We start from the raw sequence: 72089 nt of genomic DNA, 5'->3' as shown, positions 1-72089 counted from the left end.
TACTTTTTAAAGTATATTTGTAGGACTCGGAGGTGCGATGGTACTCCGAACCGCGATGGTCACGCTGAAGTGCGATGGTCCACGCTAAAGTGCGATGGTTAACACGCCGAAGTGCGATGGTCACATTGTGACGTTAACTTGTTGATAGCTACGCTGAAGTGCGATGGTGGTTACGCTGAAGTGCGTTGGTCCACGCTGAAGTGCGTTGGTTATCACGCTGAAGTGCGATGGTCACATTGTGACGATAAATTGTTAACAAATACGCTGAAGTGCGATGTTATGCCTGTAACATTTATTAAAAAGCAAAATATTCTTTTTAATTACACCTTATGTAAGAATCCTGGGTTTTGATTGGTTGATAGCCAGTGTATTTTTCACCAATTTACTGTTATCAAATGAATATCGTTCATTTTTTAACGCCGCCGGGGTATATGCAAAAAGGATATGCCTTTTTTACCCTCTCTGCCGTGGTATTTGCCAAAAAAATACTCTATCCGACTGGACGCTTGTAACGTCACGATCATCAATGCGTTTTTGAACGTTAACATTCGGTGTAATTAAACAGATATAGCATGTTCTTGCGGGGTATTTGCGAAAAATACCAGTCTTGAGAATGAATTTCCCTCGCCTTACGGCTCGCGAAATTTAACATTCTCTCGACTGGTATTTTTCGCAAATACCCCTCCTTAACATGATATATCTGTTCAATATAGATTAGACCGTTGGTTTTCCTGTTTGAATGGTTTTACACTAGTAATTTATGGGGCCCTTTATAGCTTGCTGTTCGGTGTGAGCCAAGGATCCGTGTTGAAGACCGTACTTTGACCTATAATGGTTTACTTTTACAAGTTGTGACTTGGATGGAGAGTTGTCTCACACTACATCTTCTAATATCTATGAACTGCTTCAATAAAATAACATAATTAAGATTTGAGCAATGTGGCTATAAGTAGATAAGCAAAAAATAAGACAATTTCCATTTAAGTGCATTGTTTCATGCAATATGTTATGAATGAATATTTAATACAGCAAATTTGGACGAATTAAGTATTTTGATAAACAGTGGATTTTATTGTTCTCAAGGTCTTTCACTGTGTACACTCTCCTTTTGGAATCAACCATCTGAATGTCCATTACTATCCCTTTCCTCCAATACCCTGACAGAAATACATTTGTTCCTGCGCTTAGTGCTGAATTCGGTCTAAAATCTATTGTGTCATTTACATTTGGAATAAAGGTTTGTATTTCCATGACTTGGGACTTCCTAGGAAACAACTCAACAGGATACAATTCCCTATCCCATGTTTCTCTGTTCTGTTAAAAAAAAATTAACGCTACATGTATTAGTTTCAGTTTATTTTTAAAATAACTTGCAATTAAGTACTTAAAACAAATGATATATTACTTGACATTTTAACAACATATTTATTTTTGCAAAATTTGTTTCTTCTTTTTATATCGTTCAAGCCTTTTTTACCTATTAATTTCTCTTAAAAATGTGCTATGTTTTGTTGTATTTATTTTATGATGCTATATTCTAAATAGAATTTTAAAAATTCAAATCAAAGTTACAACAACCCAACCAAAAAGCATAAACATAAAACAGCTCAAGGCTATCCATACATGTAGGTCTTTTACTTAGAAAGATTATCATGCATTCTGATCTGTTTGTTTATAATTTATGTAATTTTTGCATTTTGTGTGTAAACATTTTATGTATGCTTTTACCGAATAACTACACTGTTTGTATTGTACACTATGTGAAACTCATTTTATTTTGTTACCTTATTTAACGGACCCGTATTTTATAAATTTACCTCAGTGTAAATATTGGAATCAGAATATCTCCGTTTGTTTGAAGCCCCAGTAGAATTTGTCTGCATTGCATTGGCTAAAAATCTTTTAGCATATATTTCCCGGTAATACGGGCTTACTTCAGTCTGAAAATGATAAAATTTTAGTTACCAATATATTATTTATTGTACCTAAAATCTCATTGTTTCGTATTCTACTAGACAAATTTAATGATAATGTTGAATTTAAAAAAAAATGTTAAAACTTTAATACATTCTCTTTAAATAAAAATAGATAAGCCAAAATTTTTTTTATTACAAATTTTAAACAAATTTTCCCATTACTGTAACAAAGATACGCAATTTAAAATAAGTAATCAAGTACCTGCATCATATCAGTGTTGCGAACCATCTGTGTGTTTGTAATGTCAGCCAAAGGTGTTGCATTGTAAACATTATTACTTCTTTCTACAGGGAGCTACATAAAAAATATGTATATAAATACTCAGTAGAAAAACATGCATAGTTCTATAATTTTAATAAGTTTTTATTGGTATTTATTTGATTTAAAAATAAGAAAACAAAATGTTATAAAAGAAGTTGTAAAATATGTTATATTAAGCAATACTAATTGACGTTTTAAACCTAAATTAGAATTGGTAATTGATAATGCACTTTTAGATAAATAAAATGAAACCAAAAAGATATATAAAAATTGAAAAAATCTTACAATCTTTTCTAGTTTCTGTCTCCACATATTTTCCATATACTCCTGATTTGACAATTGTCTCTCTGGTACTGGCTTAAAAGATAACTCATCATTATGTGCATACTCCTGTACTGGCGCAAGATATAACTCATCAATATGTGCACACTCTGGTACTTGTACAATAGATACCTCATCTGTATGTGCAGATTGTGGTGTAGTGCTGCTGTCCTTAACTTGTTCCTGTAGTAAAGAATTAATTCAAACAGTAAAACATTGCAACAACTAAAACAGAAAATCTTATTAAAATTAAGTTATTGCAATGTTAAAATTCATGGTAGGTTTATGTCTATAAACTATTACAAACCTTTTATTATTGGATAAAAAATTTAAACTTATTCAATAGTTTAGTAATTGTTAAACTTTATTTAAATGTTAAGGCAGTAATACTTCTAAAATGAAAGAACCTTAGTGAGCGCGCTCACATACCCCACGTCCCCACATTGTCATTGGAAATATAAAATAAGTGTAAGAAAAAAAAAATTGTATCAGAAAAAAAAATTGAATCATAATTTCCGGTCAATATGCACATCTACATAGTATGTCCTTATTATCTACACAGTTTCATGAAATTCTGTTGTGTGGTTTAAGAGGAGTTGCGATGACAAAAGGTTGCAGTAGTATATTGGGCAAATAAGTTCAAAGGGGCGTAACTCCTGGAAAAAAAATTTAATCGTAATTTCCTGTCGATATGCACATCTACGTAGTATGTCCTTATTATCCGAAAAGGTTTCGTGAAATTCTGTTGTGTGGTTTGAGAAGAGTTGCGATGACAAAAGGTTGCAGTATTATATTGGGCAAATAAGTTCAAAGGGGCGTAACTCCTGGAAAAAAAATTGAATCGTAATTTCCTGTCGATATGCACATCTACGTAGTATGTCCTTATTATCTGAAAAGGTTTCATGAAATTCTGTTGTGTGGTTTGAGAGGAGTTGCGATGACAAAAGGTTGCAGTAGTATATTAGGCAAATAAGTTCAAAGGGGCATAACTCCTAGAAAAAGAATTGAATCGTAATTTCCTGTCGATATGCACAACTACATAGTATGTCCTTATTATCTAAAAAGGTTTCGTGAAATTCTGTTGTGTGGTTTGAGAGGAGTTGCGATGACAAGAAACAGGACTGACGGACTGACGGACTGACGGCCGGGTCAAAAACATTATACCCTCCGCAACTCGTTGCGTGGGGTATAAAAATGCTGTATACATATATAATGGCGACTAGACCAAAATAGCCTTATTTGCATAAATATTCTTCCACAAGAAATATTGTTTTTTTTTTTTAAATTTCTAAACACAAACTTTATAACTAAAACTAATGGACAAACGGTTTAAAAGCTAAAATAATCAGCTAGTTTGTATCGTTTTGTAAAAAAACCCAATCTTCAGTACAAGAGTTATATATGTTCCCGTAAAAAAAAACCTGAGAGCAAAATATTAAATGCACAGTTGTTAAACAACATACCGTTTGTTTTGAACTTTCAAAACTAAAACTATGTTTCTCATTTATTGTATCTTCTGTATTTTTCTTGTTAACTATACATTGGCATGAAACGTTGTTGTAAGAGAGAAAAACTAATTTGCACATTTAAAGAGCTGCGAGTGCAGTTGTTTAACAAATAAAACAAGAATATAATACCTGACTATTTTCATTGACTACTGTATTTTCTACTGTTAATTCTTCCGTCTCAACATTGTCTTCTACATCCAGGTGTGCATTATCCAAAAATGATTTTTCTTCTGATGTTAAATTGCACATTGGTACCTAATGTTAAAAGTTAAAAGATTTATAGGTCAAATATTTAAAAACACAGTTGTTAATTTAAATAGGTGGCTATCATAAATATTTGTTTTATTAAAATGAGAGTTACTTTGGGTTCGCTGAAGTAGTATGATGTAAAATAAGTAATACGGTTCCAAACATGTATGAAATATTTGCCACTGGACTTTTTTTTTTATATCATACAATTTCAGCGAACCCAAAGTGTAAATTGTTAAAATTTAAAAAGATAAAAATGTTAAGGCCTTTTGGATGAATTATATTTTTCCTCAATAATACATTTCTAAATATGTATAAAATACTTGCTACTGGACGATTTTTATACCAATATATATGTAACGGCTTGAAAGTTTAAATTGTTTAAATTTGAAAACATAAAAATGTTAAGGCATTTTGAATAAAAAATATTTTTCATAAGTAATACGGTTATAAACTTGTATGAAATATTTGCCACTGTATGTTTAAAAACCACCCTTTTTCTTCATGACGTTATCATAAACCTAATGATGTTTAAAATGTGCAAAACATATATATCAAATGTGGTATATAATTCATATCAAAATGCTTAAAAACTAAAGTGATAATGATAATTTACCTGATCTTCTAAAGCAACACAGAAATTTGGTCTTTTGTAAAATCTCTGATATGGCGTTAAAGGTTTGGTAGACTTATTCACTCTGCTGTTGTATTTGTAATAAAACTCATCTAACATATTGGGCCAGTCCCGACTATCAACAAAAGCTGTTCTAAAGTAGGCGACAACTGTTCTGTTGAACCTTTCAACTCGACCTTTAAATAAAAGCATACTTATATCATAAGGTGACATTAATGATTAAAAACGACAACACAAACATCATTTATTTAATATCTACTTTAATTTGTGAATTCGTTTGTCATTATTTTTGTCCTATGTTCATTTACCACAAATACGTTTTTGATATAAAAAGACAATTATGTTATTTGTAATGTGAATGTATTTCAAATCAAGTCAAATAAAAATTATTTCAAGTTTATATTTAACTCGTTTGTTTATTTAAAATGACGTAAATAAATCTTTTTATTTTTAAGTAAGCTGTCATAATCTATTCAGTAAACATAATGCCTTTCTGGAAATTAATGAATAATAAATGCAGTCAATTACCTTGTAATTGGGGGTGGTAGGGCCTTCCATTTATTTTTCTAGTTTTAAATTCTGTCATAACTTCTGTTAAGTCTTCATTATTGAACTCCTTTCCGTTGTCAGTTTGTAAAATTCTGGGTGGTCCAAAAATGTATATAAATCTTAAAAGCACTGTAGCCACTTCTTTTGCTGTTTTATGCTTAATGCATCCACCAAATGCAAACCTGCTATAACAATCCACAATATTACAGATGTAATTATATCCGTGTGACGGAGGCATCTTCTTGAGGTCCATTTGCTATCTGCTGTTGGGGTATGTTGCTGGTATGGGTTTTCTTGTTCTGTGAGTTTTTGGCAAATCATCTGCTGAAAGACACTGCTGACAATTAACGTTTAGCTTAAAAAGCAAACGAACATTTTCCCGAACTACTGGGAAAAAAGACTTTCTCAGGGTTTCGTACACTGTGTCACTTTTCCTATGATCAGTTTTGTGATTTTTTTGTATTTCTTCTACAAGTTCGTCTTTTGACAGGACCTTTCTATGAAACTCTGTTACAGTTGTACTTCTATAAAATATACTATTGAACTCCTTGTCATACAAAAAATTTGCAGCATATTTTCTAATACTTGTTTCTCCCATCTGAAGTCCAAGTGCATCTTTTATTCTTTTTGCTCCCCACGATTTGTTGTTAAATTTTACCTTGCATATTGCCAAAACTTCATCCTGAACTGCCCAAAACTGTTCCGGACTTGGATCATTTGTAACTTTCTTTTTTCGTTCGTTTGTTATAACAAATCCTTCGTCAACAAAATCTTCCTTTCCTTCCTGCAATTCCATACTGTTTTTTTAAAAGAAACGTTGTATTCCGAAACGTCATAATATTCAAACGTCATGGTAACTTGTTATAACGCGCGAATATGTAAGTTACGTTAACGCAAACTTTTGTAAATTTTAGGAATAGCTATATTTTAGCATTTAAAATTGTTAACCCAAATTTTAATTATAGTTTGAATTAATGCATTTATGCATTATTATTTTCAAAAATTTTATTCATCCTGCTTCTTATTATTTTAACATATATGTTTCCAACACGACCATCGCACTTCAGCGAATGAACCATCGCACTTCGGCGTGGACCATCGCACTTCAGTTTCCCCATCGCACCTCCGAGTTCTATTTCTATAAGAACCATCGCACTTCGGCGTGAACCATCGCACTTCAGCGTGACCATCGCACTTCCGCGTCCCCATCGCACCTCCGAGTCCTACATATTTATTGAAAAAATATAACTTACATTGGAAATGAATCTTCTAGATTTCGAACAATTTTGTACATGTACATTAACATGCAACAAATGCATGTGAAAATGTTTCCGAATTTCAAAGTCCCTACATATAGACCTATAACACGGTGGGTAGGTTTGTCCTGCGAAAGAATTTTCTGTGCTGGTGTTGATGAAAGTTGTAAACAAAGACGAAACTGATGGTTCAGGACATCTTTTTAAACAACAAAATTTAATGCAAAGAAATAGTTGAGATGTTTTAATTTTGTTTTTATTGATCCAAAGTAGAGCAGTAAAAAGTTACCTTTGATGCTGCATCAGTATGCATAACTTTAGAATTGTCCTTACTTATAACATCTTGAACGGAAAGAAGTAAAGAAAAATTCCTCTGGAGTCCGCATCATACTTTACCTAAATCCGCAGGACATAATAATGCTTTGAAAGGCATTATAAGTTTTTCACATTTTTGCATTTTACATATCCTGATTCTATGCTGGTAAGCCCAGTCCTCAAGGTAATGGTTCCTGATACGCTGCGTGTGGTGTTGAGACGACGCAAATATCATATTGAATCTAACGTTGCAGAATCGATATAATTTTATACATATATATATCATGCTTACAAGGGGTTATTTCAAAAAATATCGGTTGAGAGGTAAAAACGTTTCCAGAGCCGATAGGCGAGGGACATTTGTTTACTTCGAAACCGGTATTTTTGGCAAATACCCCTTGTAAGCATGATAATTATTTAATTCCACCGAATGTTCTTTGTTCTGATGCATTTAAAAATTAATGTAAAAATGTATATTCTATAAGCTTTATTGCTTCTGAATAAAGTATTATTATTATTATTGTATCTTGACCTCAGAATTTTTATTGTAATCAGGTATCCTATGAAGAGTCTAGAGGTTTTTGGAAATCGCGTTATTTTAAAACAAGGTATTTCCCATCTGCCTCCCCCGCACATGGAATTCCCTAATGACAAATACACTCGCAGAGAAAAGAAAATAATAATATATAGAAAATAAGTAAAAAATACGATATCACTAATCCAATCATAATACAGCATTATTACATAAGGTGGTATATAATTCTAGATCTATTCAATCTGATTGGTGACACCCACTTTAAATATGGACATCTATTTGACTGTATTGTTAGAGTTTACAAATAATCAAAATAACATATTACTTTCAAGTGTAACATCCTAAACTCAATATCAGATGAGAACATATCTAATTAGAATACAACTGTAGTTTTATCAAAGGGAGGCGAACAATACCAAATGGATGATTAAGATCAGAAGTCGAAAACGAACTGACAATGCCATGACAAAACAACCAAAAGACAAACAACCGTATAAAAAACACAGCATAGAAACCGAAAGACTGAGCAATACGAACCCCACGAAAAAACCGGGGGTTATCTCAGGTGCTCCAGAAGGTTTAGCAGATCATGTACCACATGTGAAACCCGTCATAAAAGTACAAACCCGGTGATAAGTCTAATTTGATATGTCACATTCGAGGAAAAGAGGACGGGTTATGGTTCCGACAATTGGAACATGTCGTTCGTCATCTGTGAAACAGAATTCAGTACCAATCAATCAAATCGTGATGATGTCCTTAAAATTTCGAAGGGATGATTTTAACTTTTTTTGTGATTCACATTATCCTGTTTGTTTAATTTAAGAAATAATTCCTTCATGTCATGCTCTATACTCATTTCAAAATGGGTAGGCATTATAATTGTCGATATTTTACACTGTGCGTTAAAATGAGCATAGAGCATGACATGAAGGAATTATTTTGATTCTAGTTGGACAAATACGGTATTTTTATAGTTCGAAGCGTACGAAAAATCCTTATGAATGTTTGGCTGTTCCCATTTTCTTCCCATGAATTATGCACATAACATTTTTATATTTAATAAGTTTAAAAACTAAAAGCAGGGTAAATATTTGAAGTTTTAACAACATATGTGTTATGTGATCAACTAACACATATATATCTTATTAGGATTACAAGTGTGGACACAGATCAGTGTAGATAGTATGTTTGGATGTTTGACAGTGTTTCCTGACAAAAAGAGTTTTTTTTTTCCCCCGTAGGGTTCTATATTAAACTGTGTTGCACAATGACAGCCAACCTGAACCAAACACTTAACATTAACAGTGTGGTTTATTTAAAATTTAGTTTTACTGTAAAAGACTTTCATGGAGGAGACACTCATTGCATTGATTACCAAATGATTATGATAAAATATGTTCCACATCTTTGGATAGCTAGGAGAGGAACAAAATAGGTGCATTTCTGCATGATGTGATTTTAATATGGGAGATGGTATCCGAGAACATGCATGCATGTACTATTTGTATGGTTCTATTTTTGTTCTTTTGTGGTGGTCATTTCTTACTTGGGTTTCTAAATCAGTTAAGGATCTCCCCAGTATCGTTAGTAAAAAATTTGTTTAAATGTAGAAATTGTTTCTCAGAAGATATTTAATGGTTTTAAGTGATGACAATGCCTGCCATGATGCTTGGGGCTAGATGAGCTAGAAAGTAAACTTCTGTGTTATTTTTTATTAGTTCATCCTTCGAAAAATGTCTTCTTCAAAGCCTGGTCAAAGTAAAAAAAAATTTGACCAGTATGAAAATGATATCAATAAAAGAACCATTGTGAGCATGCTTCAAAGAATCATAATTCCTACAAAAGTCAACTGATCAAATTTCTTGTGGATATGATATTTATATTTTCTAATTATCTAAAAAGTTTAAGTTTTAAAAATGAAAAAAGTATTGCAAAATTATTCTTGTTTCAAAATGTTTTTGTTATACGGATACAAATATAAGTGATACCAATACATTAAGCTAGTTTTGTTGTGGTACGAAAGTGAACAGTGCTGTAATGAACATTACTGTTAATTCACACAAATTAAGAAATTAACGAATGAAGGATAAATGTTGAACAATGAAATATAAATTTAGAAATCAACTAGGCCAGATAGGCCTTATGAATTTTGTCCTTTTCTTCTACATAGTGAATGACCATTTACACTCATGACTGAGTCATCAGTAGGCAGTACAGATGTTTATAAAAAGTGTAACAAAACCACCTAGCATCATAATGCTAGTAGCACGAGTATCATTGATTGGTAAATTTGTGCTTTTTTTTATTTGGCTTCTGGACAAAAAAAGTTTGGTTCAAATGTAAATAAAATCCTTCTATCTCCCCATTACATAGAATAGATACTACTTCAACAATTCCTTGTGCAGATATGAGTTGTCTGTCAAATCTTTATTTCACAAAGAATGAATTGCATAACAATGAACTGAGCTCAAAGCAAAGCATTTTAATAATACACTTAGACAAAGAGCTCAACCCAGTGATATACTTTGTACTACAGGCCCTTCATGAACATCCATCCTCCATCACCACATCTCACAAACATGCCATACTACGTGGATCAGAAGTCCTGAAAAAAGACATAATTTTTTTTTTACATTATCAGTATATACATCGGTAAAAACTTTTATAAAGTTGTGGTAAAATCATTCGGTACCTATAAAGCAGCAATCGCTTCATGCACAAATTGATATATGCTGAGTGCCCCTCTTTTTGAAATAAGAATCAGATTGACGTCCAGTCTCTAATCCACCTCCATTCCTCAAATCGATGTCCAAATCTGACTTCATAATAAAATAAGATTCTAAATCTACAACCAATTATTTACCCCTCTTATAGACGAATATTAGTTGTTTTCAAATTAATTTCCCCAAAGTATTGGCCTCTCTAATAGACATATTTTTATAGACTAGGCGCAATGAAATCAGAGTTTTCTAAAAAAAAAAAGTAGGTTGAACCTAAATCTCAAAAAATTGTGATAGATATAATATTTTAAATCTTGCAAATACATGTAATAATAATTCTTTTCAATAATTGGCTGAGTTTTTTTTTATGTGGTCTATTGTTTGAGACTGTATATTGACCTCTAGATGTCTTTCAATTATCTTTCTGTTTGGCGTTGGGTTGTTGTCTGGTTGTTGCAATATCAACATAGGATTTATCTATATAAATATGAAGGGAATATGACAACGTACCGTAGATCAAGTGGATTAACTTCTTTCACCATATTGATTATATGCTTTGTACAATGTACATGTAAGATTATAAGTGGAGAAAGCCAGAGTGGCTGGAGAGAACTACCAACCGTTGGTAGGAAGACTGACAATCCTAGTCAATTAAGATTATATTGGGAGTCAAAAAAATTGTAATTACATGTATAATCTTTAACAAATTGAAAATATCATTGGCTATGCCAAAAACAGCAGACGTTTTGTTTGTACCTTTGTTAAGCTTTTGTGAATTTAGCAAGACAAAACAAAATGGGAAAGGGTTTCCTCACCTGCAAAGCAGCTGTCAGTGTTAATGTGTAATGGTGACTGCCAAAATATAAGCCCATTTATCAGTAAAAAGGGATATTTTGTTTACAAATCCTTTTTTATTAACTTATTCATCCTTATAATTATGTGCAGTTTCATTTAAGGCCATTAAAAAATATGTGTGTTTCCTGTTGCATGCTTCCAAAAAATTGGAAGGTCAGCAACCAATTTTACAAAACACCTTAAGAGAAAATAAATGGGGAATGTGTCTATGGGACACAGATGATGCCCCCGCTTGCATACAACATTTATATTATAAAGGGACATAACTCAAGAACGGTTTCATAACATTTAGTTGAGGCAAACTAAAGTTAGATAAAGGAAACCAATTTCGGGACGTACGGACGGGCGTACAGACGAACAAGGGTAAAACTTAATGCTCCCGCTACGGTGGGGGCATCAAAATACTTGTAAGTCATGACCATTTCAGTATAACTTACGATCAATTTTTGTCGTAAGATTTTTGGGGAAAGACCAACCACCCACCCACCCTGGATTTTATTTCCATCAACCTTAACTCTAATTATGAAGTTTGGCAAATGTTACCAACTGCTAGGTCGTGTGAAAATTTATTTGGATTCTTTTCTTTTACCACCCAAGGCCATCAGATCAGTGGATTACATGTACCTGTAATTAAATAATGACACAAATTTTGTAACCATTGATCATTTTTTTCATATATTTAACACTCTTAGACGTGTTCATTTCGCTCAAAGGTGTCCTTTACATTACAAATCGGCCAAACATGGCCAATTTCACATTCCCTTACAAAACTAGAAAAAAAACTTTATTACAGTTCTCTACTTACCTCTTATTGAAAATTCATTTGTAATTTGCATTTTCAGGAATAGCTCAGGTTACAGTATTCCTGTTTATATTTGTATTACTTTCACCCTTAATACCAAAATTAAAATGCTGGTAAGACCCACAGGAATTTCTAAATAGGTATCGATAGTATATTTCAAAAAAAAAATATTTTGACCCATCTTATGTATTGTTCAGATTTGATACATCATGGCTAAATTTAAATGACTTGGTGAAATGTTGTATTAGAAAAAAATCTATTATTTAAATGAATTGAAATGTATCGGAAAGAAAAATATAGATATACTGTCTTGACCAAATATTTGTGCTGGGTAAAACTATCCTTATTATTTCATAAAGAATAAAACTCACCACATGACAAAATAAAAATACACCACTAGTTTGAAACATCCATAGGCATATAAAATCGGTTTCAATTTCAGAATTACACCAAAATACACGCATTAATACTGTAAATTTTAGCTGAAGATTTAAACTCTATTTTTGGATTTTAGTTATTCATTCAGCAGTAATTTTACCTATGGTAACGTTTAATGATGAGCTGATGCAGCAGCCTTGTATCTGCAGTTGTTTTCTGCAAAATGAGATTTAAAATAACAAGGGTCTCAGTGTCTCCAAGAGGTGTACAATTAAAAAGAAACCCTTTACATATTTGCTAATATTGAATCATCACAGCCAAATGCATATTTTGTTTGAACAATATTATGGCGTAATTCAATAAAAAAATCTCGATACAAAACATCCTTACAGATAGTTCGAAACAGCAGCTGTGTATTGTCTTTCAAAAACAAATCAATTCATTTTGGTAACAGTTGTATTTCGAACGAAACAATGCAATTTTTGTAACCTTGTTTCAATTTGTTCTCCCCAACAGCAATGTGTAGCGCTCTATCACATTTCGTAAATTCTGAAACTTAAACTTCTTTCTACCATAAAAGATGCACAATTGTAGAGGTTATTGGTCATTGGCCCAAAATAAGCCATAAAATTGGACGAAGAGATGATTGGCATTGCAATTATTTTGAACAAAAACATCTTTAATTTATTTTACTATTTCTAGGACAAGTAGTAAACACAAAACGCAAAATAAGAAGATTTTTGATTCTTATTTTCATTAATTTTAAAAACTTTAAAATGTACGGCCATTTTCCTTTTTTCTTTGCTTTTTCGTCCTTTGATAACACATTGTTCTTAAATGCATAATATCTCAAACTCAGGTAAATTAATAACCATCACGTTCCTTTCTTTTCTTTCCCCCCTCAGTATTAGGTCAGTTGTCAGTGATGTTGAACTGACGTGAATTATAACATATTTCTTTCTACAAATCCTTTTGATATATTAGAAAATTAACTATGATTCCAACTTCGTCAGGCAAAGTTGATCTTATATGAATATGACCTTTCTTGTAAGTTCCTTTTGGTCAAATCGCTCCTCATGTTTCTTCGTACTTATATATCCCTGGCTTTGAAATATTTAGGTTTTGAGCGTTTCTGATAAAGACACATCCATAAACACACTTTGAATGAACGAAATCTAGAAAGTGTTATTTTCATTTACCAGCAATTGGACGATACCACTGCTGGTGAACTGTTTGTTCCCGAGGGTATCACCAGCTCAGTAGTTAGTGCTTCTCTACTGGAATAAAATCCCCTTTGATTGATTAAGAGATTAATTATATGATTTTATGTTTGTGATATATGTAAACACCGTTTCGCCTGCTTGGTCTCAATTATTGTCACTTATGTCTGTTTGGGTTGCGTTGTCACCCAATTGTTGTCAAGATTACTGAACAATAAACAACTGTTATTCAAGTGGGAGGTTAAGCTAGATATAAAACCAGGTTTAACCCACCATTTTCCTCATAAAATGTCTGTACCAAGTCAGGATAATTAATTATGTTTTCCATTCGTTCTGTGGTTGATAAAGTCGAGTGTTTGATCTTGCCAGGCTTTATAGGTTCCCCTATTTTAATATGCCTTTGAGTTCGATATTTTAAAAATATTTTATATATATATCAATATGGTAGCAAAGTTGACTTTAGCTATAACAATATTAAAATGTGGTATGATTTCACATGAGACAACTCTCCACAAATAAAGTTAACAACTATGGGTCACAGTACGGCCTTCTGCAATGTGCAATACCAATACCGCATATCAAGCTATTAAAGGTCCCGAAATGATAAATGTAAAGAGATTCAAACAAAAAAACTAACGGCTTGATTTATGTACAAAACAATAAACGGAAAACAAATATGATATGCAGCAACAAATGACAACAACTGGATTACAGGCTCCTGACTTGGGACAGGCACATACAGAATGTAGCGGGGTTAAATATATTTGCGAGCGCCCAAACCCTCCCTCTGTCATGGCACAGGGGTGTAACAGCACAACATAAGACCACCCTATATAAAAACGGATGTTCTCATCAGATCGATACAAATCCTTAAAAAAACCAATATAAAACATCAAAGATACAAAGTACAGATTTGAGAGTACTTGCAGTTCTGAAAGCTCGTTTAATGCCAGAAACAACTAATGAAACAATCATGTATTTAAGAATAGTTTCAAGTCGTCCATCATTGACAATATCGAGAAAAAAAGGATAAAGGTATGATGTAGACTTTCTAGTTTTGGTAGTATCCTTAATCTGAAGTTCACTGAGATATATGAGATGCAATCACTCACTGAAATGTGGGTTATTGAGTGACAGGTCATCATCAGTATATTCGAAAGTGAAATTAAAGAACTTTGCCATATATTTGTATTGTTTTTTACTATGAGAATGTTTTGTATACATTCTGCTTCATATGAGTTAAAAAAAAACTCGGTCGGCCAGTAGGGGTGCACAATTATTATCCATTTGAATACCAAGTGTCTGATGAAATATCAATCTACCAAACTCAACAAATTTGTTGTTGATCACGAAGTCCGGTATTTTGAGGATATCATCCTCGGTAAATTTGTTATTATGGAATCACTGTGGTTCTAAAAAATATAAATTTTTCTGACCTAAAACAAGAAATTTGAATCTACGAAATAGAAATAGAAATAAACAAACTAATCATAGATACCAGATTTGTACGCAAGACGCGCATTTTGTCTACAAAAGACTCATCGGTGACGCTCGAATCCCAAGTTGAAGAGCATTGCAGACCAAAAATGCATAAGAAGTGTGCCTAATAAGTATGGAAACCTTTGTTTATCTGTTGACGTGGTTGATAGTGAAGTCAAATAATTTACTTAAGATATATCTCGAGTACCAACTAAAAATTACAATAGAACGGATGGCAATTGATTACGGTTGATGTATAGTTAAACATTAGCTCAATGTCTTAACAATATTTGGTTTAAGGCGGGATAGGAGTATGAGCGAAAAATTATAGAATCGTTCTCACTTTGCCAAAATGTAGTATATATTGTTATATGTTCAGAAATATAATAATTTTTTTCAAGCTACAGGTTGTAAGACAATGACCCATTTTGTAGGGATTGTACTGGAGAAAGTTCATAATGTAAAAAGAAGGCAAACTAATTGATAGAATTGTGAAATAAAATACCGTTAGATAGGTTTTAGAATTTGCTTTAAAATAAATGGATAAAATATGTAAATATTCTATTTATTATTCTTCTTGTGTTTATCTTCAGTAACTGACAAATAAAATTATATTCTTGTCTCTAGCTTAATACAGTCCGTACACTGTCAACAAATGATGCGTGCTTACCTTTCATAAAAACAAATATCATAATGATAGTTTTCAAAAAACACACTCACGGGAACGTTTAAGGAACTGTATCGTCGATTATGCCGATACATGTAATTTTGTAACAAGTTGTATAAAACGCATTCAGATAATTGTAAACTTTAATTGTAGTCTTTAGTTTTCTATGTTGTGTTTTATGTACTATTATTTGTCTGTTGGTCTTTTTCTTTTTTAGCCATGGCGTTGTCAGTTTATTTTCGAATTATGAGTTTGAATGTCCCTCTGGTATCTTTCGCCTCTCTTTAATGTGCACAAATTATATGCACACTCATACACGTAAATAAGTTAAAAGTATTAGTTTCTTACTTTTACATATACGCAGAAATTCTATATCAAGATATAAAAGTTTAACAAAATTACCAAATTGCAAGGTAAATTAGAAATACATCATTAAATGCGCCTTACTATGGTGTTGTCAGTTATTTTCGACTTATGAGTTTGAAAATTGTAAAACAGATAAAAAGACACACAACTTCAGCACTCAGAATCTATAACTCAAGACCATCTTGTATTTTTTGTTAGGTAAATACTGAATATTTATCTATTAGGTCTTGGTATTTTCCGATGAACTTTTAAAGAAAAGGGCCGAGACGTTCTTTGACGAAACCCTGGATCCTTAATTTTTTGCTCAGACACCGGTGACATTCTACAAAGTCTGAGTAGCAGCTGCAAGCTCTTGAATTTCGTATGAGTTGAAAAATGTATACTCCATACGCGGTAGAGGTAGGTATATTGCTACTAAGGTGACGAAAAGTTGTAATTTCAAAATAGAAATCATCTCGTTTGTCATAGATTCTGGTACCAAGATGACAACTGCTGTCAAATTTGAGGCAAACGTCTAGAAATGAGCCGGAGGGAGCTGTATCTGTAGTTTCTTTAATTTATAGTCCAGGAGGATATATTAATAGTATCCAATCAGAAAAGTTTACATTGTTAGTGGAAAGAAAATCATCAATATACCTGTATATGAAATTAAAAGAATTAGCTTCTTTGATTTCTTGTTTTGTACAAGTGTCTGAAGGAACTCCGACTAATATGAAAATATGAAAAGGTCGGCCAGGAGAGGTACACAGTTGGTTCCTAAAGGAATGCCAACAACGTATAGACAATTTTTCCTCCAAATTCAGCACATATGTTATCAATGAAAAACTCTAGCATACTGAGCACTTGTTCTCTGGTGTATCATGCTTTATTTTCGGGCTCATTTTAAACAAAATATATAGAATTATACCCTAAAACAATTAATTTGTAGCATACGGTACCATTTTTATGGAGGAAAGCATTTTGGATTATTTCTTTAAGAGGAGTTTTTACTTTTTCATGTGGTATGGCGATGTAAAGGATGGAAAAATCGAGGGTTTTGATAGAATTTATTTCAGGGATTTTAAATCTACCTAAAGTTCTTTTTCAGTTTTTTAGAATCCACATATGGTTTATGCGACTACACGAGTGAACAGTGTCACATTATTTTTGTAATCACTCTTTCACTGTGGACAATATTTTGATTAATCTAACGGACCATTCCTTTGTATGACATGCAGGTTACTTTTTGTGCGTGGGATTACCCGATTTTTGAATATTCCTAATTCTATGATAGGACAATCGTAGTAATATTATTAACATGCAAAACAAATTGTTTTAGCTTTTTCCGAATGAACAACAACATAATTGTCGTGAAGAGACCTCAGACATTTCACAGCCTCTTCGTCGCTGTATACGGACTAAGGTCGAACATTCACACAGTTTTCAACTTGTCGATTTGCGTTGTATTGATAAAGTCAATATGGATTATTAGAGAAATCACATAATGACTAGACGTTTAATATATAAATGTTTTCATGTTCAATTATCATATAAGAAGGTTTGTTAAGAGTATATGCAATGTAATATAAAAATAAGATGTTGTATGATTGCTGATGAGACACCTCTCCACGAGAGACCAAATGACGTAGAAGTTAGCAACTATAGGTCAGCGTACGGCCTTTAAACGAGCAAAAGTCATAACGGATAGCTATCTAAAATGGCCCGGAAATGACAAATGTGTTTACATTTAGTATCTTTACGTCTTTGAACTGTACCCTTAACGTTTTTATTTAACGAATGAAACTATATTCAAAGATTCTGCATATGGATATAATATCTCCCTGTACATATGGAACCCTATCGCGTGTCTTCTTTCATGATTTTTTCATAGTAGATTGATTCATACAACACTATAGAACTAATTAGAAATTGATAATTAAAAAACTCTTATTTAGAATGTTTTACAAATGTTATCATCATTTGGCGATCAAATTGAGTTAAATATGTTGCGAATATTTGGTTGTTTAAACATGCTACAGTATATGTGAGATTAAGTTTTTTTTCCATTTGTCAAAGTTCAATTCATTACTCCTTCTGTTTTTGATATTATTAAAAAAAGTATTAAAAATAATGCCGAACTCAAAGGTAAATACAAAATGCATCATTAAATGTGCTTACTATGGTGTTGTCAGTTATTTTCGACTTATGAGTTTGAATGTCTCCTTGGTATCTTTCTCCTCTCTTATACTTGACTTTTGAATGGCATGATCACCTCGACATGTGTTACTAGTAAAACACGAACTGCTTAACTAAGAGGGTCGCCATAATTGAAAACCTGTTTTTGTGAGGTTCTAGTTGCTCAATATTTAGTTTTTTTGTGTGTACTGTTTTGGTCGTTTTCGCTTTTAACTGTGTCTATCTATATTTTACTAAGAATTTCTGTTTGCCCGTGTTATCGTTTTATATTTTATATTCTTATATTAAGGGATTTGATTTGGAATCAAACATATTCATATTATTTAAAACTCATACACATATAATTACCATTGAAGTTAATGTTTTCAATAAACTCATAATTTATGATTTCTATGGATGTATTAGAGTGTATTTGGTTAATAAACAATGATTAAATTATTTAGATAAGCAAAAGACCCAAAGTATTATATATTCATGAATTTACTTAGCTTCCTTTTACTGACTCTCCCTTTACTTTTTTCTTTTCTTTTTAATCTGTTGGTCCTAACTTATATACTAAGTTTAATTGTTTTAATTGATTATTCTTCACGTGATCCTTAGGGTTTCATAGAATTGCTTTGATTTACGATCATGTTTGAAACTTATGACTGAGATTAACAAAAGCAAGAACAGGCGGAACATACCAGGGGATATTCACAACTTTTAAGTAAAAAATAACTCTATTGCAAAAAACGATAATCGACGACAAGACAAAACACTACATAGAAATCAAAAGACTGAGCACCACGAACCACTATAGACCGGGTGTGATCTGAGGTAAGCAGATCTTGCACCACATGTGGCTATTATCATGTCGCTCGTGGTACATTGTAAGTATACATTAGATGATAAGTATATTTCGGTGATGGTACAATTGATTACAACAATTGGAACATATCCATCGTTATCAGTGACACAGATATTCCATAACGGACAACCAACGCGATATCACTTCCGTAAAACTTACGGAGGGATGACGTCAACTTTACCACTTGGAGCCCTTAGTTCAATAGCATCCTTGTAATCAGTAACCCTCTATCAAAGAAAAGCTCTTACATATACATATATAGGTACTACTTGAATGTTGCAACATATAAATGCAGAGTTCACAATTAGGAACTTTTGTCGTAAAGTTTAATGATCAATCGACGTTCATTGTCAAATTCTGTATCTGTGTCTGTATCTTTGATTTCCATTTATTAAAGTTCGATGGAATTTATGCGTTCAACTTAGTCACCAAACTTTGCATTATTTAGTGACAGGACATCGATAATGCTAACTGTTTTCATTCTTTCTGAGAAGCCCCTGTATGAAGTCTTTTTAATATGAATATGAACAACTCGTCAAGAAAATGAGCAGAATTGCTTCCTTTTGTTAACAGAAATATTTAATAAGCTCTGTTGTGGGATACAGTGTAAGTTATCATGTTTACTTATTGAATAAATGATTGATTGCATTATATGTCTGAAAGTTTTTCGCTTGTATTATACTGTTGAAAAAGGTAAACACATCGCTGTAATAGTTATCAAAGGTACCAGGGTTATAATTTAATACGCCAGACGCGCGTTTCGTCTTCCTAAGACTCATCAGTGACGCTCAGATCTAAATAGTTATAAAGCCAAACCAGTACAAAGTTGAAGAGCATTGAGGACTCAAAATTCCAAAATGTAGTGCACCATACGGCTAAGGTTATCTATTCCTAGGATAAGAAAATCCTTAGATTTACGAAAAATTTAAAGTTTTGTCAACAGGAAATTTACTAAAATGACCATATAATTGATATTCATGTCAACACCGAAGTGCTGAATATTGGGCTGGTGATACCCTCGGGGACGAAACGTCCACCAGCAGTGACATCGCCCCAGTGGTATAAATAGTTATCAAAGGTACCAGGATTATAATTTAATACGCCAGACGCGCGTTTCGTCTTCCTAAGACTCATCAGTGACGCTCAGATCTAAATAGTTATAAAGCCAAACCAGTACAAAGTTGAAGAGCATGGAGGACCCAAAATTCCAAAATGTAGTGCCAAATACGGCTAAGGTAATCTATTCCTGGGATAAGAAAATCTTTAGATTTGTTATTGATAAAACAATATAATAGTTAACATTTAAAATTAAACATTACATCACTTATATGATAATGCATTGCGATATTCAATATAGTAGACTTGTATTAACTTATACCTGGTTGAAAATATAAGTAAACTGTAGGTGTGAAACAATCAACGCAAATTGTGCTGTATCAGCCATCCTTGATAGTAGAGATATTAGTCATGGTTGCAAATGCTTTTTCAATCTCCCATCTTCGTTACGTCATGTCACTTGAAAAAAACATCTCCTTGAGGTATACATTCAAGTGAAAACTATATGGCTTTTTTTATATCACACACTGTATCAACCTCCAACCAATATAATCCTTCAAGTAGACCTCTTGTGATTATATTGGTGTCTCTGGTTGAGGCTGGTGTGATATCAAAAAACCCATTTGATATTCTCTATTTATTTATCTATGAAAATACATGAATTCCCTGTAGTTCAATGATGTCAATATAAATTCCATAAGACCAAATAAAAACAGATTGCAATAAAAATGAACCTGATCTATCCTGTTTCGTGACCAAAGTACAAAGGATCTGAAAAATTTCATTTAAAGAACTGTGACACAAAAAAGTAATAGACTAACAAGAGCTCTTTGAGACGAAGAAAGACAGACAACACGATGTCCAGAGTAAAAACGACGAACAAACATACAACAGGTCACAAGACACTACACAAGAACCTAGAGAGTATATCTCAGAAAATAACTCCTGTATCTACTTCGTTAAAAGGAACAAAACGTGTCATAAGTATAGTTTATCTGAATATATTTTTCATAGAATAATCGTTTATGTCTCGCGATTTGACACAAGGAGGAATAATACAATTATAAAGTTTAAGTAGTTGTTCAAGTTGATTTTTCCCAATAATTGAAATTCTTATGTTGCTGTTAAAAACTTATTTTTTTTATTTTCATAAATATAGAAATATCGTATATCCCATACAAATTAGCAAAATTAGAAAAGTTGCCATGTTAACAATACAAAATCAAACTGACAGAAAAGGATAGAATTTTAGATTGAAGAATAATTGCACGTTCATCTGTAAATTGTATTGAGAAAACACTTGTTATAGTCAGGGCCATAGGTATCCAAATCATAAAGTTTGTCATCTATGAAATGCAGAATAGATGAATTTCCCGGTGAGGTTAGTGTCTTCAGTGTGCTTCATTTGTAAGCCATTATGCTATATAGTATACTTTCAGGCTATGCATATCAATTTATGAGTAGAAACGTTCACTGATTTTTGTACTAGATCTTCCACACTTTTATCAATCGTTTTGTTTGACTTCTTTAGTGCCTAATAACACATTTCAGTGTTACCATTCAAAAAGGCAACTGGAACTAAACTCTCATAATCCTCAATACTTGATCTCTTTACGAATTCCTAAAAGATAATGAGAACTTATCGGCATATTACCTTAATAACAAAAAATGCTAAACAAATAAAAGACATTTAAAAGAAAATATATTCAACACAAAGAATAATTCAGTCTATTTAAAGTTCGTGTTATTGTCTTGTCCTTGTTTCTGGTCTTCCTAAAGTATTAGAATTATAAAAAATACAAACAAACGAAATTGGATAACATTACATACATTACTACGTATTTTTGTCTTGCCCACGTTAGTGTTTACATGTAGTCTTTTCCTTCGTGGTGCATTTATCCAAATTAGCTATATTCTTGAATAACTTTTACTAGATTTCATTTTATTTGGTTCCGATTTGAAGTTCCGTTCATCTTTTTTCCAGCATTGTATTATAAAAACCTGATAAAATCATCATTATTGGAATGCAAGTTATCTTGTAAAGAAAATTGCAATATATGTGTCATTTTCAACTGGTTAAAAAATGTGTGTCACGTTAAGAGATGGTACTTGTATTAAAACTAAATAATGCAGAACCTAAACGATACAGCGATATATGGAAGGGTATTAAAGCAACCATCGAAGGGGTTCGTGACTCAGGACAAGCACTGACACATGTGGCAGGGTTAAAATGTTAAGCACTAATTATTATATATACCTTCAAAAACCTTTAAACCGATAACATGCATTTGCAGAGATTGCGTTCAAAAACTGCTAGCATTCTTTGTTCATTTTCTGTTTCTTTTCTTTTTTCTTGTCTTTTAAACAACTTTCATAGATTGTTTTAAAAAATGACCATAAACCCACTTATTCATGGTATGGCATCAATATTTCTGACCTGACACTACGTACTTTTAATAATAATTGCTTTAGAATTTAATATGCAATGTTTCGGGTTCTTTCGGGAATATTCCCAGGTAAACCCTCATCAGAGGCCAACCTTTCGTATCTAACATTGTAGATGGATGTGTGTCCGTTTCATAACAGTTTTTTTCTCTAATTTACTACACGTGCATATAGGTCTACGTTGTAGCTAGTATTTTTACAGACTAAAGAAACAGACCAAGTAGATCAGCATCTTTGTTTAATTATTCATAATTATATATAATAAAAAGTCTTATTGTCTTTATTTCCCTAATCTAGTCTATCACAAATCTACACGGGATCTAATAGAGATAGTAGTTATCAGTGCTAATTTGTTGAATTCCGAGTAGACTGTCGTGTATGTTTTTTTCACCTATTTGAAAATATACAAAAATCTCCATGTTTAACAATTGAAGAGGTTTGTGTAGGTGCCGGGTCTTTGTATGAATATATAAGAAACCCTTCTGTTATCCCTAATACATGATCTTTTGAAATAAATCGGCATCACGTCTTTTTACATCTGTTTCACAGTATAATGATTATATACTAAAGCCTCCCGTGGTGGGGTATTGTGGATCGATGTCTTTGACTTAATGATTAAATATCATGTCGCTAATATTCTTATTATTTTTGAAACCAATATCTGCTTCAGATTTGAATATTTTTTGGCACTCAGATCTATCCGAATCATATACCAAAATTTTGTCATTACCTTTTAAAGATATTCAAAATATTTCTGCCAATTGTTTTCTAATTTAGTTCTATTTGAAGTTTTAGCTGACTGCATTCGTGACGATATTATGCAATATTTGACTTAATTTTCTTTAGTAATTAGCCGTCTAGATATTTTATCTATAAACAGTTTACATACAGTTTCTTTGAAGTGTATATAGGTCAGAAATATTGATACCATACCATGAATAAGTGGGTTTATGGTCATTTTATAAACTAGGAAGTTAAACTATTATACTAGCAAACAACCTTATGTCATCACTATATCATCATCCTAAACATACATGAAATATTTGCCACTGGACGTTAAGCAACCAACAATCAATAATTGATCGCTATATCATGTGAAACCTTAGAAGGTTACATGTAAACAAGTTACAAATTAATGTGATTGTCAATGCACTATGGAAGTTATACTATTATACTAGCAAACAACCTTATGTCATCACTATATCATCATCATCCTAAACATACATGAAATATCTGCCACTGGACGTTAAGCAACCACAATCAATTAGTCATCGCTATATCATGTCAAACCTTAGAAGGTAACATGGAAACTAACTACACATTAATATGATTGTCAATGAACTATGGAAGTTATACTATTATACTAGCAACAGATCGGTGGCGTTTCAATGGGCGTAGTTGCCTCCTTGAAAATATCTGATATTTCTATATTTGACCATATAAACAATAGTATAGAGCAATATCATACAAGAATAATTTTAAATGCCACAAAAGAATGAGAAATCATGGATATAATATATTTATTAGAAACAGTAAACAAATTAAACATCTATTTGAAATAGCACATTGCTTTAATTCCTTTAAAAGGTACGATAATTCTTAGAAACTATAGCAACATAAACACTTCAAAGAAACTGTATGTATACTGTCTATAGATAAAATATCTAGACGTCTAAGAAAATTCAGTCAAATGTTGCATAACATCGTCACGAATGTTACAAATTAGTATGGTTGTCAATGAACCATGGAAGATACTAGGGAGAGGACGTCACTAATGTTATTATAACTTGTGTCCAATCTTTTTTGCTACTTTTGCAAATAAAATATGTTTAAACTAAACTACTATTATATTAGCAAACAACCTTATGTCATCACTAAATCATCGTCCTAAACATACATGAAATATTTTCCACTGGACGTTGAGTAACCAACAATCAATAATTCATCACTTTATCATAATTTTGTATGCAATATGTTATTTATCCTATTTACAATTAGGTAATATTTAGGTACCAAAAATGAAATGTCATTTCGCCGGATTGTATTTTTTAAATTTGGAGAAGATTGAATGGATCTAATATCTAACGGCAATAAATTCCATGCACGAATTGAGGAAGGGAAAAATGATTTAAAAAATATGTCCAATCTATATCTCGGTACTCTATAGTGAGAACGGTTTCTAGTATTATAATAATTATTATCTGCATAATCTGAGATACAATCCATAAGATATTCTGGAACATTATTATTATGTATTTTATGAATTAAACATAATTTACGTCTATTTCTTCTAGAACTCAAAGTTTCCCATCCAAATTTTAGATAACAACATAACAATTTTCATATTGAGGAAAACACAAAACTGAGGTTGCTAAGTGACAAAATGAAGTCGGTGACCCTAAATTTTTTTTCATCATATTTTTTTCCCAAAATCATGAAATATATTCACATTAAGAAAAAATCAGTTATAGAATTGAATAGTCTGTTTGGTCTTTAATAAGCCTATCTCAAGCCAGAAACTTGTAATCCAGTGGTTGCTGTTGTCTGCCATATTGGTTTGTCGTCATTTTTTGTTGGTCACCTCTTTGAATTGCTTCACATTTTGTCATACCGGAGCACTATAGATTTCTATATATGGTTATTACCTCTTGTCCAAGGCCGTACGGTGAACTCAAATTGTTCATATCATTGTCCCGTAGACAGTTGTTTCATTGAAAGTTATACCACGTATCCTGATTTTTATATTATATTATTTAAAGGCAAAACCTTTCTACTCTAAAAGGCTCCTTACCTTCTGTCCATGAGATCACAAAATAGAAGCTAAATAAGATTGTTGCTTTGTTTAGCATTGTTTAAACTATATCTTTTGTTAAACCTATTCACCAATACTATATATAACGATGTAAAACTTGCAAAAGCTGTTACTCTTAAAACATTAAGCAAATAAATTTTAAGTTGAATTCTTAATTAAAAATAGAGTACCAAGACCACCGTGACATAGTTTTAAAAAACTCTAGTTAAACATTGGAATATGTTTGCATCGTTTGACAAAATAAGGAAACATTAACTTATCTATGTTATTAGTTAAAGATTACAACACCAAACGTAAATAAAACTTATACAGTCCAGTCAACATCGTTTGTGTTTAACAATTATCCAATAATCACGAAACATAAACCTTTTTCCACCATATCAAAGTTTTTTAGTGACATATTTCAAAATTTCATGGATTAGTTATTGAGTTGTTTCATTAATTGCGCATGACCTACAATGTAGAATTCGGTGTCATTTGGTATTTCGAAAAAAAATTAATAAGAAAAATTGGTCTAGTATTGCGATCGGATCGTGAAAGATCTGGTATGTTATCGTAAAAGCAATTAAATACAAATTTAACTTAAAAATCTGTGAAAAAAGTAGCTAATATTATTAAAATCGGAAAAAACAAATAGAAATTTATTTGTCAAAATAAATTATATTCCACAAGAATACTGTGCATATAGATAAAGAAAAAAACAACAGATTGTTTAAGAAAACACGAAACGCGAAACACAACTCTATGCGAATCATTGAAGAAAACACACATTTTGAATAGATATCAAAGGTACCAGGATTATAATTTAGAAGCTATAATGGTCACATTCAAATATATATCATAATATAGTTGAAACTAAATGTTTAGTGTGTCAGATAGTACAGTAATTCTTTGAAAAAGGTTCATAGTTTGTGTTTTTTAAAGCAACCATTGAAGCCTTGCGGTGACCTGTAATTGTTTACATCTTTGACCTTCTGTATATGAAAATTTGTTTCATAAGCAATCATACCCATCATTGTTTTCCAACATGTCATTTCACTGTGCATGTTTTTTGTTGACCTCAAAATAACGAAATCAAGGGAAGGCAAGACAATTCATCATGATTGAATTTTAAAAACAAATAATCAACTGATTTGGGAGAGGTATAGATCGTCTAAGAATTAGGAAAAGACGACATCAAAAGCATGATCAAAGATTGTATGACAAGGGTTGTGTTAATTCGCTCGTTCAAAAAAACTGTGATGTACATAATAGGAACCATTCGAACTTATCAACACCAAATTTACGGCAGTGACAAACTCAGACGATTTTACTTAATACCCCAAAATTCTAAAAACAATTAAACAAAGATTCCTCGACCAAAGCTGATGCGGTCATTGCAAACTAGGTTGTCATAAATTAAAAATCATTTAACATAGGCAACAGTAGTTAACCGCGATGTTTAAATCTCATAAATCAATTCAGAAGACGAATCAAGATAACACACAAAAACTAAAGGAATTGCATGAGCTTTAAAAGGAGCGAATCCGGTGCATCAACAGGGGAAGCGTCTACTGCTATGTTTATTTAAGTTTGTACAGGGAAATACTGCATCTACATCGCAGACGTCCTTATTGTTCTTGCTTTGAAATTGATCGCGTACAGGGTATTTGTCGGTCTCTTAGAGAGAGCTTAAACAATGATATGACTACACGTCATTTTATGGTTATTGTTGTACAATTAAAAAGTGAATACATTTATTACTAGCTTATTACTATCCATTCCATTATTGTTTCTCTCTGCCTCTTTCTATGGTGTCATACGATGTTTGACACACTGCTGCTTTGGGAGTAAAGGATTTTGATCTTTCTATCTTATATCATTAGGATTCTATCATATTTACGAATAGTCGGTAGCTGATTTTATTTTTATGAATCTCTGTTTTACAAATTCATTAGTTTAATAAACATCGCGCATTAATTGAAAATAAAATTATAATTTGTTTTCACATTTTAAACAGATAAACACAATTTGTCTATTTGTAATAAGGACTTATCAATGTAAGACTAGTAAGTAAATATGTATCCCTGTTTTACATCTTTTCTTCGGATCTCTCAGATAACGTACTTTCCTCCCTTGCTTTAATTGTCTCGAGACATTTCTCTGTTTCTTTCATAACAACTGCGAACTTCGAATCATTTTTAGAATACACGCGAATAATTTCCTCCTAAAAGTTTTCAGATGGCAGGAAAAGAGACGTCTGGAAAAAAAAATTGATCATAGGAGAAAAGAATGCTGACATATAATGCCCTTCAAACTGATTTAATTCGAGCCTCACTGACGAGTCTTATGTAGACGAAATACGCGGCTTGAGTTTTTACAGCCACTTTGTTGATGCTCCTGCTGGTGGAAGTTTCGTCACAGAGGTTATCACCAGCCCAGTAGTTAGCACTTTTGTATTGATATGAAATATCATTGACATGTTCAATTGTTTTGTAAATTTACTGTTTGTAAAATGTTAAATTGTTTGAAACACTAAAGTGGTTTTTTTTCTAAGAGGCACAAAGATGGCCTTAGCTGTATTTGGCACATCTTTCGAAATTTTCGTTTTTTTAGGCTCTTGAACTTCGTTTTTGGTTTGGCCATCCAACTGTTTTAATATGCGTGTCACTGATCAGTCTGATTTTCACGAAACGTTCGTATGCCGTACCAAATTATAAACCTGGTATAGTTGGTGAGTTTTAACCATGACATTTACAACTTAATTATACAGACAACCGAATAACAAAACCGCTATGGAATATCTGTTTCACAGATGACAACATATATATTTCCAATTGTCGTAACCATAATTCCGTCGTCTAGTCCACGAATGTAACCTTCCGAGTTAGACCGGGTTTGATCTTACATGAGCTACACGACAGTCTTCAGTTTTTTATGTTGTGTTTTGTATACTGTTATTTGTCTTTTAATCGTCTTTCCTTTTTTGCTATGATATTGTAAGTTTGTTTTCGACTTATGAGTTTGAATATCTCTTTGGTATCTTTCGCCTCTCTTCTGTGGATATTTATTAATCACAAATAATTCAAAATTCAAAACAACTGAATGATAATGAAAAAAATAGATGATTTTAATTCTGCTTGCTTTGCGACAAAAACAAATATTACCAACTTATTCACATAGACGTCAATGAAGGATAGATGATTGAGAATTAAATTTTGAATGTCATATTCAGTGCAGGGAATTATACATAATTACTTTAAAGCAATGAACAAGGACATAAACAAAAAAAAAATCAAGCATAGACAATCTGTAAATGAGTAGTTTATCAAAAAACAAAAATTATGTAATAAACAATACCTTTTTCGACGGTTTTCCTGTAAAACATTCTATATCTTTGTCTTTTTTATAAAAGTATACTGAGGTGATTGGATTGTTATCTTCTCTCCCGTATGAAAAAGTGATTTTCTGTTCAAAACAAATAGATAAATAAATAAAAAAAAACAATTATTTTAATAATAATACTGTGAATTCCCAATTACTTTTAGTTTACCAATTTCGTGGATTTCGTGGGTACGGGGGAACAATAAATTCAAATATTCAACGAATTACACATTTTCTTTATGAATATATGCAGAATTTATCAAAATCACGAAATCAAATATCCACAAAAGGGCCAGCTTTTCTCAATCCACGAAAATTGGTACCAACGAAAATAAATGAATCCACAGTAACAATAATAATATTGATAATAAAAGTACTCTTTTCGTATTGTAATAGATTGTGGACTAGATCTTGTTTTTGTTAATGTAAGCTATATCAAAATAATGATGTGCTAGAATATGTGCTGCTTGAATTTGACTGCGTGAATGATTTGGCTACTTCGTTCAATTCAACGGTGCTCCCCATACCATTGGAATATATTCTTAGTAAACATGTCAAGAAAGGGATTACCAACCTAACCATCAATATACCAACTTCACCTGTATATGGCATATACATTTTCCAACTCGTTCGGTACTCAAGAGCTTTCAGCTGCTACTTAGACTTTATAAAACGTCACCAGTGTCTGAGCAGAAAGTTGATGAACCAGGGTTATGTCAAAGAACATCTCGTCCTTTTTCTAAAAAAAAAAATCATCGGAAGATACCAAAATCCTGTTGATAAATATTCCGTATCAACCTCACAAATAATACATGATGGTCTTGAATTATAGATTTTAGGTACTGTCGTTGTTTATTATCTTATTACGTGTTATAGTGTTCGTTTTATTTGTCTTTGTATATTTTTAACCTTTACTGATCAGTCTATTTGTCTTTTTGGCGTGGCTCGATATTTATACATCCCGCAATTGTGCTATGGTCATTTTTTTGTATTCTTGTCTTTTATTTTGCCAATGTGCTTTGTCTATAGAGTGTCTACGTGCCATTTTTTTTTCTTTGTTGACATAGTTACTGGTTTTTATAGTGATAAAGATTATAACACAATGTTGACTGCTGTGACCCAATTTTTGATATTTGTAGCTATTATGTCTCTAGTTTTGCTCACACATTGTTGTCAATATGATGGAATTTTATGCGACTGTCATACAAGTGAGAGGTTTAGCTAGAAATAAAACCAGGTTTAATCCACCATTTCTACATAAGGCAATGTATGTACCAAGTCAGGAACATGACAGTTGTTTTCCATTCGTTTGATGTGTTTGAGCTTTTGATTTTGCCATTTGTTAAAGGACTTTCCGTTTTGAATTTTCCTTGAAGTTTGTTTTTTTTTTTTGTTATTTTACTTTTTACACCTCAATCAATGTTGTTTGTTCATTGAGTTGTTTTGTGTATTTACAAATTTGCAATACCTGCGAGTGTTGAGTTTATCATATCATTATAAAAGTAAGGAGATGTGGTATGATTCCCAATGAGACAATTATCCACCAAAGTTCAAATGAAGTGGATGTAAGATATTATAGGCAACCGTACGGCCTTCAACAATGAGAAAAACAAATACCGTATAGTCGGTTATAAAAGGCCCCGGCATGAAAAATATGAAACAATTCAATTTAGAAAACTAACGGCCTAATTTATAACATTGCAATTTACGAAAAACAAATACGACAGACATGAACCAACGACAACCACTGAACTACAGGCTCCTATATTGGAACAGGCACATAAAGAATGTGGCGGAGTTAAACATTTGTGAGCGCTCAACCCTTCCCCTAACCTGGGACAGTGGTGTAACAACACAACATAAGAACAAACTATAAAATCAGTTGAAAAAGTCTTAACTCATAAAATCGATACAAAGAAAAACATAAAAAAAAAAAACAAACAGGACGTGGCAGGGTATATATCCATCCCTCATCCCTAACAACAAAAAAGACACTAAGTACAGATCTGAGAGTACTCGCAGTTACTGACAGCTAGTTCAAAACCAATAAAATCATGTATCTAAGACTAAAATATCAATCAGTACACATCCAACATCCAATGGATCTAGTGTAAAGACGTCATTAACAGTCAGAGAAAAACATGACCTTGTGCAATGCCAAAATATAGGTATCGACAGATTGTGGTACCGTGAAAGTATATAGGTGTAATATTTAGTATGGGTTTAATCTAAAATCATTTCATGTCTTTAGAAATCCTAGTAGCCACGCGCTTATCTTTTTTCGCGTATCTAAAACTGTTCGTTTGATAATTTTTAAAAATACAACTTCACTAAGTCAGTGCCACTACTGGTAGACTATACGACCAGGTGCATGTGTATCATTGGTACTTGGTACTAGCAAAATGTCAATGATACATTTAGATTGTAAATATAGTTTATATATTATTGAATTGTATAACGGCTAAAGTCGATGAAACACGCGTTGTCTCAACGAAATCAATTAAATAATTCTTTGATTGCTACTTCTTAAGGCCAAAGTGAAATTTGTCTCTTAAGCTGTTATCTTCAAACCTTTTACAAACTGTTGGTTTCGAGTGTAACAAAAATACGTGTTATGAGCATAAAAACAGGTAATTTACCTCATTTTTAACCACTGTGTTGATATCAGTTAAAATACATAAAGACTTCGTGCTAAGCATAATTTAGATGTTGTATTGGGAAAACAGTAGTATTACATTTTCCTGGCTTTAGGTTGGCCTTTCGTGTACTTAAGGCAGGTATTATTCAACTTAGGAGCGCTGTGATTAGATTAAACGGTACAATATATTTTTTTATTTATTTATGAATACCTGCAGTGTGTATATTTACAGTATAAATTTTAACACATTGAAATATTTTCCTGATAATTGTTCGAAAAGGCTTCCAAATTTTCATAAATTTGATGTAAAATGATGGTGGGCATGGATACCATACCTACGCTCCGTTCGAAGATGGCCATGCTACCATTTGACTTCAATTTTCATAACAGAATAATAAAGTACAAATATCATACAAAGCTGTTTTGTCCAGGTTTTTATTATAAACAATGATGAATTTAGAAAATGTTAGTATTGTCGCCAAGGAACCAATTTGATTTTAAATGTTTTAAAATGTTTCTTAATGTAATATAACATAATCAATAGGATTAACACTTTTAATGGATATCATGCTGATGAACAAATCAAATTACAATTATAAATAAATACTCAATCAATTAATGGTTGAAATAATAATTTAAAACAATAAAAATAATAGTTTATCAATTATAAGAAAGCAACATATCACAGTCTATTTAGAGGTCTTCTTTAAGGTATGTAAAATAAGTAAAATATCACAATACACTGATAACAAATACATAATACATTAAAAAGATGAAGTATAAAACAAAACTCATCAAAGATACCAGGCTTATAATTTTGTACGCCGGACGTTCGGTTCGTCTACAAAAGACTCCAAAAGTGACGCTAGAATAAAAAAAGTTAAAAGGCCAAATAATGTATGAAGTTGAAGAGCATAGTGGTATATTTGACACCAATCGCATGATTTAAAATTATGAAATGAAAAGTTAAATAACAAAAATTCAAAAATCCAAGGAAAATTAAAAACGGAAAGTCCCATAAAAAATGGCAAAATCAAAAGTTCAAACACACCAAACGAACAGAAAACAGCTGTCATATTCCTGACTTGGTACAGGCATTTCCTTACGTAGAAAATGATGGATTTCTTAAATATTTTGACTAATTACGTCATTTCTTGGTCTCTTCAAAGTGGCGCTTTGATATCGCTAACATCAATTTTGTAGTTTGGCTTCTTTTATTCTATGATGAACAATTTTGTCGTCACTTGATATGTAAAAATATTAAAACAGAGGGATATATCATAATGTATTAAAATGAACCTTTTCATGATTAAATTAGATTACAACTATGACTCAATGTACTTCAGTAAATAAGAATCACAATTATGTTTAGCTTATCACAATCTTGGTAATGACATAAATTCATAAACAACGTGAATCAAAAATACATTTAAAACACAGATAGATTAGGAAATTCATGTATTAAAAAAATTCGATTAATATTTAAGCTTTTATAAGTAAATGAATTGAGTATAATAATTAAAAGAAGAAAAACAATACTTCAAGTTCAACTAATCCTTAACATTATGAACAACTGTAAGTTAATCTTTGCGTAGCTTTTTGGTTGACTTTTTAGAGGGACCAGATTTGCCTTTTGCACTCAACTTGTGTTTAGTACCCATTTCGGATGCCGCACTTCCTTGATTTTTCACCGAATCCAACCCGACCTTTTTTAAACATTTAGTTGTTTCTTTCGTCAAAACATTGATGTTGTCATAATTCTTTGAATAAACACGTAGAACTTCCTCTTGGAATGTTTCTGGCAAAAATAATGAGGTCTGGAAAAAATATGTTATAATGGTAACATTTTCTTATTTATATCATGACAAAAAGATATTATAGTTATAAAAAGGGATAATTGGAGCAAAATGTGGCATCCTGTATAATTTCTACTGGATAACTATTTCATAAAACAGAAAAAAAAAGAACGAATAATGGTATTAATATTTAAAATGAGATTTTTATTAGTTTTATCCGAACTCCATAGCGTCGCAAATTGCGTAATACTAAAATAAATTGTAATTTTTGGAATTTATAGTACGTTTAAACATTTACCTTTTTTGACTTGGTTTTTGGAAAACAGTCCGTATCAGTATCTTTCGTATAAAAATATACTGAGGTAATCGGATTGTCTGGCCCTTTTCCATATGAATAAGATACTTTCTGTGAATGAAAATATAAATACAATATTCAGGAACCTTGCAGCATTTCTGTCGTGGAAACGATCCGTTTTTTTATTTATTCAATTTTTTTTTTCTTTTTCAACAGTGCATTCATTTATTTTATCTATCGTATATAAATTGGTCAAACCATACAGTTTATTCGGTGTGAAAAAACACTTTTTATTACACATGTTACATGTAACAATATCATACAAATACATATGACATCTTAGAATGAATAGGTATTCCCTTTAATTACTGACTAATTCCATAAAAAAATTAAGCTAAACCGTGCCGCTTACAATAAACGTTAACTTTGTAGGATAAGCCGACGTTTAGAGCAGGGCAAATATTTTTTTTTTTCAAATTTCAAATTTATTAGTTTATCAGGGTACCGTCAGAACGGTAACCATTCCTTCTGAACTTGTGATTTAAAATACGGATATTGTTTAATGAAATAAACAGTTACAATAAAATAATGTTGACAAAAATACCGAACTCTAAGGTAAATTAAAAAAACAGGGAGTCCATGACAAAACCGTTAGACTATATATATTCATTTCCCATGACTGTGTGAGATAGGAAGATTCGTTCACGCAACAAAATTCATACTTTTCGAGGGCATCGCTCGAGGGAAATATGCCTTTTCGAGGGTGACCAAATCTTCGTATCGCCTTAAGCATAGGGAAATGAATGTTTCATTCCACTGCCTATATTTGTTTTACTTTCTGAACATAAAATATTAATGTACATACACTGTTTCTTATCCGCTTGCTTTTATAACTAAACACATCATTTATTTTGGGATTTATTTTGAAGGGGAATGGGCCATGGCGTGTTTGCCTCGCAACTGGGTACTTTGTAGAATTTTAACTGACATCACGTTTCTCTGTAGTTATATCGTTGAACATTTGAGGATGCTTTTTAAAAAAACAAGAAGATTTTAGTGCACAAAAATAATCAAGGCGTTAATTCTATAGTTACTAAAACGCAATGTCCCGTACAGATATTTCTCTTGTTAGAAAGCTTTTATTGACATGCTTGGAATGTAACACATTCCTTAGAGCCGAGGATATCAAAGGTCATTTGAATTCTCTAGCTGTTTTCCTGTCTCACTGTTATTTTCAGAAGTTACGGAAACTATAGCCCACCGCAGATGCAAGCCCGTATGTGATTCCGACCCACCTCTGGAAAGTTTAAAAGACAAAGCAGACCTTTTTCATAAATGGTATATGGCCTCGAACTTCTAGAAAACAGCAGTGGAATCCCTATCTCTGTTTATTTTGATTTATGGTCGTTTCATATACGACGAAATCGCTCAATTTATAGCATATCGGTCATACAAAGGGTTGTCCGGGTCAACGGTAACTACTTACATTTCCAGGTTGGTCCACGAACATAAGAATTATAATATAACACACATCACGAAATCTTTCATTATTTGAAAAATGACGGAAGACTACGTAGTAAAAATCCACAAGAATAAGGTGTTTGAACACAGATATCATTTAACATGTCTAATTTTCATTTACGCCGGGTAAACAATTCTCATTATGAAACTTTAATGTTATATTCTACTTTTTCTCTTTCGTATTTAGTGATGTTACGGGTAACGAAGGTTGCTTTAAACAGTCGTACTGACGTATGCGGACATGCTTTGAGTTATGAAGATGTGACCCTTTCTTGAAGAAATGATCAAATCGAATTGCATGTCAAAATATGCAATTCTAAAATTGATCAAAAGCACTATGCTGTTACCCTGATCATTTAGTGGCAATCTGACACGGGCATTTGTCCAATTCATTTATTACGATGTTGTATACATATAAAAATAAGAAGACGTGGTTTGATTGCCAATGAGACAACTCTCCACAAGAGACCAAATGACACAGAAATTAACAACTATAGTTCACCGTGGGCCTCCAACAATGAGCAAACCCCATACCGCAAAGTCAGCTATAAAAGGCCCCGAAATAACAAATGTAAAACAATTCAAACGAGAAAAATAACGGCCTAATTTATGTACAAAAAAATGAACGAAAAACAAATATGTTACAAAGCAACAAACGGCAACCACTGAATTATAGGCTCCAGAATTGGGACAGGCACATATAGAATGTGGCGGGATTAAACTAGATTGTTGGCGCCAAACCCTCCCCCTAACCTGGGACAGTGGTGTAACGGCACAACACAAGAACAAACTATGCAAAACATTAAACATTAAACACATATGAGAAACAGCAAAAAACGACAACCACTCAATTACAGGCTCCTGACTTGGGACAGGCACATATAGAATGTGGCTGAGTTAAACTAGTTAGATGGCGTCGAACCTTCTCCCTAACTTGGGACAGTGGTGCAACAGCACAAAACAAGAACACACTATACAAGACAATAAACGAAAACAAACTATGATAAAGAGCAGCAAACAACAACCACTCAATTACAGGCTCCTGACATAGGACAGGCACATATAGAATGTGGCGGGGTTTAACTAGTTTGAATGCGCCATCCCTCCCCATAACCTGGGACAGTGGTGTTACAGTACAACATAAGAACAAACTATAAAAATCAGTTGAAAAAGGCTTAACTCATCAGATGGATACAAATAGAAAAACATCTAACAAAAACACAGAGTGGACGTGACAGGGTACTTATATACATCCCCACAACAAAAAGAGAGTACTCGGAGTTACTGACAGCTAGTTCAAAGACAATAACAACTAATAAAAAAATTAGGATGTGCTATCCCGTTTGAAATAAGTTTTCTACAGGTACAACCAAACTTCAAAACCAAATCTTTATATCAATGGGAGAACTTAGTTAAGGTTTTCAGTAATTTGTTGTAACGAAATCTCTGACTTAATAGTTTACCAGTAATACATAGATATGTTTGCTTCTCAGGCGTCAATGGGTCCCAAAAATTATTTATACATTTTGTACCAAGTCAGGAAAATGGCCATTGCTATATTATAGTTCGTTTCTGTGTGTGTTACATTTTAATGTTGTGTTTTTGTTGTGTCGTTGTTCTCCTCTTATATTTGATGCGTTTCCCTCAGTTTTAGTTTGTAACCCGGATTTATTTTTATCTATATCGATTTATGAGTTTCGAACAGCGGTATACTACTGTTGCCTTTATTTGATAGCTTGGTCTCAGCAAAATTTCAATTGGGTTTCCTCCTTTTAAACTTTTAGGGCTTTTGTGATATAACGTTCTACATTGGCGTCGGAGGTCTTTTGTTTTAATTTTAAGATATATCCATAATTAAGTCCTTTTCTTTCAAAAACTTACGAATACACTACTTTCGTTTTATATTATAAACCATGTTACCTTATTTTGGGTTCAAAAGTTTTAATTCATCGTATCATCCGTCGTAGCCGTTAAAATTACCAAACACCCGTATCGTGTTAAAATTAAATGAGAAGATATTGGCATGACGCAAAAGATTGAAAAGCTTTTGATCGAGATCAAAAATGCGTAATCTGTGATATAAACAACAATTTCATGATAAACGGACACATGATGGGGTTGTTGTCTCTTTGATAAATTCCCCGATTCCATTCTCAATTTTTTAATGTAATATTCGTCATCCAAATATCGAACGATCAAAAGCTTTTCACTCTTTTGCATCATGCCAATATCTTCTCATTAAAATTCCAATTCACACGATGCGAATGTTAGGAAGGGGGATCATAAAACATTAAGCTCAAGATTGTGCCAATTTAGAACCGGCCACTCATGTTAGATATAAGATGTTCCCAACAAAACTTTCTGCGGTAACGCAGTAAGGTAAAAACCTAACATTGGACGAAATACGCCCTTTCCCCGAAGTTTATGTATTTGATATTAACTTTCAAGTTGTTTAATACATGGAAGGGGTCTTTCCCATAAGTGTATATAGACCCACTTAAATGACCGGATCTTGGGCAAGATTAAGGGGTTACTATCCTTTCCTGTATTTAACGTCGGATCACATAAGGTTTTTACTTAACTGCGTTACCGCAGGAAGTTTTGTTGGGAACATCTCATATCAACCATGAGTGGCCGGTTCTGAATTTGCACCATCTCGAGCTTAAATGTTTTATGATCCCCCTACCTAACACTCGCATCTTGTGAATTGGAATTTTAATGAAATGATATTGGCATGACGCAAAAGAGGGAAAAACTTTTGATCGAGATCGAAAATGCGTAAACTGTGATATTAACAATAATTTCATGATAAACGGACACATGTTGGGGTTGTTGTTGCTTCGACACATTCCCCGTTTCCATTCTCAATTTTATACCGTAATATTCGTCATCCAAATATCGATGGGATACAATATATATTTAAGCAACATTCAAGGCATAATAGAAACATTCCGATCATCTGACGAAATACGCCCTTTCCCCGAACCCGAAGTTTAAGTATTTGATATTAACTTTCAAGTTATATATACATGGAAGGGGGGTTTTCTCATAAGTGTATATAAACCCACTTAAATGACCGGATCTGGTGCAAGATTAAGGGGTTACGATCCTTTCCTGTATTTAACGTCGGATCACATTAGGTTTTTACTTTACTGCTTTACCGCAGGAAGTTGTTGGGAACATCTCATGTCTACCATGAGTGGCCGGTTCTGAATTGGCACCATCTCGAGGTTAAATGTTTTATGATCCCCCTGAACAAATTAACCATGGAGTGCTGCGAATTTGAGTCGACTTATTTGGAGATCGTGGCCCTCTAAAACGTATAACAAATTTACTGAACTCAAGGGTAAATTAAAAAAAGGGGCAAGTCCATACAAACTGACAAAATCAAAAGTTTGACTTTAAAAAAGATTGATAAAATCAGCAACATTTCAAACAAGAAAATCAACGACATGCTGAAAAATAAAAAAAAAAAAAAAAAACCAAAAAAACGAGTATAAGAGATAGCAAAATAAAACCCCGGCATATACCGAAAAACATTTTAATTAAAGCTCAACCAGCCCCCTTATCTATGAAAATTTTATGACAGCAGAAAGAGAGGCGAAAGATACCAAAGGGACATTCAAACTCATAAGTCGAAAATAAACTGACAACGCCATGGCTTAAAAAGAAAAAGACCAACAGACAAACAATAGTACACAAAACACAACATAGAAAACTAAAGACTGAGCAACACGAACCCCACCAAAAACTGGGGGTGATCTCAGGTGCTCTGGAAGGATAAGCAGACCCTGCTCCACATGTGGCACCCGTCGTGTTGCTCATGTTAGTACAACCCCGGTAATAAGTCTAAATCGGAAGGTTATATTCGGGAAAAGGGGGACGGGATTGTAGTTATGACATTAGATACATATTCTCTATCATCTGTGTAACGGATATTCCATAACGGTCAACCAACTCGTGATGGCGTCCGTAAAACTTACGAAGGGATGACTTCAACTTCAACACTTGGAACTCTTGGTTTAATAGCTTCCTTGTGAGCAGGAATCCCTCTATCAAGGAAATCATGATAGGAAATACAAGCCCTGGAATATCGTATTTCACTGGGAGATATATACTCCGTATGCAGGCGCTGCTGGAATGTTGCTACATAGAAATGGAAGTTCACAATTGGGAAGCTGAAATCATCTCTTTTGTCGTAAAGTTTTGTTTTCAAGGGACCCTCATGGTCAATTTCTAAATGTATGTCAAGATATGAAGCAGACTTAACTGTATCTGTTGTATCCTTTATCTCAAGTTCGATGGGATAGATGCGTTCAACATAGTCACCAAATTTTGAACATAAGAAGATAAGAACAAACTCATATATTCGGATGGATTGGCCTTGACTCATCATATCAAAAAGAAGCACAAAAGCAACTAACAAAAAGACAACTGACATAAAGTACCGATTCAAGAGTATAAGCAACAAAACAATAGCTAGGCCTTCTTTAGCAAACGAACTATCATTTCTTACTTGCACTGCAAAATCATCTTCGGTGAGTCCTGTTTGTAGCAAAAGCTGTTTCATTCTATCCTCTTCTGCTTTAATTTTCTGAAACATAGAATTGAATTTATATTGTGTATCAAAATCACAATACACACAACGTATAATCTTTTCTTTATTTCGTGCTTTGTCCACTTTTGATATTTTACGCTAAGATTATTTTTTTTCAATTTGTTTTAATTAACTACCGGTTTAACCTACATGATTGCAGTAATATTAATATGTTCAACATCTTACCTATATTGCAGGAGAAAATTTTGTATCTTTTTATTGCAGATATGTTATGCCATTATTTGCTTTTTACCTTTTGTGTATTTATTTCGTCTTTTTGTATTTGAAACTGGTACTATCCTGTTTGAATAGTTTTCACTCGTCATTTTTGGGGCCCTTTATAGGTTGCTGTTCTTTGTGAGCCAAGGCTCCGTATTCAAGGCCGTACTTTGACCTATAATGGTTTACTTTAACAAATTGTGACTCTGATGGAGAGTTGTCTCATTGGCACTCATACTACATCTTCTTATATCTATATATTATACAATTATTTCTCAGATATGGTAGTGGGGGTTTTAATTGTGTTGCACACTTCTCAACTGACTTTTAGGTATTGTTAATGTATGAGCGTTAAAGCATATGTACAGGTTTTAAACTTAGAACGAATGATTATATTTGAGATAGATGTAGACCTATCTTGACAGAATTTGATATTCTATTAAAATGGTGTAGTTCGTTCATTAGTATACAATTAGAAATATGTTTGTTTTATCTGGTTCTACTTATTTTTTATATACGTGACTTATTTTATAGCGTTTACTTATCAATGTAATGTACAATCTCACACAAATAATTTTCGAAATTTTGTTTCGTTAATAAAAAAAGTTGTCTATTGTGTAAAACGCTAAAAGCTTATCATTAAGGTAAGTCATAAAAAGAGTAATTAAGTAAATGAATTAGACGTGACAGAAAAAGGTCAGATATTTATTCATAATTCTATACAGAAAAAATGAAAACAACACTAGCTCAAAAGGTTGGTTTCTTATACATCCTTAGCTTTCAAATATTCGGTATTGAACGTTCCTGATGGAGGTTAATCCAGAAAAAGCGCTTCGGACGCATGAAATTTATAAAGCGTTGTTTTCATTTTTTCAAACAACATATTAATTAAAACATGAATGGAGATCATCATGGTTAATGGCCTTTCTTTTGTATTTGAGTCAATGGTGTTGCTGATGACTTTGAATAGATATTGTGGGCAGTGACTGATCTCGCTATGTTTAAGATAGATTGTAAAATACATATGTTATATAAAGATCTCATAGACAACTTTTTTATGTATTGACCGAAAACTGGAAAACATTGTCAGATTTCGTATAATGAAAAGAAATGTGATATGCATTCATCTACCACATACCAAATGTGATAAAATACATTTGGTTGATTTCCAATAATGGTTTTGTGATAGTATGGATTAAAGAAGATGATAGTAATATGTCAATAAAAAACGCAACAAAAAAATAAGACTAAACAAAATGCCGTTGATTAATGTTTGTCGTAAATTGTTTTGTTATAAATTAGGCCGTTAGTTTTCTCAATCGAATTGTTTCACACTTTTCATATCGGCGCCTTTTATAACCGACTATACGGTATGGGGTTTTCTCATTGTTGAAGGCCGAACAATTGCCTATAGTTGCTTAAAACCACTTCAATTGAACTTTGATTGATAGTTGTCTAATTGGCGATCATACCAGATCTCCTTATTTTTATATCTATGGGGAACATTGTTTCCACCACTTAACAGATGTTCATACAAAAATGTCGTTTTCAATCGTTCCATATCTAAACAAGAAGAGTTTTCAAATTATTTTGAAACAACCAAGACCTGCCATCGACACTCAAACACATCAAAGATAAAGCGGAAGATACCAATGTATAATCAAATTTTAAAAAGTAGACGACACAATCACAATATGGCAAAAAAAGGAAAAACGCTAATAAGACAAATAACAGTCTACGAACCGCCACATAGAAAACTATAGACTGAGCAACACGAATCCCACCAAAAACATTCGATTCCAGGTGCTTCGGCAAGGTATTTATCGTATTGCTAATGACATGTTCAAATAAATATATGACGTAATCGACAACCGAAGGGTTTTCTCACTTAAGTAAAGCATATACATATTGGGCGGAGTTTAACTTTTTTTATTTTAAATCCCAATCCTCCCCTTTTTAATTTTTATCAGTGCACAAGAACCACGTTTATAAAACACGAACAGCAGTTATCTCTTAAATAACAGTATAATATTTAGCAACATCTCAAAATTATAACCAATTTCATACAGTATTACGTAATGCTCATAGTAAGATTTAATGGAAATCCTGTTATCTTACACTGTTATATAGGTTGCTATACTTTTCTTACATTCATACAGAAATGAAAAAAAAACAGTACAAACTTGCTGAAATCTATAGTTTAGTTTGAACTGCTTTCTAGTATACATAATTACCCAGTTATAACATATCGCAAAATCGATGGTAATTTATTCACGAGATTTGAATCACGTGACTCACCGTTGTAATTCAATAACCTCATTTGGTTGTTAAATAAAAGTTATAACTTAAATAAAAATTACGGATAATCAAGTCTTTTTCCGTTTTTGATCTTAAAATAACATATCGCTGAAAACTTCTTTTTGGGAATATTTGCTAAATATTTTGTGTGCTTTTGAGGAAAATCCTTTAATTTGGAATGCTTACGCTGTCAAAATAAAGTCAACATGACCGCTATGCAAATTAACACTTTTCCATATGAGGTCAGACGTTTTCAATGACGTGATATTACAAATTAAAACTTAAGTATCTCTATTCAAATTATTGATCCAAACAGGGTTGGATCTATTATGTAACTAATTAACCGAGAAGTATAATCACTTAGAAATAATTTAGTAATGATAACAACCTTTACTGGTAATGTGTCATCGACAAGCCTGTAAAGTTTGCGTTTATAAACGTTGTTGATCAACTCCTGTGCTTTTTGCATATCTTCGTTCGGATCCTTTTTTATTAAAATTGCATCAAAAACGTTATCAGTAAGCTTTTCGTATACTTCCGGGTGTTCCCAGGCTTTACTCATCTTTATGTTTTCTCTTTGAAAGAAAATAAATTCAATTATCGTTAGAATTTATCAAGACATTCTAAAAATAACATTGTTTTGTCAAAAATTGTTACATACATTTATATTTCAATTATTATTAACATTCTATATACTATATATACTAATCGAATTATATTGCATCTTAAAAAAATATTTATAAAAAGCAATTATGGCGCATGCTTTGTAGTATGCATAATATGCCTTGTTCGTTAGATTTCAATTAACTTAATTGTTGAACCTGTCTTTCATTATTATTAAAACAATTGATTAGGTTATAAAAGAGGGACGAAAGATACCAGAGGGACAGTCAAACTCATAGATCGAAAACAAACTGACAACGCCATGGCCAAAAATAAAAAGACAAACAGACAAATAATAGTTCAGATAACACAACATAGAAAACTAAATACTCAGCAACACGAACCCCATCAAAAACGGGGGGGGGGGGGTGATCTCAGCTACTCCGGAAGGGTAAGCAGATCCTGCTCCACATGTGGCACCCGCCGTGTTGCTTATGTTATTACAAATTCGGTAAATAGTCTAATTCGGTAAGTAACATTCGTGAAAAGGGAGGGTATTGCAGTTACGACATAAGGAACATATCCGATATCATCTGTGAAACGGTTATTCCATAACGGTCAACCAACTCGTGATGGTGTCCGTAAAATGTACGAAGGGATGATTTCAACTTCACCATTTGGAACTCTTGGTTTAATAGCTTCCTTGCGAGCAGGAATCCTCTATCAAGGAAATCATGATAGGAAACACAAGCCCGGGCATATCGTATCAATTGGGAGATATATACTCCGTATGCAGGCGCTGCTGGAATGAAGCTACATAGAAATGGAAAGTTCACGATTGGGAAGCTGAAATCATCTCTTTTGTCGTAAAGTTTTGTTTTCAACCGACCCTCACTGTCAATTTGTAGATGTAAGTCAAGATATGAGGAGACTTAACTGTATCTGTAATATCTTTTATCTCTAGTTCGATGGGATAGATTCGTTCAACATAGTCAACAAATTTTGTATTATTTAGTGAAAGAACATCATCTATATAGCGGAAGGTAGAGTTAAAGGATATATCTAACTTCTTATCTTTCTTCCTAAGAAGTTCCTGTATGAAGTCAGCCTTATAATAATAAAGAAACAAGTCGGCAAGAAGAATTGGTTCCCATTGGAATTCCGACAGTCTGTTGAAAACCATGTCCTCCAAACGTAATAAATATGTTGTCAATCAAGAAATCAAGCATCTTGATAATGTCAGTTTCAGAGAATTTTTTGTTAGAATCAGAGTGATTCTTTACAAAGTAGGATTTATTCCTCCCCAAGACAAGATACTTGTATCTATGTTCGCCATTCTTTTTAATGAAACAAAGTAATACCAACTCTTTCAATTTGTCTTTTAGTTTGGAATGGGGAATACTTGTGTAAAGTGTAGAAAAGTTATAAATGTTTTGCATCTAATGTTTCTTTCCATGCTACTGGTGTACTTTATTCGATTATGACAAGAACTATTTACTTTCAATTTTCTTACCCTTTATTGTTCTTAAACAAGAGATGATCATTGGCTTTTACTAAAGCGTCAGTGAACCTGAAATCATATAAGATTCTATTTTAATTGAGAACTTTCTTTGAATATCGAATTTAATGAGCAATACAAATCAAAGTGATGTTTCATGAATAATCTACAAAAAAAAATCGGCATAACAACACAACGTAGAAAAACAATGTCCATTTACTAAAATGTCAAACAAGGTTTAACCTCGTCGAATTTGATTTAAATTTTGGTCCATTTGTATGTTTTGGAGTTTCGCTTAACTAGTATACATTATTGTTTAGGGGCAAGCTGAAGCCCGCCTTCGGGTGTCGGATTTTCTTCCTGCGTTAATAAGTATATTCCGATAACCTATGTGGATACAATGGTAAACAGAAAACAATAAAAGCAAAGTTACCCTCTGACACAGCGATGGTAAAACATGAGGTTTTCACAGAAACTTTTAAACCTGTATCGGATTGTCTATAAAAATGATAAATAGCAAAGTAAATATTTGACGAAATAATGTTCCCTTTTCACTTTTAAGTAGAATAGTTAGCTTTCAAACATTAGTTAAGAAGCATTTCTTCCCGAATTGTCTGCGTACTTAGCTTTTTTGTAGTTGAATCTTGTATGAACACGTGAAAAACATTAAAGTTCCGATGATTCAAATTCATTTGTTGATATTTCGTTCTGTGGTTGTATATTTCGCCGCTGTATGCTACTCAAAGCAACTGCATCTTATACTTGTTCGTTTTAAGCTCCTTCAGTATTTGGTTTGAACACATCACCATCAGTATACAGTTTGAAGACCAACTGGTGGCCTAGAGCTGTTATCTTCTCTTTTGTCGGATCGTTGTCTCTTTGACACATTCCCCGTTTCCATTATATATTCTATTAGTGTGTAAATATATTTCTGATAATGCAAAAATGCTGATTCGAATGAAAAGTACACCTGCAGGGGTAAAATAATCAGTTATAAAAATATCTTGACAACTGATGAATGCCTTTAATATTTTACTTTTATACCAACCAATTTGTATTCCTAAAGACACATCTGTTTTTGTGTTTGAATATTCCCTCTGTAACTAAGTTTTGAAAAATAGAGATGTTTTCTCCCAGTTACAACGATATGGAAGGTTTGTCAAGTCATATTTCCTGGATATAGGGAAACTGTTTATTCAACACAGTTTTTTTTTTTGTAAAATAACAGCCGATTCCAACGAGTGTGTAGCTAAAGGTAGAATCTTTGGTTAGCTTCCTAGCTAGCTCAACCATGAAATGATTATTACCTTAAAATGGCGAGGAGCAAAGCGCTATTTTATCATCCAATGAAAACATTTGTATCAATGGCCTGTTTAATATTTATAATATATGTATGTTTCATGCAAAGGTTTAACTAGACTACTTTGCAAATGAAATTTCATTTCTTAGTATTTGATTGAATTAAAAAATCTTTTTATTACAATAAATCAGAAGCGGAGTGACGTTTTTTGTTTTAAATATTTACGCCGTGAATAGGCAGTTTAGTTAATTAATGTCTTTTGGTGTAATCCCCACGCATAACACATTGTCATGTATTTTCTTTATAATTATATGCATATATTTTAGAACTTAAATCTTTTATATTCACACAGAAAAGAAAAATTATCATACTACTTAATATCATGCACGGTTGTAGTACTTATATTTATTTAAAAATGCAACGAAAAAAAAACCAGCAAACAACTGCAGTTTAGAATTGAAAATATTGCAGAGTTTATGGACATCCACTTGGATTGTTAACATTACCTTGCTAATTAGTTTTAGATAAATAATGCAGCCATAAAGACCAATTTTTATGTCTCTACTTAGATTTAATCTGACCTAGATTGAATGATCAGGTCATATGTACTTTTGAACACCTTCCAATCTTTTTTACCTGTCCGGGTGTATTGTAAACATATGTGTATGTGTAAAAGTGAATACAGTCAGCACTGGTCAATCATATCCAACTACATTTTATTAACTTGATGTAACAAATTCAACAGACAGGTAAAATATATTATTATTTGTAATGTCTGACGAAGAAGAAAACATTTTAGGAATTTCAGCTTTCAGTTAACTTTTCACCATTTATCAAAATAAAATTGGCAAATTAAACACACCTACAACATGCTTGTGAATGAGCTTATAATTATCATTCAATTTTAAATTTAGATTGAAAACTTATTTTTAAACTGACTTGTAAAACTAGTTTTACAATGTTTATATTCTGTCACTTAATTATTATTGGTTCTCTGCTTAACTATTGACTCCACTCAAAGGCTGGATGTACCTTACCCAATAATGATTTCATGGTTGAGCTATTAAGGAAGCTAACCAAAGATTCTACCTTTAGCTACACACTCGTTGGAATCGACTGTAAAGCCATCTCTTTAACCGCTAAACAAACGCCATCATTTGTTTGACTTTTTTAATATCTATGCCACAGATGACCACGGATACGTTCCGTTTTGCGTCTCAACTGTTAAGCGTTTCGTTTACCAGAAAAAAAACACTAGAAGAAGTCAAACTAGTTTTATTCCTGTGGCGAACAATTGTATTAAATGCAGATGATAAAAAAACATTGGCAGATCATAGTATTAAACGGTATTTGTCTTTTGCTTTTTGTTTGCCTTTTCAGCTTTTACTTTTATTTTTAGAAGTCAGAATTTCGACAGTCACTAAAAAAAACAATACATATCTGTTTTTGAAATGCAGATACAGTAGTGTTATGTAGTTGATTCAAAGGCAATATTGTTTAATGTTTGCTAGCAGAATTGAAATATCATGAACAGAGTTTTTATTTATATTGCATCAAGACAACCAAAAATATACGTAATTTATTTCTTAGTTTGGTGATGATCTTAACTACCCACTTTACTTATTATCGGAAAGCTATCAAATATTTTATTCTATAGCATCAACATGTTAAGCATTGAAAAGGGAGTACACTCATTATCGGAAAGCTATCAAATATTATAATTTATAGCATCAATAAAGGCAACAGTAGTATACCGCTGTTCGAAACTCATAAATCGATAGAGGTGAAAACAAATCCGGGTTAAAAACTAAAACTGAGGGAAACGCATCAAATATAAGAGGAGAACAACGACACAACAAAAACACAACATTAAAAATGTAACACACACAGAAACGAACTATAATATAATAATGGCCATTTTCCTGACTTGGTACAGGACATTTTAAGAAAAAAATGGTGGGTTGAACCTGGTTTTGTGGCATGCCAAACCTCCCGCTTTAATGGCAAAGTCAAACACCAAAACGACAACATCACATGACAGGACCACAATACAAATAAATGGGAGAACATATAGGACAAAGAAATACACGAATAATAGCTAACAAAAGGTACTAGGCTTAAAATTCAATACACCAGACGTGCGTCTCGTCCACACAAGACCATCCAGTGACGCTCAGATGAAAAAAGCTTGAAAGCCCAAACAAGTACAAAGCCGAAGAGCACCGAGGACCAAAACTTCCAAAAAGTTGCGCCTAACACGGCCAGGGTTTTCTGCCTGGGACAAGAACATCCTTATTATTTAGAATAATTTATAGTTTTGCAACAGTAAATTTTATAAAATGACTATATAATAGATATACATGATAAAACCGAAGTGGGGTACTAACTACAGAATAAAAACGGATACATTACATAAAACAACTTAATCCAACATATAAAAATATACAGCCGAGTTAGCCAAAGCATCAACGCACAAAGTGACGTCACATTTGAAATTCTAAAAAAACACACAAAGTGACGTCACATTTGAATTTGTAAAAATATTTCCCAAAAATAAGATAGGATTAGGATTGATTCAAGATTAGATTTGTAATACTGACATTACATTTATTAATAACAATGAAAATTACAATACTTATTAATATCAAATTGTTGTAGTAATTAGATAATTAATTGTATTATCTAGCTATGTCGGTGTTTCTTCTGAATCAAACTGTAAGCCAAATATATCGTATAAATTTCGTTGAACCAAACTAAAATCTAATAAATGAAGGGGGTGATTAATTATCTTTACCATAACACACGAATATAACAGAAAAGACGAATATGTTAAGCATTGAAAAGGGAGTACATGTATAATTTTTTTTTTTCACTTACATTAACTCTACTGCCTTGGTAACTTTATGGTAGTAAGCTCTTCTGAAAAGTCCAATTCTGGTGTGAAACAGTTCATACAAATTATACTCTTCCTGCAATGAGATAGAAGGTATAAACTAAACATTACAGATATATAATATATATTGTGTTTTGTTACGAATACCACTGGAGCTAAAAGAATAGTGGTGCATAAGCAAATGAGATATAAATCCTACAGAACAATCATATACCAAATTATAGTCTAAAAGGTATGGATTGCTTCGCAGTATCATAAGATAACGTCAGCGGTTGTTTTCTGTTGGTGGTTTTTTTTTTGTGATTTCAAGAGAAAACGATATTTTTTTTTTATTTTTTGTCTGAAGTATTTTTTTTTTTTAAATTGTTTGATTTTTTTTATTTGGGCTTCATTTTCATTATTATTAGTACTATTTTACAAAGTGCGACCTAACAAGGAAAATGGTTTGTTCTGAGGGTCACGACAAAGGGACTGGGAAAGGAAAATGTAACAATAAATAAATTAAGAAATTATTCATAAGATATCAGTAGTTTTTCCTCATAATTCGTTTGTAGCAGTTATTGTTTAAGAAGCACACCCCTGTTAATGATTGATTTGATTGATTGGTGTTTAACACAACTTTTAACACTATTGTGCTATTTCGTGGCTGTAAGTTTTGTTTGGTGGAGGAAACGGGAGTGCCCGGAGAAAACCACCGACCTTCGGTAGAAAAACTATCAATCCTTGTCAATTAAGATTAGATTCGTGCGCACCTGCAACGCGTGGGATTCGAACTCACAACTTCAGTGTTGACAGGCTAGTTAAACAGTTGTACGACTACTTAGACCACTTGGCCACCGAGGCCCCTCCCCTGTTAATGAAGTCCGTATAGTGTTAATATTGACTAGTGTTACATATTATTAAATGAACACGCTATATGAGCAGATGGTAAATTACTGCTGAAACATGTTAAGTTGAAATAGGCATGTTTGTAATAGATTTTAATTTGAAGTCCGTTTATGTCAATATCGAGGAAAAGATCAAGATATACAGTAGACTTTCTTGTTTTGGCATTATCCTTAATCTTAAGTTTACTGGGATATATCAGTTAGGAGCACCCACTGGTGTGGATATTTGAGTGACGGAACATCTTCATTGTATTTGAAAGTGAAAAAAAAAATGCAAGCTATTCTATTTATTTGCCATTGAGTAGTCTATGTATGCATTCTACCTCATGTGAGTGCAAACACAAGTCGGTCTGTAGTGGTACAGTTTTATGACCCATGTAAAAACCGACTGTCTGTGTTGAAATATCATTCCACCAAACTCAACAAATAAAATAGTTAAAAAAAAACTCACATGGACAATAATATTTTTGGCATTTTTTAAGTATCCAACAAGAGCTTTCAGAACATTAATGTGATATACATAGACTAGCATCAAATGTTCTTGTTTCTATCACCCGTGTTATTGATATACTTTTGGATTACTTCCAAATGCTCCCTACATTACCCTTTATTTAGATGGACATTGGTTGTGACCAACTCGCTTTAGTTTAAGAGAACGCGCAAACTCATCGATTGAAATTCAAAATAAATGGTCCATTCTATGTGTTGCGTCTGCCGTGCTGTTTTGACGATGATAAGGCCTTTGTATTTCAAATCTTGGACCAAAAGGTATATATTGAAGTAACACACACTGAAATTTTAAGAAAAAGTAAAATAACAAAAATACCGAACTCCAAGGAAAATTCAAAACGGAAAGTCCCTTATCAAATGGAAAAATCAAAAAGTCCTTAGTGTGGACAGTGTATAACTTGCAAATTTTTTTCATACACTTTTCAAATTTATTTCTTTATATTTTATGCATGAAATATTATGTAGGGAGATGAAATTACATGTTAAAATAAATTTGGGTGATGAATTTGTATGTACAGTGGTGATTTGGTCCAGTTAAAAAAGGTTAAAAATTAGTATGCCTGAAGCTGTCAAACTGAATTATAAACCCCCTTAAATTAGAATTGTCCATATTTTAAGTTAGAGCTAGTAGACTTTTCCATAATTTTGATATTATTTGTCCCAAAAGTAGTACACTACACTTTAAAAATCTTTTTGAGATAGAGCAGGTGCGATTCTTTTAATTTTAATTTATTGTCTAAAAGAAATGCACTACGAAATAACTCTGTTCTCGTTTCATAACGAGTGAGATTTGGATATCGGTTGATATCAAATCGAGTTATTTAATTTCAATATAATAATAAACGAGCATCTCGCGAGTTAATAATACTAATTAGTTTTTAAAACGAGAGTTGAAATCATTCAATATCTAATTCTTACGCATTAAACATATTTCTCTCATGGTAAAAATTCGTAAATAGAAAAATCCGTGACTAGCAAATCGTTCCTTTTGCATATAAAAGCATATCCTGTTTTGCATCAAACCTTAACATCAGACATTTTAAGCTTCAGAATCTTAAATAAAATATAATATTTTCAGGTGAAAAATGTGAGTGTTTTGTATCTTATCGAAAAAATCACACATCAGTGTTGCCATGGAGGAAATGTACATCGTTTTGAACTTTGAAAGGCATCAATGACTAACGATTGGCCAAAGGCATTATCACAATGGATTATTCAATTAAATAAACAATTGTTTTTATATCAATTTTTTGTATCACACTCCGTGCAGTATGCTTCAAATATAATAGAGAATTGATATTAGAATGTTGGATTGTATTCTTTATTCTATTTTTTAACGTTGATAAAATGTAAATTTACCTTGTCTCGAACAGCAATAGTAGTTTCTTCGGGGATATCACTTGAGAACATCACTCTACATTGACTGATGAAACGAAGATGGTCAAAGTTACTTTTCATTCCGAGTCCATGACAATCTCTAGCGAAATAGTCCATTTTGTCAACATCTATCTCATTTCTCTTGTTTGCTACAATCTACAAATAACGTCAACACAACTAATCAAATAATGTATAATACATTGTCCATCAAAACATTAAAATCTGAAATGATTCTAACAATCTTTTATGAAATATCTATCATAACTCACCAATCTGCAATAAAAAGAGGAATAGTCACATGCAACTTCATTTTTTTTACGCGTACTAATAACATCGAACGTTGAGAAATGCTTTATTTGTTCTTTTTATCTTCTAGCACTGGATCGTTACCGATTCTGGTGGAATGATGTATCCGATATTTTTATCATCAGTCCAGTTGTCAATGCTTCGGCACTGAATTGATTTAAACAATACAATATTTTTTTTTTCTATACTTATTTTAGAAATCATGAAGAAACTAAGGTTCCACAAAAAGTCGACCTCAGATTGATTTGGCTATTTTTTTATGTTCCTTTTTCAAGTTACTTTACTTTTGTTAATAGAATTGTAAGTAAATGATTAAAGTAGAAAGGTGTAAATAACTTTTCAGTTCTGCAATATCAAAAATGAACGCGTTTTTCAATAAGTCCAACACAAATAGGGAAATATACCAAACAATCAATGCCTTCCGAGGAAGAAAATTTTGTAGATATTCACTCTTGTAAGCATTTTGTTTTGCACTGATGAAACATGGTATAGATAGTCCCCATACAACTCCAAATGAAGCCAGGCATTTATGTTATTTGTAAACGAGGAAAAATTATTCACATATAACATCTTATGACTCTATCTTAAAAACAAAATCGGCAACTACAAGTTGTTATACACATGTGGGGAATTCTTAATTCTTGAGGTAAACAAATTATAAAATGCGATACATTTGCCCCAATGTTTTTCCTTTACACGATGTGAAGTTTTCCCAGTTGTTTTCTTAAATTCTCAAATTTGAATTGAGCTTGATTTACTTATATCATCGTCTGGAGTAAATGTGGTTTATCAAAAATATTTAAAAATACCACGATGAAAATTTAGCATTTTCCTATACGTGTGCTTTTGATTTATTCCCTTTTCAATTTCTTTTCAGATGTTGAGCTCATTTTATTTACCTAATTTGACATTTTCGTATGAGTTAAACTTGTTAAAGTCGTTTTGGCATTTTGTAAAAAGAAACCTTAAGGAAGTTTACTTTAATGGCATTAATAGAATTTGTTTGGATATGTTATGCTTTCACCAGAAAACAAATATCAGAATTGATACCCTAAAGTAAAATACACTTACAACCTTACCTCATACATGTAATGTCTTGCTTTATCTTCCGTTTCTTTCTGGAAAACGAAATTTTTTACATGAATAATAAGGTAACATAAACTGTCTGATTATTTTATAGAAGCGGAGTTTGTGTGTTATTCTACTATATTGTATAAACCATTAATAATCGGGATAACAGAAATGTTAAGTCTTAAACAGTCAGGATACTACTTCGTCAAAATTATCTCCCCATTACGTCACCTAATTTTTACAATCGTAAAAATAGAAGCCAATGTAGTGATTACGCGCTGTCAATTTAGCTCTAGGAAACCGATAAATTTATCCACATAGCATCATTATGATACTTATATGCCAGTTGTAAAAGACAAATGTATCTACTAGCTATTAAGAATCATTTAATGTTCTTGTATTCATTAAGTCAACTTAAAGCTATTGTCTGGTCGGTTGAAAAGAAATTCTTATTAAATATTTCGTTGAAGAGCAGACTAAAACTTTTCAGAGGTTGAAGACTAATAACACTAGATAAAACACACAACAATGAAGTTATTTTGAAGATATGCATTTTTAAGTCGTCAAGTACTTTTAGTAAAAATTGTTATTCAAATACACTTACTCTGTTGTTATGACTCATAAGGAAGGCATTTTACTTGACCCATATATTTCATTTTTTAGTACTGTGAATTTCTAAGATTATTATATCAACCTATTGCATAAATATATAAAAATAATAGAATCTGAAGCGAGATGATGTATCAAATATTTTGCTTTCTACATTTTTAAGACAGAATAGTCAACTCAAACACTCCTGGCCATAAAAAATGTGTACTCGACTTTCTCTTTTCGATGACATTATTGGCCATTTTTTGGATTTTTTCACAAAAACTGTCGCCGGGGGCAGAGATGCAAATTAATGCTTTAAAAACATCAATCTTTTATCTTTCTGTGGACTTTATATCGGCGGAATTTATGCTAATGCACAAGAAAGATCCACATGTTTTTGCACCTATCATAATCGACTGTTTTTTTTTAAATTTGTCTCTAATTTACAAGTTTACAAATATCTCGAAGTTCCATACTATAATTTAAGTAAAAACACGTATATAAGTTGCATAAAATACTTAATAATGCACCATCATTAAACTTTTAAAGCCCATAGAAACAGATTCTAACAATTCAAATATACCAACTTGGCCTTGTTTACCTTCCCTAATAAAGAGTTCCATTTCTTTTGTTTAATTTCAACTGGGTATCCGCCTTTAAATGGAAGAGTCAAATATTTGGACATACATACATTTTGCTATTTCTACAATACAGTTATTTATAAAGGAAAGGCAGCGAATAACACATGAAGGAAAACACATAAAAAATATACAATTAAACAATCTAGCAGTGTTCATGGAATACAAGCATTTGTCCGGTCATTGGAAATATACTTTATATAGAGTGCGTAACAAAAGGGACATATCTGTCGAATAAGAATATAATGTATATAAAATTTGAGAAAACGATCTTTTAAGACCGAAGAGATTTATAAAAAAAAAACGATTCCATATTTTTCAATTGTATTAGTATTTAAATGAAAAAAATCATAAAATATCACTGTTACTTTTTTACTTTTCAAAATCATTATCATGATTATGGACCCTACCAGGTTTTTCAGAATACATATACTTTTAAATATTGAATCATAGAGATTGAAATAACCTTAGTTCCGTCGATAAGGTCTTTGATGAATTCCGTTTTCCTCTCCGTATCTGCACCAAATTTGTTTTGGAATGCCTTTTTAAGATCATCATTTTCTTTAATCATATAGACTATCATCTTTCTTGCTACTTCTTCATGCTAAGAAAGATAATACTTGGTAATTGAAATACTTCTTTTTTAAGATCTTTATTTTACGATTTAACGGTTTTTAGATTAATACAAACATTCAAAATTAAACGAATTCGAAAGTTTGAAGAAGTCAGTATGCATTTTGTGAGCGATTGTGTATTTCCATAAAGAAAAACAAATGGACAATTCTAGTTTGAGTATTTTAATTGATGTATGTCATTTGTTCTTTGACCTACGAGTTTCGAATGCCCCTTTGTTTCTTTCGCCATTTTTTCGGTAATGTTTGGCAGAGTTTATTACCGCAAACTTCTGGTAAGCTAAGATTGGCTAACTCATTCTCCATATATATAAGTATTCATTTATTAGGAAAACAAGTATCTATTATTTAAATTAATTCAAAAGTACCTGTACATTATTAGATTATTAGATCACTAGAAAAGTCGAACAACATCGAATTTAAAAAAAGGGGACCAAAGTGTATTTTACTGATTTCATTAAAAGAATATCGTTTTGAATATCCGTATTAATTATGATGAAAATATGACGACAAATAATGCTATTCAATATGAAAGCTTTATGTGCAAATGTCTCTGGGCATTGATGTGTTTCGGACGGACAATATTAAAGACGGGTTGGCGGGCGGACGGACGAACGCATACCATTTCCATATTCCCGTGACATTATTTACGAATGTTTTACAAACACTTTTTTGTCAACTTTGTAAGGAGATATAACTCAGATCATTTAATTATACTTGATAAACGGGATATTAAAAAAAAACAATTCTGCAGTCCCTTTCTATAATCATCAGAAAGGAATGGGACTTAAAAACGGGAAATAAAAGTGCCAAGTCACTTCAGAGGAGTATAGAAATGTATTAAAATATTTGACGCCAAGTTAAACGGCCAATACACTCTCCGATGAACCTGTGTCAACAATGACGTTACGTCGTAAACACATGGTCTTCCCTTAATGAAGTTGTACATGATAACGTAATAGTCTAGCTCCGTGTTGAAGGCCGTACTTTGACCTATAAATAAAGCCAATAGTAGTTTATCGGTGTTCAAAAGTCATAAATCGATTGAGAGAAAACAAATCCGGGTTACAAATAAAACCGAGGGAAACACATCAACTATAAGAGGAAAACAAAGGAACAACAGGAACACTGAAGTGCAACAAAAACAAACGACAACATACATAGAAACGAACTATTTGATAACAACTGCCATGTTCCTGACTTGGTACAGGACATTTTAAGAAAAAATGGTGGGTTGAACCTGGTTTAATGGCTAGCCAAACCTCCCGCTGAATGACAATGTTAAAAAATATATCGCTTAAATGACAACACTACGTGACAGAAATACAGCACACACACAAACACGTAAGAACATAATCTATAATTATTTACGTGAATAGGATGGAGTGTTGTCTCATTGGCACTCATACCACATCTTCTTATTTCTATTGACAAGTCCCGAATGGTTGAAAGTGTTACACAATACAGCAATGTAAAACAGTATTTTGCTACTTAATTTTTAGTTATGTATATATCTCTTTAAACTGTTATTTACAAATATGTATGTCCATGCACTATACCTTAATGTCTGTCATTAGACCATTGTTGACATTCGTAGCACGGGATTTTATGATAAATTGAAATTAATACATTTTAACAGTACAAAAAATATTCATACATATACAATAATGTTCTCAATCGTTCTGAACAGTTTTGCATCTGTGTGAATTTTAATAGGCTTGTGTACATGTATTATTTTCAATGTTGGGCATTTGTGTACTAAAGATAAATTCCTGTGCAACATCCTCAATAGATTAAATGTCTAACTAATGTGTGTAGAAACATTCAATATTGCAATATATACTTTATGACATTAACGCTTATAATCTTAATGTTATAGAATATTCATTAAATTGTTAATACAAACCTTCCATTCCACTGTGCTCGGGTCCTTCTCTTTCATTGCTTTATTAAACATTCGATCAAACAAATGAGAATATGGTCCGTGTCCTTAAAAAGGCAAAAAAAAAAAGGTTATTTGGACAGCCGTGTTTAGGAGAGAGAGAGACACATTCCATAATCAAATTTACATTTCATATATCAACAGCTTTTAATATGGCATTGTGTAAATACTGTACTAGTAGCTAGCTTTCATGTATGGCTTGATAGCCACTGATCTTTTTAAATTCACTTATGATATTTTAACTATGTGTCCTATATGTCAATATGTTAACTACTATTGCTATTGACACCATTGTTATTCACAAGGTCTTGGCCTGGACGTTTTCGTGTCTATTTCAAATTGATTTGAATCAAATAATGGATAATGCAAGCATTTTAACAGATGCAGTCGAATCACCTGGCCTTGCGGTCATAAATTTCGAGCACGATCGTACTTGGATTTAGTGTTTTGAAGTACTGTGTAAAGTTTTGTGTGTGAGAGCCCTGGTCTCATTCAATTTGGAGTCATTTGATTCAAGTTGTTTGTACTCCCGGGTTTGTCTCTTATAAAGACCTTTAACCCCAGGGTGTAAAATCGAAACCTGCTGATTGCTCTTGATTTTGATCTTTAAAGCAAGGTGTTGCTGATCGTTCAACTTATAATTGTGATTCAAATTAGTATGTGTCTTACTGTTTTGCATACCTATATCATGGCATAAGCCTGCTATCTCTATACACAGTTTATCATCCTCGGTCATTTCCGCTTTTTTCAATTTCGTAGCATACATTTTCTTTTCATCGTCCTCATCTTTCTCTAACTTCTCTATGTCTTCATCAAGCCGTTTCTGCAACTGACGTGCTAATTTACTGGCTAAGAAACATGTTCTGAATATATATGTATAAATAACTAGCTTGATGTTTTGCTTTCAAATTTATGGAGTTCAACCTAAAATTCAGCACTGTCCTTATTGGCATAAAACTGCATATTACCACACCAGATTGGGTTGGAATCTATCTCCATGTTTTTGCTTGCATCAGATTTTAAGTACCAAAAACTGTGTTTCAGCGTTATATCTTAGACTGAAGCATGTGTTCGTCCAAATATAACAATGGTAAGCTAAACCGAAGGACGTATGTGTGTTTGTTTTATCCAAGTATGCAAAAACACTGATAGCTTACACAAAATATATGTATATATCAGACTTTGAGATAATAAAGGAAACTAAAACAAAATAAATAAATTCATCCTTATGTGTATTTGATATCAAGCCAGAAGGAAGGAAATGTAAACAAGGAATGTGAAAGTTGTATTTCATCAAAATCAACAAATGGATTTGTTACTTGAAACAAACGCTTTTACCATGTATTAAGAGGGACAAATGAATAGATGAACGTATATTGAGGTTCTTTCGAATGAAACTGTAGATGAATATACATAAAAGCGCACCTAGAGCGTTATCATGAGTCAACATGAGACACTGTATAATTTAAATATATATTATTTGAGTCATCATTGAATTCTCCCACCACTCAATTTAAATCATTATTGTATTGTCATTTATTGTGCATTTGCTACATTGTACATGATAAATATTTGTAATAAAAAAAAATGGAAAACAACGGTCATATTACGTACCTGATACCAACATTTTCATTGGAAAATTATAAAAACCTCCATTTATGGTATAACTAATTAATATTTTGCAACGCATATATTCTAAACGGTTGCAGTAAAAAAAAATAACCATTGCATGTTTTGGATATAGCATGTGTTGTACTAGAACACATCGATCTGGACAATGGAAATGTTGCCAGGATAGTGAATGATAGTTTTAGACGACCATACTGATCTCAAAATCATATTAAATGTCTGAACATTAAATGTTGTCTCAAGTTCGGACACATTAAGAATATTTTCCATATAATTAATCAAGAATTGTTCAGTGAATTTGACGACAATTCAAATTTATTATTCACTTGATGAATAATGAACTTAACTCTTTAAATATTTTATAGATGCCGTCATAAAGCCCCTGAGGATTTCATCCCTGTTTTAAGAGGTTCGTATTGCTCCCTTTTCAGTTTTAAGTGTTATGTTCACTATTGGTGTTTTCCTTCTTTATGGGCTCAGGTTTTTGATTGGCATTGTCTTCTATCTTTTTACTTAAGACTTATAAAAATTAAGTTACTTACCCAATACTGTGCTCAAAACGGTTATGTGATGCGGATGGATAAACAAAATAACACCCACCAAGTTGTTTGATATTTCTCAGTCGTTGGAACTGTGGTGTATCAATTATTTTTATCAGTAATGGGTGTAGCGTTATTGTGCCATGTATTGGATCATTTAGTATCTGTATAATACAAAATTACGAAATTAGATGCATACCTGATTCAAGTATGAATATATTTTGAAAAAAGTATTTATCGTCATGATACAAATTGAATGTTCAAGATAAGAAACTCACATTTTGCCGTAAAGTATAGTTCTCAATCGACTCTTGGTGAAATACCGATTGTTATTTGTACCTAAAGACCTAAATGTATCTGTAGTTTCAATTTTAATGGAATACTCAAAATAGTCAGTAAACTTTAAATTGTGTACTAAGAGGTCAGGAATTGTAGAGTGGAACGTAACAAAACATTATAAGATATAGAAAAAAGAAGATGTGGTATGAGTAGATGGAAGAAGATGTGGTATGAGTGCCAATGAGACTAGTCTCCATCCAAGTCACAATTTGTAAAAGTAAACCATTATAGGGCCCAAAAATGACTAGTGTAAAACAATTCAAACAGGAAATCCAACGGTCTAATCTATATAAAAAAATGAAAAATGAGAAACACTTATGAACCACATCAACAAACGACAACCACTGAAAAACAGGTTCCTGACTTAGGACAGGTGCAAACAAATGCATCGGGTTTAAACGTTTAAGCAGGCGCCAACCTTCACCCAAACCTGAAACAGTAGTGTAACATTACAACATAGAAATACTAACTATAAAATATCAATTGAAATGACTTAACTCGATCAAAAAGACATATTAACAAAAACAAGTAAACATACACTGAAAGAATAAATTTGATCTATGACACAATATAAATACAATATTAATAAAAAAGGGGGATGTAAAACAATGTCAAAAAGACAACTATAACCTGGGACAAAATGGCGTTAAATGAACTAACGTACACAGGTAAATTTAAATATAATAATTTTGTTGTTAAGATAACGTAAATATTTTTTACAAAATTAATAAATTTGTTGTTCTTAGTACGAGAACAGAAGTGAAAATTTATCGTCATACTAAATACTTATCAAAGGTGGTACATATTAAAAATAGTTTGACGAGATATTACACAAAAGAAGTAAACATTGAATAACGAAAATGCATTACAGATTGTGTCAACAGGTCAAATCAACACGAAGCTCAGATATCAGACAAGAGACATTTATAGATTAGCTAGTGTATGATCGATAATAACAGAATAAGACTTATTAAAAAGTGGCGACAAAATACGAAGAGAGTATGTAAGACAACAATACAAATTAAGCTTTGCGTCAGGCATTATGCGAACCCCTCCAAGATTAGTTAAACGGGTATTTTAACGTTGATAGAGAGTTGCATTCAACACGAGGTATGAAATGTTAGGTCCGTATTTCGACAGGACAGTGCTGATGACTTATACATCCTGCAATACTTTACTCACCTCTATTCAGATTGATTCTCACTGCCAGACGGAAGTATGTCAAGAGATCAAAGTTAACTCTTCGTGTAAATTTTAGAAGATACCTACATTCAACTCTTTTTTTAAGACTCTAATTGTTTGTTACAATTTACCTTCGACATAGTTCTTCACGCTGGCTTGATAATCTTTCTTTTTGCTGCTTTCGATGTTTGTTCCGATGTCTGTAAATATATTTTTTCAATATGCTTATCTTTTAAATATGCATGAACAAACACATTACAAACGATTAAATTGTAAAGTTGTATGAATAACAAAATGGCACTAGATAAATGTTTCCTTTTATCGTTTCAAATGCAAACGTGTAATCATAAAACTCCCTCAATATCGAAACAAGGTCAAATAAAGCTTATTAAAATACCATAGCTCTAACGACTAAATATTTGTCTTACCTGAAAGCTTTTCAAGTAGCAGCTACATATATACCTATTATGTTGTTATCACGAGATGGCCTTGCTCTTATCAGTATAGTATATCATTACGAGATAGTCTTCACATGCGTCCTTATCACTTGTATACATCAAGGAACATTACATCATTGGATGTCGTGTGTGTTTTGATATTGCGTATTTTAAATGTAACAAATATATTGTTTTTATATTGCCTGGTTAAATGTTTTAGTCAACATTTCAATACATTGTTTGGTTGCAAATTATAAACCGAGAGTCCATTATCAAACGGCAAAATCAAAAGCTCAAACACATCAAACGAATGGAAAACAATTGTCATATTCCTGAATTATGTACAAAACGGTGGATTACACCTGGTCTTAAAGCTAGCTAAACCTCTCACTTGTATGATAGTCCCTAAAGTTAGTTAATGGACATAGTAGGATACCGTTGCCTTGTCGACTTACCCAGTCTTTTTATTTTTGGAGTCCATGCGAATTCTCTGTTTTTGTTTGATATCTTGATATATCCATCTTGATCGGTTTATAAGATTTGAACATCGGTAAATGAATAAAAAAAACCACTTTATCAATGTATGCGTCCTAAGCGTTTTTCTTTATTAACATTCATCAAGAACGTTTGAAGCCAAACATTTGAAAGGGAAAGACGTATAAATACTCAAAAACGATACGAGCTTCATCAACATATGGAACAAATGGAAAATAAAAACCAAATTCATCAAAGGTCAATTTTGCCTAATCGAGTTGGAACCTTATTTTCCTAGTAATTCTTCATTTATCAATGGGAAATTTTAGAAATGAAATCATTTCAGTAACGAATCATATACTACTAACTGATGATATCTGAACTGCTGCTGAAAAAACAGCAAACTTCTGTTGCCTATATATACATCTTTTAAACACTTAAGAAACAACACATACATTTCAATAAGGACCTTACAACTAATACGAAATACAAGTTTACTAGGAAACCTTATATATAAAGAAACAAAGCATGTTCTTATCCAATAAATTTAAGACAAGACAACGAAAATAGGATGGAGATACTAAAGGTATTAAAAGCCCATAAGTCGAAGAGACTCTGACAACAGCGTATCAAAAACCGAACCACGACGACGAAGACACAAATAAATCAACAAAAGAACTTCAACCTAACCACTTTGAAAGATTGATTCAAAAGCTTACTTGTAGGCAGCAGCCCTCTATTAAGGAAATGATAATAGGAAACGCAAGTTCTTGGATATTGTTTTAGCTTGGGGATATATACTCCGTATGCAGCTTTGCTGAATGTTGCTTCATAGAAATTAAAAGCTCACAATTGGGAAGTTGAAGTCATATCTTTTGTCGTTAAGCTTGGTTCTGAACCGAAGCCCATTGTCAATTTCTAGATGAGGCAAGAGCAACTTTATCTTTGATTATAGCAGTAATAATAAAGCTTCGAATTACATCTGTATGGACATTAACGAAAAGAAAAAAATATTTAAACAAAAATGATTTATATATATATATATATATCAGACCTTTACTAAATTGTAATCATGAACTTACCTTTATATGCTCAATACCAATTTTAATATTAATTAAGTCAATGACTATATGTAACTCTATAGTCTGGGAAAACACCAGGGTGCATATGTTTACTATCAAGTTAAAGTTCTTACCGGAAGCGTAAGTTACTATCTATAAATGGCAATATAACACTAAAATTAATGTTAATGCGAGCGGAAGAAGTTAACAATTTCTCAATTTAATTGTTTAGAGGAAACAAATATGTGAATGATTTTCACAATAATTTTCTAGAAATTGAATTTTGAGAAAAGATTGCCATAGAAAATTCTATTCCATCACTTGAAGTATTTAAATGTGAAAGACAAAATTGATACTATTATTTACTTCATGGATATATATATATATATATATATAAAACATATTTTGAATGATAAAATATCACAATCATTTTCTGGAAATTGAAATGGAAGTAAAAAAGAAACCATAAAAAATAAGAAATAAATTAGATTAAGCAAAAGAGTAAAAACAAAAATAAATATCAGATTAAATTGTAAATATCCTAATAGGTCTACAAAGATTATCAAATGTGATTATGATAGACAGTGCTCATAAAGATCACAGATAAAAGGCGGAATATATGAAATCCTGCACAATCAATGTTAAATATTTTTATCGATCTATTTGATTAATGAATGTAACTTTGTTAAGACTAGGGTCACTCCGTTAACAATGCACGAAACAAATCAATTCGATCGAACAATCAGTGGCTTGATTTATGACTTAACAATAACCGAAAAAAAATATAATAGACAGTAACCAACGACAAGCACTGCATTTTATGCCCCGGTTGTGGGAAAATATTTCGTAAACCATAAAATTATTCATCTAGTTTAATCAGGTAAATGTATATGAATTAAAACTTTGTTAAATTGTTATCATGAACTGAGATAACTAACCTTTATAGCTCAAAATTAATGTTAACGACAGCAAGAAGGTACCGCTTTACTAATAGAATGGTTTAAAGGGAACAAATAGGAAAACAATATATGAATGACTTTTATTATAATTTTCTGGAAACTATATTTTAAGAGAAGATTGACATAGAAAAGTGTATTCCATCACTTGAAGTATTTAAATGTTTAAGAAAACATCGATACTATAACCTACTTCACGGATATATATATAGCACATTTAAATGATAATAATAAAATATCACAATCATTTTCTGGAAATCCGAAATTGGAAGTAAAAAGAAACCATAAAATTTAAAACAACTAAAACAAAAACAATTTTTAAATACACAAGCAAGCAAACAAAGATAAAAAAGAAAGAAGCTAAAAAAGAAAGAATACAACTTAAACACTAAACAAACAACAAAACATAAAAATAACTTGATACAAAACTAGAAAAACAACTTTATTACTATTCTCTACTTACCTCTTATTGAAAATTAGTTTGAAATTTGCATTTTCGGGAGATCTCAAACTACAATATTCCTGTTTGTATTTGTATTACTTTCACCCTTAAGACCAAAATCAAAATGCTGGTAAGACCCACAGGAATTTAAAAATAGGTATCAATAGTATATTTAAAAAAATATATTTTGACCCATCTTATGTCGTGTTTAGATTTGATACATCATGGCTAAAATTACATGATTTGGTGAAATATTGTATAAGAGAAAAATCTATTATTAAAATGACTTGATTGTATCGGAAAGATAAATGTAAATATACTGTCGTGGCCAAATATTTGTGCTGGTTAAGACTGTCCTTATTTAATAACGAATAAAACTCACCACGTGACAAAATGGATCAACACCACTAGTTTAAAACATCCATAGGCATATAAAATCGGTATCAATTTCAGAATTACATGAAAATACACGCATTAATAGTGTAAATGTTAGCTGAAGATTTAATTTTAGTTATTGACTCAGCAGTAACTTTACCTATGGTAAAGTTTAAAGGCGACCTCATGCAGTAGCCTTGTATCTGCAATTTTCTGATATCCAAATGAGATTTAACAAGGGTCTCAGTATCTCTAAGAGGTGTACAATTAATTAGAATTTGCTAATATTGAATCATCACAGCCAAATGCATATTTTGTTTGAACAATATTATGGTGTAATTCAATAGAAAAATCTCGATATAAAAAATCATTACAGATAGTTCGAAACAGCAGCTGTGTATTGTCTTTCAAATACAAATCAATTCATTTTGGTTACAGCTGTTTTTCGAATTAAACAATACAATTTTTGCAACCTTGTATCAATTTTCTCCCCAACAGCAATGTTTAGTGAAATTCTGAAATTTTAACTTTTTTTTACCATAAAATTTGCACAATTACAGAAGTTATTGGTCATACTAAAGCCCAAAATAAGCATAAAAATAGGACGAAGAGATGATTGACATTGCAATATTTTTGAACAAAGGGATCGTTAATTTATTTTACTATTTCTAGGACAAGTCGTTAACACACAACGCAAAAGAAGGAAATTTCCTCCCCAGTCTCCCTTATAAAGACAATTCTGTATTAGTTAGTGATTAGGATATGGTAGTTCTGAATATTAAAACATAAGATCTATTTTCGATTTTGATTTCCATTAAACGAATGTGATTATTTAAATATTCTTATAATGTTATTCATATTTGAAAAAAAACAACATATAATATCAATGAATATTTCAGGATTAAAATATTTGAAACGGATGCTGTGGATTTTGGTAGGTCTAATGATACATTTCTCCTCCAATTCAATTTCCAAAAATTTATAATGAAATTAAATTTCGAAATTAATCTTTACAATATTATACAGTTCTCCTTCTAGATAATTACTCATTAACGCTTGTTTGTCCTTTGATAACAGATTGTTCTTAAATGCATTATATCTCAAACTCAGGTAAATTAGAAAAAATCACTTTCCTTTCTTTTCTTTTCCCCCTCAGTATTGGGTCAGTTGTCAGTAATGTTTTACTGACAAGAATTATAACATATTCTTTTCTACAAATCCTTTTGATATATTAAAAGATTAACTATGATTTCAACTCCGTAAGGCAAAGTTGATCTTATATGAATATATTCTTTCTTGTAGGTTCCTTTTTGTCAAATCGCTCCTCATGTTTCTTCGTACTTATACATCACTTGCTTTGAAATATTTAGGTTTTGAGCGTTTCTGATTAAGACAAATCCATAGATACACGTTGAACGAACGAAATCTAGGAAGTGTTATTTTCATTTACCAGCATTGGGACGAAACCACTGCTGGTAGACTATTGGTTCCCGTAGGTATCACCAACTCAGTAGTAAGTGCTTTTGGAATAAAATCCCCTTTGATTGATTAAGAGATAAATTATATGATTGTATGTCTGTGATATATGTATATACAGTTTCGGCTGCTTGATCCCAATTATTGTCACATTGACCTGTTATGTCTGTTTGGGTTGCTTTGTCACCCAAATTTGTCAAGATAACTAGACTATAAACTATTATTCAAGTGGGAGGTTTAGCTAGATATAAAACCAGGTTTAACCCAACATTTTTCTCATAAAATGCCTATACCAAGTCAGGATTATGAAAGATGTTTTGCATTCGTTCTGTGGTTGATATAGTCGAGTGTTTGATCTTGTCAGGCTTTATAGACTTCCCCTTTTTTAATATACCTTTTGAGTTCGATATTTTTTAAATATTTTATATATATCAATATTGTAGCAAGTTAACTTTAGCCATAACATTATCAAGATGTAGTATGATTGCACATGAGAAAACTCTCCACTTAAGAGGTTAACAACCATGAGTCACGGCTTGTTTGATGACAATAAACGGAAAACAAATATGATATGCAGCAACAACTGAGTTACAGGCTCCTGACTTGGGACAGGAACAAACAGAATGTGGAAGAGTTAAATATGTTTGCAAGCACCCAAACCGCCCTCTCTCCTGGGACAGGGGTGTAACAGCACAACATAAGAAGAAACTATAAAAATCGGTTGAATATGTATGTACTCATCAGATTGATACAAAGCCCCCCCCCCCCCCCCCCCCAAAAAAAAAACCCATCAAAGATACAAAGTACAAATCTAAGAGTACTCGCAGTAAAAAGTCTTCCAATTCACCAAATATTTAACTTCTATGTGTATGTAGCTAGCAATTTAACAAGGTAGTTAAAATAAAGAAAACAATATAAATAATGAATACAAAATATTATCAGGGTTTTATTTACAGATACTTAGAGTAACATCTTTTCCTTATGAGTGTAAATTCCACCAATAAGATTGTAAAAGGAAAATTGATTATGCTTTGTTGAACAAGTTAATGTCAGAATTGCAGGTTATCATTCATCATTCTAATCCTGTTATGACTTGAAAGAAATAGAGATTGACATATGTCATGGATACCCGTCCACCATTGAAGACTTTACCATGTTTACAGTCATCCTTGTCATGCCTGTATTCAACAACAGATATTGAATTTCTTGATCGATATATTTAAAATACGTGGGTGTACGCTACTATAGTCACTAATAGTCACCACTGCTATCAACAATGAACAAACCCAATGCCATCAAAACAATCCGATCGAAAAATCAACGACTTTATTTAGGACTTAACAATAAAGGAAAAACAAATAGTACAGACAGCAACCAACGCCAAGAACTGAATTTCATGCCCCGGTGGTGGGAAAATTGTTCGTAAACAGTAAACTTATTCAACTACTTCAGTCAGATAAATATATATAAACTAAAACTTTGTTAAATTGTAATCATTGACTGAGAGAACTTACCTTCATGTGAATACGTCGTCAGAAGAAGATACCTGTTTTTAATAGAAGTGTTTAAAGGAAACAAATATGTAATTGACTTTTATTACAATTTTATGGAAATTAAATTTTGAAAGAAGATTGACATACAAAGATCAATTTCATCACGTCAAACATTTAAATTTTTAAGAAAACATTGATACTATTAACAACTTCACGCATATATATATAAAATACCACAATCATTTTCTGGAAATCGAAATCGGAAGTCAAAAGAAACCATAAAAACAGCAAAACTAAAATAAAAAAAAATAAAGCAAACAAACAAACAAAAACAAACAAGCAATAAAAAGAAACAAACAAACAAACAATGCGTTAACAAAATCTAAAACAAAATAATAAAAACATCATTACTATTTTCTACGTACTTATGTTTGTCTTTTGGTCCTTTTCTTTTCTTACCATGGGGTTTTCAGTTAATTTTTGACTTATGGGGTTGAATGTCCCTTTGGTATCTTTCGCCTCCCTTTTACCTTTTATTGAAAATACTTGTGTGATTTGTTTTTAGGGAGATTTTGGGCTACAATATTGCTGGTTATATTTGTATTACCTTCACACATAAGACCAAATTCAAAATGTTGTTGAAACCTACAGGAATTTGAAAATATTAGTATATAGTATAATTTAAAAAAAAGATATATGAGTAAGTTTACGCAATGTTTACAACCTTATGTTTTTGGAGGGATTTGATACATCATGGGTACATATGATTTCTTGAATTGTTGTAATAAAGAAATCTATTATTAAGAAGATATGATATGTATTTGAAAGAAAAATATAGTTATACTGTCTGTCTCGACCATATTTTTGTGCTGGTTAAGACTATCCTTGAATCAAACTCACAACTTGACAAAATCTATCAAAATTGCTGGTTTACAAGATTCATATATATTAAATTGGTTCCATTTCCCGAATTACATCAACATGCACGGATTGATATTGTGACTTTAACCTAGAGATTCAAAGTCTTTTTTTGGCATTTTAGACCGGTCTGTATCTGCTATTCTCTGATATTGAAATGAAATATAAAATCACAAGGGTCTCATTGTCTCTAGGAGATATGCAATTAATTTCAAAACCTTTTAATCTTTGCTGATATTGAAGCATCACAGCCAAATACATTTACTTTGTTTTATCAACATTATGTCGTTTTTCAGAACAAGTACAATAAAAATATTTTGGTAACAGCTGTTTTTCGAACGAAACTATGTAACTTTTGCAATCTTGTATCAAAGTTGTCCTCACTTCACTAGCCTCACTTATTTTGACCATAAAAGTTGCACACTCATAGAGGTTATTTGTCATACCTATGCCCACACTATGCGAACAGATAGGATGAAGAGATGATTGACATTAAAATTATTTTACTGTTTCTAGGACAAAACGTACACACATAACGCAAACCAAGATGATTTTTGCCATTACCTATAAAGAAAATTTAGTCCTTAGCTATTTGTCAGTGAATGGTATATGGTAATATAAAAGATATGATGCGAAACGTGTTTTTGTTCATTTATCTCATTCGATTTCCATTTAACGAATGTGATTATTTAAATGTTTTTACAATGTTATTTATAGCTGAATATAATATCAATGAATATTTTGAGGATAAAATATGTGAAGGGAATGCTGCGGATTATGGTAGGTATAATTGTACAATTTTCCTCCAATTTAATTTTCAGAAATGTATAATGAAATTAAATTTTGCAATTAATCTTTACAATATTCTGTAGTTCTACTTCTAAATAATTACTCATTAATGAGGTGGTGAATCTCGAGTCTTCTTTTCATTATTCTTAAATTCTTTTTTCTTCGTTTTTTTGCCCTTTGATAACAGATTGTTCTTAAATGCATAATATCTCAAACTCAGGTAAATTAGTAAACATCACTTCCTTTCTTTTTTTTTTGTCCTTCAGTAGTAGGTCAGTTGTCAGTGATGTTGTACTGACGTGAATTATAACACATTTCTTTCTACCAATCCTTTTGATATATTAAAAATTTAACTATAATTCCAACTCCGTCAAACAAAGTTGATCTTTTATGATTATGACCTGACATGTAAGTTCCTTTTGGTCAAATAGCTCCTCATGTTTCTGCGTACTTATACATCCCTGACTTTGAAATATTCAGGTTTTGAGCGTTTCTGATTAAGAAAAATCCATAGATACACTTTGAACGAACGAAATCTATAAAATGTTATTTTCATTTACCAGCACTGGGACGATACCACTGCTGGTGAACTGTTTGTTCCCGAGGGTATCATCAGCTCAGTAGTAAGTGCTTCTCTGCTGGAATAAAATCCCCTTAAATTGATTAAGAGATTAATTATATGATTTTATGTTTGTGATATATGTATACACCGTTTCGGCTGCTTGGTCCCAACTAATGACACGTTAACCACTTATGTCTGTTTGGGTTGCGTTGTCACCCAATTGTTGTCAAGAATACTGAACAATAAACAACTGTTATTCAAGTGGGAGGTTAAGCTAGATATAAAACCAGGTTTAACCTACCATTTTCCTCATAAAATGCCTGTACCAAGTCAGGATAATTAATTATGTTTTCCATTCGTTCTGTGGTTGATAAAGTCGAGTGTTTGATCTTGCCAGGCTTTATAGGTTCCCCTTTTTTAATATGCCTATGAGTTCGATATTTTAAAAATATTTTATATATATATCAATATGGTAGCAAAGTTAACTTTAGCTGTAACAATATTAAAATGTGGTATGATTTCACATGAGACAACTCTCCACAAATAAAGTTAACAACTATAGGTCACAGTACGGCCTTCTGCAATGTGCAATACCAATACCGCATAAGAAGCTATTAAAGGTCTCGAGAGATGTAAAGCGATTAAAAAAAAACACTAACGGCTTGATTTATGTACAAAACAATAAACGGAAAACAAATATGATATGCAGCAACAAATGACAACAACTGGATTACAGGCTCCTGACTTGGGACAGGCACATACAGAATGTAGCGGGGTTAAATATGTTTGCAAGCGCCCAAACCCTCCCTCTGTCATGGCACAGGGGTGTAACAGCACAACATAAGACCACCCTATAAAAAAAAAGGATGTTCTCATCAGATCGATACAAATCCTTGAAAAAACCAAAATAAAACATTAAAGATACAAAGTACAGATCTGAGAGTACTTGCAGTTCTGAAAGCTTGTTTAATGCCAGACACAACTAATGAAACAATCATGTATTTAAGAATAGTTTCAAGTCGTCCATCCTTGATAATATTGAGAAAAAAAGATCAAGGTATGATTTAGACTTTCTAGTTTCGGTAGTATCCTTAATCTGAAGTTCACTGAGATATATGAGATGCAATCACTCACTGAAATACGGCTTATTGAGTGACAGGTCATCATCAGTATATTCGAAAGTGAAATTAAAGAACTTTGCCATATATTTGTATTGTATTTTACCATGAGAATGTTTTGTATAAATTCTGTTTCATATGAGTTAAAAAAAAACTCTCGGTCGGCCAGTAGGGGCGCTCAATTATTATCCATTTGAATACCGAGTGTCTGATGAAATATCAATCTACCAAACTCAACAAATTTGTTGTTGATCACGAAGTCCGGTATTTTGAGGATATCATCCTCGGTATATTTGTTATTATGGAATTACTGTGGTTCTACATAAATAAAGATTTTTCTGACCTAAAACAAGGAATTTGAATCTACGAAATAAGTATCTATAGATAAACTCATCATAGATACCAGATTTTGTACGCAAGACGCGCTTTTCGTCTACAAAAGATTCATCAGTGACGCTCAAATCCGAAGTTGAAGAGCATTGAAGACCAAAAATGCATAATAAGGGTGCCAAATAAGTATGCAAACCTTTGTTTATCTGTTGACGTGGTTGATAGTGAAGTCAAGTAATTTACTTAAGATATATCTCGAGTACCAACTAAAAATTACAATAGAACGGATGGCGATTGATTACGGTTGATGTATAGTTAAACATTATATCAGTGTCTTAACAATATTTGGTTTAAGGCGGGATAGGAGTAAGAGCGAAAAATTATAGAATCGTTCATACTTTGCCAAAATGTAGTATATATTAATATATGTTCAAAAATATAATAATTTTTTTATCAAGCTACAGGTTGTAAGACAATGACCCATTTTGTATGGATTGTACTGGAGAAAATATCATAATGTAAAAAGAAACTAATTGATAGAATTGTGAAATAAAATACCAGAAGATAGGTTTTAGAATTTGCTTTTAGAATGTAAAAATAGAAATTGGGTCATCGTCCGGTTTTTTTTTCTATTCTATAAAATAGAAAAGATTCATGTATATTCCTTAAGAAATTATATTATTTCTGAGTTACCTCCCCTTTATACCCTTAATTTAAAAAAATATGAAATCAAGCAAAAATAATCTACCTTTGTGAAAACATTAGTAGTTAAAAGTTAAAATCACATAAATGAAAGTTAAAATTACTTAATGGCATTTTTTTTTCTGACTTGATTGCAAATCTAGACCTATTGTGTTCTGCTATTGTACAATCGAAGACAGCGAAATACATCCTATACAACCTTTAGTCATCCTTTTCTTAGCACGATCTTAATATATTTAGTAGAGAATAGCAAACAAGAATTAAAGGTAAACACCAAAGTCATGGTGGTCGACTGAAATTTAGGTAGGTAAACACAAGCTCTATTCAATTCTTTTCTTGGATCATAGTGCTGGCTAGTGGATAAAATATGTAAATATTCTATTTATTATTCTTCTTGTGTTTATCTTCAGTAACTGACAAATAAAATTATATTCTTGTGTCTAGCTTAATACAGTCCGTACACTGTAAACAAATGATGCGTGCTTACCTTTCATAAAAACAAATATCATAATGATAGTTTTCAAAAAACACACTCACGGGAACGTTTAAGAAACTGTATCGTCTATTTCAAGATATTTAAGTTTAACAAAATTACTAAATTTCAAGGTAAATTAGAAATACATCATTAAATGCGCCTTACTATGGTGTTGTCAGTTATTTTCGACTTATGAGTTTGAAAATTGTACAGCAGATAAAAAGACACAAAACTTCAGCACTCAGGATCTATAACTCAAGACCATCTTGTATTTTTTGTTAGGTAGACACTGAATATTTATCTATTAGGTCTTGCTACTTTCCGATGAACTTTTAAAGAAAAGGGCCAAGACGTTATTTGCTCAGACACCGGTGACGTTCTACAAAG

General features: G+C 32.0%; 1 protein-coding gene across 5 annotated transcripts; it reads right to left on the bottom strand.

The window, feature by feature from the left end:
- Positions 1-27318: 27318 nt before the first annotated feature.
- On the bottom strand, positions 27319-66888 carry LOC127700815 (deoxynucleoside triphosphate triphosphohydrolase SAMHD1-like). 5 transcript variants are annotated; one of them, XM_052204493.1, is made up of 14 exons: positions 66830-66888; positions 60226-60294; positions 58577-58737; positions 57087-57268; positions 56370-56452; positions 54298-54435; positions 52611-52649; positions 51208-51381; positions 48436-48527; positions 44274-44330; positions 42546-42732; positions 39560-39637; positions 28770-28877; positions 27319-27669 (listed from the first exon to the last, which is right to left on the bottom strand). In XM_052204493.1, the coding sequence occupies exons 2-14, from the start codon at positions 60232-60234 to the stop codon at positions 27637-27639; spliced, it is 1341 nt and encodes a 446-aa protein (XP_052060453.1). In that variant the 5' UTR covers positions 60235-60294; positions 66830-66888; the 3' UTR covers positions 27319-27636. The 5 variants fall into 5 exon arrangements, 3 of the variants coding, with proteins under 3 accessions (XP_052060453.1, XP_052060451.1, XP_052060454.1); XM_052204491.1 differs by lacking the exons at positions 27319-27669; positions 28770-28877 and adding exons at positions 31973-33248; positions 33526-33633 and having other exon boundaries at positions 66830-66887; XR_007981727.1 differs by lacking the exons at positions 27319-27669; positions 42546-42732 and having other exon boundaries at positions 28775-28877.
- Between the last annotated feature and the right edge of the window lie 5201 nt (positions 66889-72089).

The sequence above is a fragment of the Mytilus californianus genome, unplaced genomic scaffold (assembly GCF_021869535.1).
Source record: "Mytilus californianus isolate M0D057914Y unplaced genomic scaffold, xbMytCali1.0.p SCAF_5, whole genome shotgun sequence".
NCBI classification, from domain to species: domain Eukaryota; kingdom Metazoa; phylum Mollusca; class Bivalvia; order Mytilida; family Mytilidae; genus Mytilus; species Mytilus californianus.
This window is presented reverse-complemented; position numbering and strand designations above follow the sequence as displayed.

Coding starts and splice junctions, on each gene's coding strand:
- LOC127700815 (XM_052204491.1), bottom strand. Junction 52,650..54,297: donor ACCTTATCGACGGAACTAAG/GTTATTTCAATC, acceptor TTCGTTTTCCAG/AAAGAAACGGAAGATAAAGC. Junction 42,733..44,273: donor TTGTTTAAGAACAATAAAGG/GTAAGAAAATTG, acceptor TTTCTTTCAAAG/AGAAAACATAAAGATGAGTA.